This window comes from Rhinichthys klamathensis, unplaced genomic scaffold (genome assembly GCF_029890125.1).
Source record: "Rhinichthys klamathensis goyatoka isolate OS25496 unplaced genomic scaffold, OSU_Roscu_1.1 h1tg000368l_1, whole genome shotgun sequence".
In the NCBI taxonomy this organism is placed as follows: Eukaryota; Metazoa; Chordata; class Actinopteri; order Cypriniformes; family Leuciscidae; genus Rhinichthys; species Rhinichthys klamathensis.
The window spans coordinates 657,677-729,765 of record NW_026606876.1 but is presented as its reverse complement, the minus strand read 5'-3'; the positions used below and the strand labels follow the sequence as shown (position 1 = coordinate 729,765).

The window sequence follows — 72,089 nt, the reverse complement described above, 5'->3', positions numbered from 1 at the left end:
ATACGTTGTGCAACAGACCTATCGCTCCGGGTCACTAAGGAGACGGCCAAGTCAGTGGGCCGTTCTATGGCAGGCCTTGTGGTCACGGAGCGCCACCTATGGTTAAATCTTTCAGATATTAAAGATAAGGATAGGTCTGTTCTGTTGGACGCTCCGCTTTCACCTTCAAGTTTATTCGGCGATGCTATCAACTGTGTCGTCGATAGGTTTCAAGATGTAAAGAAGCAGTCGGCTGCGTTCCAAAGGTTTCTTCCTCGACGTTTTGAAAATGTTTCTGAGACTGCCGGACGTAGAACGTTTATTAAGTCCGAGCAGCCTCAGCCGAGTACCAGCTCCTAACAGCGCAGAGTGCGCCAAAAACAGAGCGTCGCCGCCCGGGCTCCTCCACAATCTGGGGAACCTGGGTGGCGGTCGCAGTCCAGGCCAGCTAGGGGTAGGCAAGATCTGAGGACTGTCATCTCTAAGAAAGTCTGGACTAAGAAGAAGTCCTGACTCGCAACGGGTCAGGCTTCTGAGGGTGGTCCCCTCCGGGGAGGGACGGTTTCGAGAAATCGTTCCTCCTCGGCGCCCTCTGGGGGGCGATACTCTGAGGGGTATCGCAGCGCTGCCACATCGGTTGTTCCCTGCCGGTTCGCCGTTTCAGGACAACGAGGTGTCAGCGTCCCCGTACGGTCCTCCGAGGAGGGTTGTAGAACGGTCAGTTCGGTTGTTCCCTGCCGGTTAGCCGTTTCAGGGCGCCGGAGTGTCCGTTCAACCAAATCCCGAGGCCAGTCTCGAGAGACTGGTTCCATTAGTGGAATTCATGGCAGCGTGGAAACTACTACCAGATATTTCTCAGTGGGTCCTGCAGGTGATAGAAAAGGGTTACAGAATTCAGTTCGGTTCTCGTCCGCCCAGATTTCTAGGGGTCCTCCCCACGGTGGTGGTCCCCGAGCAGGCTCGAGTTATGGAGCAGGAAGTGCTGCCGCTTCTGCAAAAAGGGGCTATAGAGAGGGTTCCTCCTACCGGCAGAGAGTCAGGGTTTTACAGCCGATACTTCATCGTTCCCAAGAAGGATGGGGGGTTACGTCCTATTCTAGATCTGCGTCAGCTAAACGGCAGAGTCCAGGAACTCAAGTTCAAGATGCTTACACTCAAACAGATCGTATCACAGATTCAGTCCGAAGAACTGGTTTGTCACAATAGACTTGAAGGACGCTTATTTTCATATATCCATCCATCCTCATCACAGGAGGTTCCTGAGGTTCGCTTTCGGGGGCGAAGCGTACCAATATCGGCTTCTTCCGTTTGGCCTAGGTCTATCACCCCGCACTTTTACGAAATGCGTGGATGCAGCAAAGGGCATCCGCGTATTAAATTATATCGACGATTGGTTGATTCTAGCTCAGTCCGAGCAGTTGGCGGTTCGGCATCGAGATGTCGTTCTGTCACACATAAAGAAGTTGGGGTTACGGCTAAACACCAAGAAGAGTGTGCTCCTCCCAGCACAGAGGACCACTTTTCTAGGGCTAGTGTGGGATTCGACAACGATGCAAGCACGATTGTCTCCAGCACGTATTTCTGCAATTCTCACAGCCGTAAAGAATGTGAAACTAGGCCAGTCACTCACTGTGAAACAGTTTCAGAGACTGTTGGGGCTCATGGCAGCTGCGTCCAACGTTATCACTCTTGGCCTTCTGTACATGAGACCCCTGCAGTGTTGGCTCAGAACCAAGGGGTTTTCTCCGAGGGGAAATCCGTTTCGCACGATCAAGGTCACGCGGCAATGCCTACGTGCCTTGGTCATGTGGAAGAAACCTTGGTTCTTCGCCCAGGGCCCAGTTTTGGGAGTTCCTTGTCGACGCGTCACGCTATCGACGGATGCTTCCCTTACAGGCTGGGGGGCGGTCATGAGTGGCCACTCGGCGACAGGTCTATGGCAGGACCATCAGCAGTCTTGGCATACAAACCGACTAGAGATGATGGCAGTATTTCAGGCTCTCAAGTACTTCCTGCCAGACCTGAGTGACCGTCATGTGCTTGTCCGCACGGACAACACATCGGTGGTCTTTTACATCAACCATTAGGGGGGTCTGAGGTCCCGATTGTTGTGCAAGCTGGCTCAGCAGATCCTCCTATGGGCCCTCGCCCAGAGTTGTGGAAACTGTGGGCTTGGCCTCTGAGGGTGCCCAGCTCATAAGTTCCAGTCTCTCGACTGAGGTCGTGGAGACCATCCTTCAATCCAGAGCTCCCTCCACGAGAAAACTATACTCTTTGAAATGGAAACTGTTTTCTACATGGTGTGTAGAACGTTCGTTGAATCCCGTTGACTGCCCGGTTGGTTCAGTTCTCGATTTCTTACAAGACCGTTTCTCTGCTGGATTATCTCCTTCCACCTTAAAGGTGTATGTAGCGGCCATATCTGCCTATCGGTCCCCTGTGGGGGCTTCTTCTCTCGGGAGAGATCCTCTTATTACTCGTTTTCTCCATGGAACATGGAGGCTGAGGCCTGCTTTGCACTCCAGAGCACCGGCTTGGGACCTGGCCATTGTACTCGAGGGTCTGGCCTTTGCTCCATTCGAGCCTATGGAAGAGGTTTCAGAAAAGTTCCTCTTCAAAGACTTTGTTTCTTCTCGCTATTTCTTCCATCAAGAGAATTGGAGATTTACAAGCTCTGTCGGTTGCTCCTTCATGTCTGGAATTTGCACCTGGTATGGTCAAAGCATTTCTTCACCCTAGGCCGGGTTACATTCCTAAGGTCCCTACTAATGTGATGGGTCCTATTGTGCTGCAGGCCTTCTGTCCTCCACCTTTTTGTACCCCAGATCAGGAAAGTCTTAATCTGCTATGTCCAGTTCGGGCATTGGATGCTTACGTGCACAGAGCTGCCCTGTGGCGTAGATCAGAGCAGTTGTTTGTCTGCTTTGGTTCAACCAAGAAAGGTTGCCCTGCATCGAGACAAGTGATGATCAAATGGATAGTTGAGACTATTTCCATTGCCTACAAGACGGTCGGACGGTCCTCACCTATGGATGTCCGCGCCCATTCTACTAGGAGTATGGCTACCTCTAAGGCTTTAATTTCGGCTGTTTCCCTTCAGGATGTTTGTAATGCGGCAGGTTGGTCCTCACCGCATACATTTGTCAGATTCATTGACCTAGACCTCTCCACTCCTAGGGCTAGGTTGCTTGTTTCTTAGTGTGCGCTTTGTCTTCACACAGAACGGGCATTTCTCAGTATGGCGTAGTGGGTATGGGGTTCCCACCGCGTCTCAAACGCAGCTCGAGTTCCCTTGAAAGGGAACGTCTCAGGTTACGTATGTAACCCTGGTTCCCTGAGAGGGAACGAGACGCTGCGTTCGCCTGCCATACCTCCTGCATGCCCTGATCGACTTGCTTCAGGACTTTTCAGAAGCTGTCGCGGTCTGTTTTCAGGGGTGCTTTATAGTTTCCTGGTCTATGACGTCACATAATGTCCTGCTCTCTCATTGGACTGATTGTACAGAGGCTTCACGACGCAATCACGCAGAGCGTTCCCACCGCGTCTCAAACGCAGCGTCTCGTTCCCTCTCAGGGAACCAGGGTTACATACGTAACCTGAGACGTTTTCTATAGGGACTTAGCTATTAGTTTTGTCCTGTATTTGGTGGAAGAGAAGGGGGGTTGGATAATTGGAAAAGAAGGTAATTGGAAGCACTAAAAGTGTGATAGACACATCAAGTCCTGCAAAATCTATGATTTTCAGGATTACATATTGTAAATATTATTGGTTTCACTTTATTTTGATGGTCCCTTTAACATTTTCTGTTGACTATAAGTATTGTTGCACCTACATGTCTACTAACTCTCTTTAGAGTGTCAGTAGACTATTAATAGACTGGGTTAGGGTTAGAATAAGTTGACATGTAGTTGCAAAGTTACTTATAGTCAGTATAATGTCTGTTGGAGGAGCATCACACTAAAGAGTTGGGTAGAGGTGGGTAGAGTATCCAAAAATTGTACTCAAGTAAAAGTACAAGTACTTATAGAAATATTTACTCAATGTAAAAGTAAAAGTAATAATCTTAAAAGTTACTTGAGTACGAGTAAAAAAGTATCCAATAAAAAACTACGCAAGTAGTTAGTTACTAGTTACTTTGGATCATATAGGCCTATATATATATATATATATATATATATATATTAGGGCTGTCAAATGATTAATCGCGATTAATCGCATCCAAAATAAAAGTTTGTGTTTACATAATATATGTGTGTGTAGTGTGTATAATTATTTTGTATATATAAATACACACACATGCATGTATATATTTAAGAAATATTTGCATGTATATATTTTATATATATTTATACATAATTAATATTATAATAAATATAAATATTCTATATATTAATAACACATTTTTCTTAAATATATACATGCATGTGTGTGTATTTATATATACAAAATAATTATACACACTACACACACATATATTATGTAAACACAAACTTTTATTTTGGATGCGATTAATCGCGATTAATCGTTTGACAGCCCTAATATATATATATATATATTAGGGCTGTCAAATGATTAATCACGATTAATCACATCCAAAATAAAAGTTTTTTTTTACATAATATATGTGGGTGCACTGTGTATAATTATTTTGTATATATATAAATACACACACATGCATGTATATTTAAGAAAAAAATATTTTATCATATAAATTATATATAAATCTATATACAGTATATACATGAAAATATTTCTTAAATATATACAAGCATGTGTGTGTATTTATATATATAAAATAATTATACACAGTGCACCCACATATATTATGTAAAAAAAACTTTTATTTTGGATGTGATTAATCACGATTAATCATTTGACAGCCCTAATATATATATAACATGATATTATTTAGATATTTTTTCATTTAAATGACTAAAATTATCATAATTAGATAAGCTATCTTTGCAAAAACAGAAGAGACAAACATTATTTCTGTATATCTGTATATTATATCTATAGCCCGAAAACCATTGCCTGTCCTTTGGTTTGTATAATAGTATAATTTAACGTATACAACTACATTTGGATTATTAGACAATGTCGGAATAAAGTGACTCTATGGAGTTTTCCATTCAAATGTAAAGGGATGGCAGTCATGTCATGCCCAACACAAACAACGATCAAATGCAAGGATCTTCTTCTGTCTGTTCTTCAAAATGTATTTAAATGTTGGCTATATTTATGAAAGCATCTTTAAACTGATTAACTGTGTCTAATAAGGCAGGCAAAGCGGCATTCGTTTTCAAGTCGAGTTCGCACGCCACTGCGCAATACACACATTGTGTGTGTACACACATTCATAAACTGGACGATGGTAGATTATTTAATGTATAACTATAAAGTAATGTATATGTCCAAAAAAAGGGTAATGTCATACTTTGTAGTAGTGCTATATGGCGTAGGCCTAATAATCTGTTTGGTTGTAAAATGTATTACCTGAATGAAATCGAATGTATCGTCGTGTGGAATAATTCATTCACAGACAGCTTACGAAGTAACATACGAAGATGTTCAACTAATAAAGATCTTCATCGCTGACAAAAAATATGATGCATTTGCAGATTTACTTTCTAGACTGTACTGTAGACTGTGGACCGCCACTTTACAACGCTCTTGATGTTCTTAAATCTTCCTGTTACGACTCCGAGACGATTCAGTGCGTGAGGAAACTGAAAAGATCATTCAAACTGATTCGCGAACCGATTTAGACAGATCTGCCCAACTTGTTTGATAAAGTCTTTGAACAGAATCGACTCAAAAGAGTGATTCATTTGTGAATTGAGCATCGCTCATGCCCAGAAAAAAGAGAGAGCGCGCGCTTAGAATAAACTACGCTTTTAACAACATATTGCATTAAAATAAAGTAACGAAAGGAACGTCACCCAACGTAACGAAGTAAAAGTACAGTTTTTTCATTAGAAATGTACTCGAGTTAAAGTAAAAGTACCCACAATTAAATCTACTCTTAAAAGTAAAAAAATTCCAAAAAAATACTCAAGTAAATGTAACGAAGTAAATATAATTCGTTACTACCCACCTCTGAGAGTTAGCAGATATGAAGCAGACAGTCTATTAATACTGTAATGAGAGTTAGTTGGCATGTAGTTGTAAAGTTACTATAGTCAACAGAATCCAGAACCATCAAAATAAGATGATACCATATTATCCAGCATTAACTAATTCAATTAACTCAACTAATAGAGTGCTGATATTATCATTACTGTAAAACCTAACAGTAATATTTAGTTCACTGCACTCAAATAAAACTGAAACTTGAAGTGGCTTGAATGACTGAAACAGAACTCAAACTGAGTGAGTTATAGAACATTTCTAGATCCCAGAATGACAATTGAATAATAATTATATAGTTAAGTTAATTAATCATCAATTAAGTGATGATTGATCATTAGTGATGAACACATGCTGTTAACAAGCAGAATCACTGAAGGAAAGAGAAACACAAGAAATACAAGGTTTAAGGTCACCATGATGGAGATCAGTGTTTGCTTTAGTTGGGCTCTTGACCCTTGACGTTTGAGCACAAGTTTTTCTTTGGCTGCTGTAATTGAGTGTTTATGAAACATTTGTTATGGCACAAAATTCAAGGAACAGTATGATCGGGTGATGATGGTCTGGTTTGATGATGACAATCATCACTTAATGACTTGATTCACTGATCTCATTCAGAGTCTAATCTCTGATAATATTATTAGTAAAGCTAACAGGACTAGATGTTTCAATCCCTTTAGTAGAAAACTCTTGACAGTAGCAGTCGGTGTGGAGTGGTGAAAAGGAGGATAAGGTATGTCATTGGAGTCATCAGGTGGGCACCCTGCTTCATCGACGTTTCGTTGATTGAAGCCCACAACGTCTCCAAAATGCTCAACAGTGTACCCAGCGTCCCAGGTACACCCCCCTCCATGCCATACCCTTCATATCCCTGATGGGCTCTGCATGGCAGGGGCGTCCTTCTCCCGGAGTCGGGCCTAAGCCTGACCGCATACCATCTGTCTCTACCTTGCTGTTGGAGTCCTTGCGCTTGATCCAGAGCCAGTTACTGCTTTTCTCTGCAGCACTTGATAGGACTTGATGGCCTGTTGGAGACAGCGACCCTTCACCCCTATCTTTCTCAGCAAACTGGTGATAGATGTAGCAACAAATCCCCTGCATCCTACCTCTACTGGGAAGATACTGGTCTTCCAGCCATTCTGGGATGCTTCAGCTGCTAGGTCGGAATATTTATTCTTTTTCCTCTCATAAGCCTCTTTCACTCCATCTTCCCATGGTACTGTTAATTCCACAACATATACTAGTTCGTTGTTGGAGACCACAGGACCATGTCTGGTCGGAGTGTTGTAGCCACTATTTCTGGGGGAAATACAAGCTTCTTATCAAGGTCCACTTCCAACTTCCAATCCCGAGGTGACTGCAGGATGCTTGTATCCTTAGGTTCTGTACTCTGTTTCTGATTTTGGCCAGCTGGTACGAAATTTGTGAAGTTGACCTGTACTGCCGATGTCTGTGGGAGATTGTTTGTGGTGGTTCGCTTCTGTTCCATAATTGATGCCAGTTCTCTGAGTACTTGGTTATGCCGCCAAGTATAGCACCCTTGGGTGAGACTTGTAGTACACCCTGATAGAATGTGCCTTAGGGATGCAGGTACTTGACAAAGGGAACAGGCAGGATCTTCTTCATACCACACTTTCAGATTTTGGGGGAGGGTAGCAGGTCGTATGTGGCCCTGATGACAAAACTCAGCCGAGTTCCCTCCATCTGCCAAATGTCATGCCAGCTGAGCTTTTTTTTTCTCCAGGCCCTCCCAATTGGTCCATCTCCCTTGCTTGGCCATTGATACGGCTTTGGCATTAGGGCTGCAACAAACGATTATTTTGATAATCGATTAATCTAACGATTTTTAGAACGATTAATCGACTAATCGTCGATTATTTCGCAGACTAATCAGTAAGTTTGGAACGATTATTCAGCTTTTCCAATTAGTTAAAACATTGAGTTATACATATTCTAACTATAATATAAAAAAAGAAAACCACTTCAGCTTTTGAAATAGTTGTTTTAATGAACTTTGAGCCAACTAAACAGGTCATTCTCTTTAAGTTTTCAGATTTCGGTCCAACTCAAATCACACACAAATGCTCTCGAAGCATTGTTTAATAGGCCCACTGCTTTTCTTAGAACTGAAACAGAAAAAGGGACATTTACTTCAGGACAAAAAAAATTGTAAAATATTAATCTGCAAACAATTATTATAAGTATAAAATTACAATCTTTTTTACATGATAATTGAGCTGACAGAGACGTTCTCATTCACCTTTTAATTTATAGTATGATAAAGTAACTGTCATGATATTCTTCCTATATCATAGGAAGGATATAACATCTCGTTTTGTAAGTCTTCATGATTATTGAACAAAATACAGACAAGTGATAAGACTATAATAATACCTAATATACTAATAGTGTTACAATAATAAAAACAGCCCTGACTCCTAAGCTCGATCAAGCTTTATTCTATGCAAAATAAGTCATCACATTACTGTAATTATATTACTATTGATAATATTATTACTATTATTAGTAGTATTGCATTCTCTAATAAAGAGAGATTTACCGCTGGTTAGTAAGCTCCAGCTGGAGAACACTCACTTCTCACCGGCTCCTCTTTTGCCGGGATGTTTCCTCTTGCACTCCAACATGCATGTTGTGCTTTTTCACGGGAGAAAAGCAAGTTCCGCCTTGCATGTATTGCACACGACAGCATTCTTGATTTGAAGTTTTGTGAAACTTTCCCAAACCTAAACCTTGCTAGTTCGGATTCGTTTGCACTGTCATAATTCGCGCTGTGTTTTCTCCTACCGCAATAGCATTTGTAAGGGCTGCACTACACTCTAGCGCTACAGCGCCGTAGCGGTCAAATCGCGATATTGCAGGTCCTTACATTAGGTCACGTGAGATCAAACGACTACTCGACAACAAAGATATTTGTCGACAAATTTTTATTGTCGACGTTGTCGACAACGTCGACTAATCGTTGCAGCCCTATTTGGCATGTCGCTCTCCATCCTCCTGTCTCCTAACCTCCTCTACCACTAGCTGTCTCTTCTGCACTGATGTTGCTTTATGCCACAGAGGAGTTTTGGGGATGAGTCCGAACCCTGTCCTTCAATGCTGTACTTGTCCAACCACATCTCTGAAATGAAGTTGTATTCGAAACTAGATTCTACAACATAAGAACTAACAATATTATGACAATCAGATAGTATGAAGGATTTTGCAGAAAATGTAATTCATTACCAAAACTAACTCTGATATCAGCATATAAATCTTAACAATGGTGACCATTAAAAAATTATTCATACTGCAATGCATACAGGGTACTACCATAATACAAACAATATCCATGGCTCCCAGCATGCATTGCAGCATGAATCTTTTTTTAATGGTCACCATTGTTGAGATGTATATACTGATTCTTGTTGTCTGTGTAAGTCAGCATGATACCATAGAGATTTTTAAAATCTGATTGTAACAACACTGGGCCTTACAGCAGAATCACAGTTCTTTTATAATGTATAATACAAGTTATATATTACCTGTTTAATCAGAGATTATTCTCTAGAAAAGATCAGAGAATCAAGACACCAAATGATGATTCATCATTCCATAAATCATCATCAAAACACAACCACATGCTCATTATCTTTTGGCTTTTGTGACATAACAAATGTGTTATATAAACACTCAGTTACAGCAGCCAGAGGAAATACTGGTGTTAGAAAGTCAAGGGTCAAGAGCCCAACTAAAGCAAACACTGACCACTATCATGGTGTCTTTAAATGAAACTCAATAAATAATCTTCATCGAAACCTCTGTTCATTCACAATAACACCTTCTGTAGACGCATGATACAAGTCAAACTGGTTAGTAATAAGTGAAGCTGGTAATGCTGTTTGTGGAGTTGTTCAATCCTCCCCGCTGAGATCTTGAGAGATTTAAACATTTTATCTTCAGTTGATTTCATCTAATGTTGTGGTTGGAAGTCAGTTGTAGTTCTTGTGTTTCTCTGTCCTTCAGTGATGTTAACAGCAGGTGTTCATCACTAATGCTCAACAATCACTTAATTACTCACTTAATTAACCCTTTAGAACCTGAAGCTAAAATAGGCGTTTTTCACATATTTTGATTTTTTGACTGTAAAATTCTAAAACAATGTGCCATCTTCATGTGCAAGGTGTCATCTTTTTCAGAAAAAGATTAGCTTTCAACAAATTACAGTTATTGACCATTTTTGTGTGTGGTGAGTTTGTAAATAGAATTTAAATAGACAAAAATAAAAAAAACGAGAATACATTTTTTGATTTTTATTTATTTTTTATATGCCTCCGCTGAGATCTTGAGAGACTTAAACATATTTTATCTTCAGTTGATTTCATCTAATGTTGTGGTTGGAAGTCAGTTGTAGTTCTTGTGTTTCAGTGATGTTAACAGCAGGTGTTCATCATCACTAATGCTCAACAATCACTTAATTAATCACTTAATTTCTTGACTGCAATATCTACTTTTAGTCAACTCAACTGAAATAATTTCAGAGAACTCATAACTATTGTTATTTTATAAACTTAAATGAATTGAGGCAATCGGTTTCCTCAAATGAAATGAGTTACCTTAACTAATTGGATTTGACTTTGTGTGCTAGCAGTAACTGCAAATGCTCTGAGTTCATTTAAAGTTTGTCATTTCACTGTTTTTACTCATTAAAGTGAAGTTTCAGCTATATACAGTATTAAATGCAGTGTAAAGTTTAATTGTGTTTTAAGAAATAGTATTGTTTTAGTGAACTCGATTAAAATAAGTTCATACTACTCATAACTATTGTTTTTATAAACTTAAATGAATTGAGGCAATTGGTTTCCTCAAATGAAATGAGTTAGCTTAACTTGTTGGGTTTTACAGTGGGCATGTTTGCTCCTTTAAACATTGTTGTCATGCTGTTTTGTAGGTCACATGGACTTTGTCATACACACCAATCCACTTGTACTGACAAAATACCAAAGTGGCAAAGACATTAGCTGACAGCTGGGAGTGACATCACATGTGTGTTTGTGTGTCATCAGTCAACCACACACACACACACACACACACACACACACACACACACACACACACACACACACACACACACACACACACACACACACACACACACACAACTTGTGGATTACAGATGATCTAAGCAACATATTAACATCTAAATGCATCCATGTGGTTATTCAAATTCCTGCTCACACAAATAGCCCTAAAATTCTGAGCTGTCTGGAATTAATCACTGTCTATATCCAAAGATATAAATACCTCAGAGCTCACGTGTGTGTGTGTGTGTGTGTGTGTGTGTGTGTGTGTGTGTGTGTGTGTGTGTGTGTGTGTGTGTGTGGATGTGTGTGTGTGGCTTGAACAAAATGGTTCAGGGGCCACAGTGTACAGGATAGTGGGCATTCTGTGCCACACTTGATCCTTTCTCAGTATCTCAAACTTACTGTAGCATTAAATCCAGAAAGAAAAACAGAGGGAGAAGAGAAGCAGAGAAACAGATCTAGTTAGCATGAAAGAGAGAGTTTGGAAACGACTTGTTCTTGCTGTATCAAACTGACATCAAAGCAAAGTGACAGGTACGGTTGTGCAAAGCAGCGAACGCCCTGGGTAAAATCTGACACACAAATCTCATTTTGCGCCCTGCTCTGTCCATCTCTCTCATATTCCTCCGTACGTCAGCAAGAGGCACACATTCACACACCATGCTGAATATTACATTCCTTTTCCTTGTTAATGCTAACCCCAAACCATCAGCCATTCAGCATCTCCAGAGGCCGTTACTCATGCAACTTTATCTTTGATTGATCAAGGCTCACACATGATGAGTGATGTGGTCTGCGTTCAGAATAGAATACTAGCTTACTACATTGTGGTACAAAGTGCAATTTTTTTTACATTGTAAAAAGTGGTAAAACAATCTATTGTTACCTTAAAGAGCTACTTTGTTGGCATAAGGTTTAGTAGTGTAGAAATGTAAGTGAGTCATTTATGCAGCAATCAATGTCATTTTATGTTCTACATTTGTTGTGACACATGACCTCATTACATTTCATTGGCAGTTGCGTCCAGTAGTTATCTTAGAAATACACAATTATTATGGCATGGATTATGATAACTTTTTTTATTTGGAAATTTGACTGTTAAAAATAACAATAGATGATAAATAAACAGTTTGTTTGTCACACAGAAAATGGACTGGATAGGTTATCTAGGTGTATACTTTGCATTTATTAGTGCACAATAGAAATAATATATGCTGCAAAATGAGCAATAGTAGTATTCTGGTCCCTAGCTCAAGTATATACTTTAAATGCAAGTCTATGTTTTTTAAATGAAAATTGTAAATATGCTTGCTTAGAAAAAAATAAAGAACACCTCTCCTAGACAAACCTCATGATTTGAGCTATTGTTCTCGCTTGTAACACAAACAGTGTTGGTTATAGGATTGTACAAATTGCAATAACAATTGTGATGCTAACACACTGCAACACATTATTTTACAATGCCCTTGTTACACGTTAAATGTACTTCCCACAGTAATACTTATGCACAATTACAACTAACCTGAAACCAAACCCTAACCCTAGAGTCAGTACATGTTAATTAATCTTAAAGCCCGTTCACACCAAGAACCATAACTATAAAGAGATCCATAATGATTACTATATCAGCGTCCACTCCAGCAGACAAAATCGTTCAAGCGCGCTGCAAGTTTGCCGTCTGTCACTTTCAATGTTGGAGCTCTTTAAAGCAGAATTGATTCTGGTTGGCTGTCAATGTTTTTATAGTTCATCAAAAAAAGTCAATTATATCGTTTCTCTGTGCCGTTATCATTATCGTTTGCTCAGTACTTATTTGTGTAATTACACGGTAACAAAGAAAACCTAAAATATAGTATAACCATGCAACACCACTAATGATTTGTCTAATCTAAAAGTAAACACAGGAAGTAAGCAAAATGATGACAGTCTTTCTGTGGATAGCCACACTGCACAGTCAAAAGGGAATCAATAAGGTGAAGTTTGACACGATTCAAGGACTTTCTGTAATGGCTTGAAGAGAGCTCTGCATGGAGACAGAGAACTGGCTTTTGCACACGGCAATTTAACATAAATCAATCCTTTCTCTTCTGACTGGATAAACGACAACATTCAAAAAGTGAACAACATGCATCATACTGTTATCATGGTGCTCACGTAGGAAATGCACCTTTGAGTCGGCCTTGTTCCAGCTTTTGTGAGTCGTTCCCTGTGCAGTTCCCCTCCAGTTCACATCAGTTTCTGCCCTTACTCAACTATAAATAAATGTCCAAACTGTTCCTACTGTTCTTTAGCAAGAGAGTGGAAGGTGATTTATGCTTTCAAGCGCTTCACTGAACAACAACAACAAATAGTGATAATAAATATACTGTATTTATATTGTACAGCTTTTGTACAATAGCTCTGTACAAAGAACAAATTCATGGTTGCATATATATAAAATTCTTGGTTTTCCTGTTTTCAAATATCTACAGTAGTTTTGTGAGATTTGACATCAGTGATATTCTATGATGGAGGGAATCATTGAAACATCACTGATGTCAAATCTCACAAAACCAGATATTTGTATACAGGAAAACCAGGATATTTAAATATATGCAACCATGAATGAGATTTAAGAGCTACGGCAAAGGGCATGAATTATGCCTTTTTATTTGCGTGACTTGAGAAGACATGAGCTGTATGGATTGATTTATCCACTGTAAATGTGTTTACAGTTGTTATGTGTTGCATGAAGGAAGTCAACCAAGTTTGGAACAACATTTTAGGGGGTAAAGAACGAGATAATATTTTGCACTAAATGGCTAAACTAATTCAATACCAATTTAAATGTTATAAGCCATTTAAAACCGAGTTTCATGATGGTAACAAATATTGAAGCCTTAGACAGACCACATATTGTCATGTAATGGTTTATGATGGTAATGCCTCGAAATTTAATAAAGTGTATGACATGAATCTGAGATCAATGTAATTAAGAGCAAAAGGGTTACTTGTGTCTTTATGAATGTGTGTCCCCTTTCAGCTTAGGTTCAATATTTTGTTGCAGTCCTTAACTTGACTTTTTATTTCACAAATGTATCCAAGCCACTTGTCTTAAAATGGACTATTTACCACTAGCAGGACATGTAAAGGCTCTGCATGCGCACACAGGACATGTAAAGGGGCCCGTTAGTGTATTTATAGCCAGACTTTACATACTCTCGTCACTAGAATGGGTGGACCATCAAAACATGTCACAGCACACAGTGTAACTCATGGTTTCCCAACCCTGTTTAAACTATACCTAATCAAACACATCTCATCTGCTCATTAGTAGAGACTCCGAGACCTGGAATGGATGGGTCAGATAAGGAAGACATCCAACTGTTGATGTGCCTCCAGGAACAGGGTTGGGAAACACAGCCACATGTTTGTTACATAAATCAGCTGATCTGTTTCTTAACATATGAAATAAATGAAGTAACACATAACACATTCCATGATAATAGTGCTCTCCAAAAATATCTACTAAAATATTACAAATAATGGTTTATGGGATCAGGAAAAAAAAAACATGCGAGTCTGTCATATTGATAAAAGCCTTAAAAGGGTTTTAAAGCCCCCTTTTTTACTCCTTTTTTGTTTTAATAATAATTCAACCATTCTATGAAAAAAGAAAAACACTCAAATAAATTATATATCATATAAAGCAAAAATAAAAATACACAAAACCCCGCATTTAACAGTGCTGATACCTCAGCACGTGGAACAGTTATAAAAATGTAAAATGCTATTCCTACCTTACAGAGAGACTTCAGTGGTGGTCCTTATGTCCGATGCAAGTTTATGGAAAAATCTGACGCCTGTGAGCCATCAGCCTTGAATGAACAATTTTGTTTTGAATGGAAGGAAAATAGGAGAGAATGTGGTGACAGGAGGAGGTTGAGAAGTCATTGTGCGCGAGCTAACACTTACACTGCAGCAGTGGGAAACATACTGAGAGACACAGATCACAGCGGTGGCGATCTGAGACGCCTACTATGAAAGATTCAGTCTCTCCGTTTTACTGTCTCCCTCACTCTCCTCAGCTCACCCCCACCCTCTTACTGTTTCTATCAATTCCTTTCTCCTCTCTTCTCCTCCTCCTCTTCTTGTAACTAATCCTGCTCTTTGTGTGTGACTGTCTGTGATTGTCACATGTGAACCCGTCTAAGGCCTCTCATTCGCATTCTCTCTGTGTGTCAATAAGGCTTGCATGGCTAATCATTTTTAATACTTGACTAGTCGCACAGAAAAGTAGTTGACTTGTTGGTTGGTCAGTGTTTACTCATTTTTAAATGAATCACAATATACCATGCAGCTTCAGTGGGCTTTGCCATTTCTGTCTGAGTGGAGAGAACATCCACACAGCTGAGATGATGTAGCTGAGAAAATGAAAGTGTGCATCATCTAAGCCCTCGCTTAGTTTACATCAGCCTCTAGGCTGCACTTGATTATTTTCTGGCTGGTTTGTAATAATTGTGGTTCCAAACTCCAAATGAACTCACATCCTTTCAGAATTCTTTACAGTGTTTTTTCTGTTTTCATACATTTACGTTTATAAATTTAATGTAGAAAGAGTGAAATTGCAAACAAATTTCACAATTGAATACAAAGAAACCGCAAGTAATGCATTAAATGTAGAAAGTAGAAAGACAGAATGATATAACCCTAACCCTAAATATTTTTTTTACAGGGTATACTTATTTTCACATTGTTTAATTAAAAAAATATACATTATGTCCCTTATGTCAACTAAATTCACTGGGAAACGTTTTTTATTTATTTTTTTATTACATTTACATTTAGATTTATTCATTTAGCTGACGCTTTTATCCAAAGCGACTTACAATTGCTATATATGTCAGAGGTCGCACGCCTCTGGAGCAACTAGGGGTTAAGTGTCTTGCTCAGGGACACATTGGTGTCTCACAGTGGATTCGAACCCGGGTCTCTCACACCAAAGGCTTGTGTCTTTTATTACGTTTTTATTTAGATTGTAGAGAGTGGAAGCAAAACTGAGAGAGAGAAGTGGACTGAATCAGAAAGAACCACCAACTCTTCAAGGCTACTGGCCACTGGGAAGCAGCTTGAGGATAGATGAATGTTCCTCCAGCTGTTACCATGTATAGATCTAGTGCAACTATGGCCACGTTCACATTGTCAGTCCAAATCCGGTCATTTGTGTATCATATTGCAATCTGATCTCATTTTTTTAATGTCCACACTGTGTATCACAACTCAATTTTGTTGTCGTTTTTTCTGAATATTTGCATTGATTTCTATAGCAATGACATTGCTTTGATAGGCATATGCTAGGGGTTCCAGAGGATGATGTGGAGGCAGAGAGAGATGTGATTGAGGAAGGTCTGACCAAAGGGAACCCCTAGGTGGAGATGATGAAGGGAGGAGCCAGAGCTCAGATGACGCCGAGTCAAGCCAGAATGAAGGCCTGTGGTGGAACTCAGGCTCAGCAGGCATGACGTGAAGAAGCTCAGGCTCGGCAGGCATGACGTGAAGAAGCTCAGGCTCAGCAGGCATGACGTGAAGAAGCTCAGGCTCGGCAGGCATGACGTGAAGAAGCTCAGGCTCGGCAGCCATGACGTGAAGAAGCACAGGCTCAGCAGGCATGACGTGAAGAAGCTCAGGCTCGGCAGGCATGACGTGAAGAAGCTCAGGCTCGGCAGCCATGACGTGAAGAAGCACAGGCTCAGCAGGCATGACGTGAAGAAGCTCAGGCTCGGCAGGCATGACGTGAAGAAGCTCAGGCTCGGCAGGCATGACGTGAAGAAGCTCAGGCTCAGCAGGCATGACGTGAAGAAGCTCAGGCTCGGCAGGCATGACGTGAAGAAGCTCAGGCTCGGCAGGCATGACGTGAAGAAGCTCAGGCTCAGCAGGCATGACGTGAAGAAGCTCAGGCTCGGCAGGCATGACGTGAAGAAGCTCAGGCTCAGCAGGCATGACGTGAAGAAGCTCAGGCTCGGCAGGCATGACGTGAAGAAGCTCAGGCTCGGCAGGCATGACGTGAAGAAGCTCAGGCTCGGCAGCCATGACGTGAAGAAGCACAGGCTCAGCAGGCATGACGTGAAGAATCTCAGGCTCAGCAGGCATGACGTGAAGAAGCTCAGGCTCAGCAGGCATGACGTGAAGAAGCTCAGGCTCAGCAGGCATGACGTGAAGAAGCTCAGGCTCGGCAGACCTGGGCATGCTGTTGACTGTGGTCAACAGCAAGTTTAGAGGAAGAGTCCTCCTCAACCTCCCCAACAGTCAAGGAGGAACCAGTCAAATGAAGGGCATAATCTAGAAACTGAATGAGTGACCATCGAGGACCATCACGGATTAGTGTGGATTGTAAAGTGTTGTTGAGGGAATGACAATAGTCTGATGTGGAGTGCCCTCTGGTGGCTCTCAAGGGCACTCCAGCTGGTGACCGTTACAATAATAAAGACACAGACCATTTTACTCATTGAGAGATTTATTTGTAAGGGAATCATTATCTTATGATCTTATTGGAGTCTTATAGACATGATATATTGCAGCAATTATGCGACTGGCTTGATGCAGCGAAGGAGAAGCAGATAACTTTGGAAAAAAAAGTGCTGTCTGCTTTGCCATTAGAACGGTTTTATCCAGAAACGGCTATATATATATATAAATTAACTCAATTACTTTTTTACTATATATATATAAATTAACTCAATTACTTTTTTTAAACAAAAATGAACCATCACTGAATTTACTTATGCTGGACTATGACGCGATTTTCTTCTAGAAACAAACTTTGTTGCATTATTTTCCTGTTATCTCTGTAAAGCTGCTTTGAAACAATCTGTATTGTAAAAAGCAATCTATAAATAAAGGTGACTTGACTTGACTAGAAAAATGTTCTTGTCTCTTAAGAAAATAAATAATGCTGTCATGTAAAAAATCTGATTCACAGGTAAAATTAAATGCTAATTACAAATTTGAAATAAAAATGTAAAGCCTGTACAAATACTATAAATCGTGACATAATGGGATTCAACAAACAATGAATTTCATTTAACTATTATAATGAAATATATACGTTTTGTGTCAGGTTTGTGACATTCTTTTTTAATATGATGTCAGTACTTCAGCAAATCGCTGCATTGCTGAACATGTTTTCGAGTATCAATATACAGTATCTGCCCTTTCCAATGAACACATGAAAGTACAGTAATCTCAGACAATTTAATACAGATATTTTATTCAAATCCGCAAATTTATTTAAAGAACCAAATTAGCCAGAGATCAGTTATCAGTTATTAGAAGAGCTGGCATCTGTCAAGTCATCTTAGATGTATTAAGCGAGGTACGAAGAACGAACCCTGAGGATGAGGCAAGACTGAGTGTGACATTCAGAAATGTCATATGTTTTTGTTTACACTGTTGAAACAAAGCAGTCATGACCCTGCCCAACACTCTTAACTGATAACACAGTAATCTGTTGTCACGTGTCACACACAAGCTGGCACCCTGCATCATAAGATGATTTTCACTGTAATAAGAGGTTAGAATAAAAGCTAGAGTGTTGAAGTGAGACAAACTGGATAGCAGGACTCAAGAAAAAAACAACACTGATTACATAAATGTTGCCTTTCTGAGCCGATAAGAAAACTATGTATGTCCCGATTCCCCACAACAATTAATGGTTACATCAAGCAGAGTTGATCTACAGAGACCATGAATGGAGAGAAACAGAGAGTGACAGAGTGCAATTACTGAAAAAGTATGCCACTCCATGCATACAGTATATAACTGCTGATTTCTGCCACCCCCATTCACATCTACAGCACACATTCACATTTTGCACATGAGCACATGATTAATGAATGTGAAATGTTCAAAAAGACACCGGCAACAACAGAATCAAAGTATTGCCAGTAGACTATATCTCCACGAGGAAGTATGCAGTTGATGTCTTATGTCATAGAGCTCTAGGCTCCCAGTAGACTATATCATCCACGAGGAGCCGGGTTTCGTGACATCATCGCGTACAATAGAAGTCCCATTTCATTGGCTAGGCGGCAACCAATAAAACGGCTTCTTTGAACACCCCCGCTCCCGCCCCCTTTTCTCTCTCGCCACTACTGAGTTGCAAGTGCACAAATCAGTTTTGCACCTCATATATCGCGAAAAGAGTAGCAAAAGTCAAGGCGTGAAATTTGAACTTGCAGTGACAGATTTGAGAAGTTGCAAGTGCCAATTTGAGGTTGTACTGCGAATTTGAATGTTAGAAGAAGTGCAAATTTGTATTACAAGTTTGTGTCTGTTGTTGTATTTCTGTGAATGGCATTTTACACATTTGTGACTACTTGTCTGCAGCTTCAAATTCAGAATACAGGTTTGTGACTATTGTCTGCGAGTGCAAATCTCAGCGTTCAAGTTCAGATTTTTATATTACAGGTTTTCACATTGGAGCTGTGAGGGTAAATGTTCACATACACGTACGAATATTTATTGTACAAGTTTTCAAATTCACATCTACGTGCTCTCGAGTTTTGCTACTAATTTAGCTTCATACATCAATGCCACGTAGAATTAAGTATAAGTATAAACACAGTATTAGTATGGTGTTCCTAATAATCCTTTAGGTGAGTGTATATATGTATATGTTAGTGCTGTCAAACGATTAAAATATTTAATCGCGATTAATCGCAATAATGTCATAGTTAACTCGCGATTAATCGCAATTAATCGCACATTTTTATCTATTCTAAATGTCTCTTGATTTCTTTTTGTCCCATTCTTTTTTCTAATTTTAATGCTCTTATCAACATGAAAAAGTGGATCGGCTTGCTTTGTGCAAATGTTTTTGATTGAAAACAACATTGACAATACTGTGTTCAATTTCACACTAAAACATTTTCACTTGGAGCAAATAATCTCTCACACAATGTAACACTGTCCATCAATAAAAGGGTGAAAGAAATACTGACGAGGTCCTGATATTGACGAGGGGGCGGAGAATTCGCATCAGCTGTGTGTGTGCTTGGCCATCAAGTGGTATTTCAGACTGGACGTGCTGCGGTGCTCAGTTCACAACGACAAAACACACAGATCACTTTGGTCTTGTCAATGGAACCATTTGGCAACTTTTTAAAAGTAAACTTTCCATTCAGAATCTTATTGGCAGAATTTCGGCGTCTCGCGCTCGTCATCCACTCAAAACGTAACGTTAACCTACTATTTGGCCGGCTCGCAACAAGTGTGTTACCGGTCTAGCTAGATCCGGTGCTTTCAGAAAGGACGCGGAATGCGCGGCGCTACGCCAGTTTTCAAAACTTTATGGATGCCAAAACGTTTCTATTGGCCGCCCTGGTAATCGTCACAATGGCAAAAGTTGAACTATTTTGAATTTTGACCGCGGTGTGCAAGCTGCTGCTCTTGCGCTTTGGTCAACAAAACGACCTCACGCGGCGCAAGCCATTGAAATGAATGTGTTTCATAGCGCCGCGCATGCCGCGTCCGGTTGCAAAAGCATGTGAAAAAAAAACTAAGTTTGCAAGGCCAAAAAGACCGTTAATCGCGCGATAAAAAAATGTATCGCGTTAAAATTGGTTTGCGTTAACGCCGTTAATAACGCGTTTAACTGACAGCCCTAGTATATGTATATATAATCTCTTTTTTTTCATATTAATTTTTGTTGTTTTTCAGGTCAGCTGCTATAGAAGAAAAACTGAAATCTGAGAGCAGAGAGGACCAAAGAAGAGAGTAAGTATGGTTTAATCTCATATCACCTCTGTTATAGAGATTTTTGAATCAGGCCTATTGAAAAGGTGATTGACAGTTAGGAAAATGTTAGCAACGTGTCCATTTCAGGTGTCTAATTTGTGCTGCCTTTAAGACATTCATGTAAAAATCTGTTTATTTAATTATTTGATTTTTTTAGTAAAGCTGCAAGTCACTTGTCCTAGTTGTCCTGGCATTCAATATTTAGGACTTCTAATTTCCTTAAATCTTTGCAACAGAGGTGAAGAGAGTGCATGTTAGCATGACCACAATAGACACGTTCATGGGAAATACTAGCCTGGATGCCAGCCGAACTTAACCCCGCCCACAACATCTGAGCTCGGGAAGTTCGGTCTGGACTTGATCCGTTGAGAAGCAAGTATGCTCGAACCAAAGCTGTTCGGACCAATCAAAGTGTCAGGGCGGGCTTTATACGATGATGGACAGATGATCAACCGTAACGTAATCATCCACGTCACCAAAGAGCGCTTGGGTTCAATTAGTTTACAACAAAGATGGCCGCCGCTGGAGAACCGAGATGTGTAGATTCAGCCATCGCGTCTGTTATAGAAGATGTAGACAGCACATTCATTTAGAAGAGGAACAGAGAACCACGATCAAGGCATTTGTCGATCCAATTGAGTGCAGAGGCATTTTCTTTCCTGGTTGGGTTGAAACGCCCCATAATCACAGCCCAATGGAGCAGTATCAGACTCACATTCTGACTAGAGTCTGAGTATGACGACGTCAGGCTAGGGAAATACCCTAGGTTTAAATAAACCACAATTATCAATTTACAACATACCCTCTAATACTCACAGGTTGCTTTATTACTGATAATAACTCTATCAGTTACTTTGACTGAACTCTGCTCACTGTAAGTGGTGTTGGGCTTCCTCTAATCTCATGTTCAGTGTAACTCATTGAGCGCTGTTTAGTGAAAACAGACAAGACGATAAAAATGGACACTCGTGTCCAGCTTGATGAGGACATAGCCAAAGCTTTTAAAGATAAACTAAAACGTCAATGGAATTCTAATACATTTCTATGCAAATTATTATACATTTATTCAAACATGGATACAAAAAGGTTAATCATTGGTTAATTTTATATAAATTCTTCTTCCCTTTCACAGATCCTGTGATAAAGCAGTCTTTAAACACTACCGTGTCTGAACCACAAGCCCTCAGTTGCAGAAAATGAGTCGAACTCAAAGAAGTGATCGTCCACTTCAAGATGAAGATGTGACATTCAAACTCTTCTGTTTCTTTGGTTCAGCCGTTTCTAGGCCTGAGTTTGTAAATAAATGCATTATTCACTTCTGCACATTGGTTCTCTTACGAGAGGTTTTCTCGTATTGCGTAAGTTTAGCTTACGCTACGGGTAAAGTTCATCTTTGCTCGAGATACTGAAGCCAAAATTATCCTTAATTTTGTATATATTGTCAACGCAGTGCAGCAGCTGCAGACCTAGAGCAGGCTGCCTAGCGTGCTCATTGGCTGCCTTGCGGCAACTGCAGCAACCTACCAGTGAGCCTGGCGTGACGTCACGCCAAATGGTGGCGCTTCGTGCCCACTACGCGTCACAGCCCGCGCAAAAGGGTGTGGCTTAGGGTATAAAAGCGGGGCTTAGAGGCTGCTTCCCTGATTTTTCATCTCTTCAGCGAAGCTCTTCATTTCCGCTGGATCCGAGAGAAGCCGCCGCCGTTAAAACCAGCGATTGCCAGCAGAGGAAAGCGCTTGAGGAAGCCGGTCAACTTCTCGCCGCCTTCAGCCTTCCGTGCCAGCAACGCTATCCGGCGACAATATCCTTTTTACTGCTCTTGTCTGTTTCTGTGTACTGTGTGTGCTCGCCGCTGCGACACACACAGTTCTACTAAAAGAGCGCAAGCGTTCTTTTAAGACGTTTCTTTTTATGTCCTGTGGCTCGTGCCGAGCCCCGCTCAGCGCCGGAGACCGCCACGTGATTTGCGCTCTCTGCCTGGGCCAGGACCACGCAGCCCTCACACTTTCGGCGGGAGGCTGCATCCACTGCGAAGAGCTGTCCATGGCGACCCTGCGGGCTCGTCTGGAGCTCTTCAACGCTGAAGCTGTCACTCCGCCCTCCATTTCACCGCGCAAGAAGAAGCGCCGTGCTCAGAGGATGCCGGAGCCCGACGCGTAAGACAAACACTCGCCGGACAGGCTCCCTCGAGTGTCTCTCTCGCCTTTCCCTCCCCCCCTCACCGACGCGCAGATGCCGGCTTCCGCCCGCACTTCCGTTGCTTTAGAGGACGAGGCGGACAGGGGCGCCGCGGGCGACAGCTGTTCCATCCTGGCCTCGGACAGCGAGGAATGGCCTGGATCTCTCCACTCCTCCTCTGCTTCCATCCAGGAGTCCAGACGGACACGTTCGGGTGTGGATGCCGAGCTGATGCGTCTCCTGGTGAAGGCCATCGACCGCCTCGGCCTCGAGTGGTCACCACCCAAGGAGCCCGCGCTTAACGGCCTGGACGGCTGTTTTCTTCAGCGCTGCCATCAGCCACCGGCTTCAAGGCCTGCTCCTTTTCTGCCGGAGCTCCACGCCGAACTCTCTAAATCGTGGAATGCACCTTTCTCCGCGAGGCTCCACTGCAGTTTCTCCGCGACGCTCTCCCACGTGGACGGCGCCGCCGAGAAGGGGTATGTTTCCATCCCCCAAGTGGAAGAAGCGGTAGCAGCGCACCTTTGCCCGCCCTCCTCTGGATGGCGCTCAAAGTCTGCGCTCCCCTCAAAAGCCTGCAGGACCACGTCAGCTCTCATCGGCCGCGCCTTCTCCGCCGCCGGACAAGCTGCTTCCGCCCTGCACTCTATGGCCGTTCTGCAGATCCTGCAAGCCGACCTCCTCCGCGAATGGGACGTGAAGGGCTCGGATCTAGCTGCGATCGCCGATCTAAGGAGCGCGACGGACCTTTCCCTTCGCGCCACCAAGACCGCAGCCCAGGCCATCGGGAGATCCATGGCTGCGCTAACCGTCACAGAGAGGCACCTCTGGTTGACGCTTGCAGACATGAGGGAGTCTGAGCGCGCCACTTTCCTCAACGCGCCGCTCTCCCCCACCGGTCTCTTCGGCCCAGTGGTCAACGGCATCGTGGATCGCTTCTCCGAAGTACAGAAGACCTCGCAGGCCATGAATTTGTTTCTGCCACGACGCTCTAGCTCAGCTACAGGCCGCTCACGTGACAAGCCGCCTGCTAGAAGCTCCACTCAGCGTCCAGCCAAGCCTGGGCACGTGCCCACCCCAGCACGCTCACGCTTGCTAATAATTGCCTCGCCTCCGGCGCCACTCACTCACTACAAAGCTCTCAGAGAACGTTCCCCGCTCAAAGTAACTGGGACGTCACATATGAAACAGCGTGCCATCGCTGCCAGCGAGCCGCCGTGTCTAAGCACTCATACCGGTCAGACTGTGAATGTATGCTACGAGCCCACTCACGAGAGCTCGCATGTACTATCAGTCGCTCCGCCTCAAGCGCCGCTCCCGCTTCAGAAAGCCATTGTAAAACGCTCCCCATTCAATGTAATTGGGTCGTTATGTGCGAACCAGCCCAAAGCGGCTGTCAGCGAGCCGCTTCGTCCAAGCACCGAGGGCGCGTGCCACGAGGTTCTCCCCCTGGCCACACATGCACAAGCATGGGAAGCCATTCCAGGGGTTTCAGAGTGGGTGCTGAGCACAATAAGACAGGGCTATGCACTACAGTTCGCTCGCCGTCCCCCGCGTTTTCACGCTCGGACCGAGTCGACAGTGAGCGCGAAAGCAGCACATCTACTCCGCGCAGAAATTGCCAAACTGCTGTGCAAAGGAGCTATAGAACCGGTGCCGCCTTCTCTGAGCGAGTCAGGCTTTTACAGACGTTATTTTCTCGTACCGAAGAAGGACGGAGGCTTGAGGCCTATATTAGATCTCAGAACAAAGCTCTCATGAGGAGACCGTTCAAAATTATTACAACCAGGCAGATCCTCGCGCAAATTCGCCCGAGGGACTGGTTTATATCTCTCGATCTGAAAGACGCATATTTTCAGCTGTCGACAGAGCGCGCGCGCCGTGTTCGATACCTGGCCGCATCTTTCCAGAAGGGCAGAACCGCCTCCCTGAAGAAATTTCAGAGGATGCTGGGCTGTATGGCCTCAGCTGCAGCAGTGCTTCAGCTGGGCTTACTGCGCATCGCCCGCTACAACGCTGGTTGAACGCCCGCGTACCCCGTCAGGGGTGGACGCGCGGCTACAAGCGGATCAGGATATCTCAGAGCTGCATTTCAGCTCTGCAGCCCTGGTTAGCGGCCAGTTGGTACCAGCAGGGGGCGAGGATTGGAGCGATTTCCCACCGAAAAATCATCTCGACAGACGCCTCCAACTCAGGTTGGGGCGGCCTTTTCGAGGGCAGACCGGTCTTTGGCCTGTGGTCAGACCGAGAGAAATGCCTTCACATAAACTGTCTTGAGATGTTGGAGGTCGAGAACGCGCTGAAGCGCTTCCTCCCGTTCATACAGGACCAACACGTTCTAGTCCGCTTGGACAACATGCCGGTTGTGTCCTACGTGAACCGCCAGGGCGGTGTCAGGTCCAGGAGCCTCTGCGACCTGGCAGAACGCCTCCTCGATTGGGCCCCGTGCTTCCTGCGCTCGCTGAGAGCGACGCATGTGCCAGGGATCCTGAACGAAGGACCGGACAGATTGTCCAGGGACAATATCCCCCCCGGGGAGTGGTTGTTACACCCCCAAACAGTCCAGCTATTGTGGCGCCTCTTTGGCAGAGCGGAAGTCGACCTATTCGCGTCAAAGGACAACGCTCATTGCCCAGTGTTCTTTTCAAAGAACGAGGATGCGCTTGCCCAACTCTGGCCCAGCCGCCCGCTGTATGCCTTCCCTCCGATCTCGATGTTACCACAGGTAATCAAGAGAATCAGGGAATCACACAGCCCGGTGCTCCTCATAGTCCCGCGATGGGATAACCAAACCTGGTTCCCGGAACTAACACGGCTGTCACACACAGCCCCGTGGCCGATTCCGGTGAGGAGGGACCTCCTCTCTCAAGCCTGCGGCTCGATCTGGCATCCCCACCCAGAGCGCTGGTCTCTGCATGTGTGGTTGATCAACGGATACCCGTTATTCTGCCAGAAGGAGTTATGAACACGATCACGCAATCTAGAGCCCCCTCTACGAGACGGCTATATGCGTCTAAATGGTCTGTGTTCTCCAAATGGTGCACCGACAAAAATCTGGACGCAGGTGCTCAGTTTCCTTCAAGAGCTGCTGGATAAGGGCAGGTCCCAATCCACGCTCAAAGTTTACGTGGCGGCCGTCGCAGCCTTCGCTGAGTCGAAGCAAGGCTGGTCGCTAGGAAGGAATGAGCTGGTCATCCGCTTCTTGAGAGGAGCCAGAAGGATGAACCCTCCGCGCCCACCTTCGGTTCCTATTTGGGATCTCTCCGTGGTCCTAGAGGCCCTAAAGATGCATCCCTTCGAACCATTAGATTCAACGAATCTAAAATACCTCTCGCTCAAAACCGTTTTTCTTTTGGCTCTGTCATCAGTTAAACGTGTGGGGGACTTACACGCGCTATCAGTTAGCGCAGCGTGCCTTGAGTTTGGCCCGAATGACACTAAAGTCATCCTCAAACCGAGACATGGTTTTGTCCCGAAGGTGATTAGCCCTCCCTTCAGAGCGCAGGTCATTTCTCTGTCAGCTCTGCCAGCATCCGACAGCGTGGGCAGCGACAGCCTCCTATGCCCTGTCAGGGCACTCAGAGCTTACGTTACGCGCTCAGCCCCTTTCAGACGCTCCGAGCAGCTTTCGTTTCGTTTGGCGGGCGCACCAAAGGTCTCGCCGCCTCGAAACAGTCCCTATCCAGATGGATAGTGGACGCGATTTCTGCTGCCTATGCGTCAAAAGGTCTGCAATGCCCTCTGGGCATCAGGGCTCATTCCACAAGAGGCATGGCCTCGTCGAGGGCATGGATCAGTGGAATTTCCATTCACGACATCTGTATGGCGGCGGGCTGGGCCTCCCCGTCTACATTTGTGAGATTCTATAATCGGGAAGTTCCCGCCTTGCAGGCCAGACTTCTATCAGTCTAATGTGTGTATAATCTGCCCACGTCACTGGTGCGCAGGCTACCTCAACGTTAGCTCTCCTGGTTGAGCTGCACTAATATGGGGTGATTTACATGTACATGCAGCCCGGCGCCGCCGCTCTGCATTCCCCATGGGTGCTTATGCTTATACATGTGTCGGCCCGCTTGCTGGCCGCCTGAATTTTCCATTTTCACTGTTCCCCGGGTTGGGACTCATAGAGTGGATGCTGGGCGCGCACGGCATTGACAAAGTGTTCCCGTAGCGTAAGCTAAACTTACGCAATACGAGGAACGTACTCGGTTACCTAACGTAACCTCGGTTCTCTCTAGAGAAGGAACGAGTATTGCGTAACCGGCCGTGCTAAGCGCCACGAGTGATTTTCGCTTCAGATCATGAAAACCAGGGAAGCAGCCTCTAAGCCCCGCTCTTATACGCTAAGCCACACCCTTTTGCGCGGGCTGTGACGCGTAGTGTGCGCGAAGCGCCACCATTGGGCGTGACGTCACGCCAGGCTCACTGATAGGCTGCTGCAGTTGCCGCAAGGCAGCCAATGAGCACGCTAGGCAGCCTGCTCTAGGTCTGCTGCTGCTGCACTGCGTTGACAATATATACAAAATTAAGGATAATTTTGGCTTCAGTATCTCGAGCAAGGATGAACTTTACCCATAGCGTAAGCTAAACTTACGCAATACTCGTTCCCTCTCTAGAGAGAACCGAGGTTACGTTAGGTAACCGAGAACGTTTTCTGTAACGTTTATTTATTTATTTTTTTCAGAAAATTTCATTGTGATGATTTATTTAGTGATGTAATATTCACAGTGTACTTTTCAGTAATACAGGTATAACTGAAGTGTTCTACAATTTTTTTTATAAATATAGCTCTGTCATTGCATTTCACTGATCTTTATGTATTTTGTTCAAGAGATTATACATGCTGCTGTACTTTTTTAATGTACTCGTATGTATTTATTTTGTAATTAACACAAAAGATACAATATTAAAGTTTTCTTTATTTGAAAGTCTGTATGTCTTATATTTAATTATTTTTGCACTTTTAATATACCATTTTAAATACTGAATAAAACAGCTTTATAATAAACTATTAGTGAAATGCTAATACATTTTTAATGCTATTTAAATGTTCTTGAAGTACATTAAAATTAAGCTTCAAATATATTATATGTACTTTAAGACCTACAAAAGTATATTTATAATGAACTGTAAAGAAATACACTTAAATGTACTTGAAGTGGTTCCATTTTAGCACAATTTAATATATTAAAATATAGTGCAAATAGCTTAAAATTTATCTTAAAGGAGAACACCGGCGCAAAATGAACCTTTGGTCTAATAAAACATTGGTACCTAGTCAACCGTTCTCTGAGATTTGTTTTCATGATAATCGAATGTAAAGAGTTTTATCTCTAAAAACTGTTTAGCGTATAACGCTAGTAATGGGGGCATTTAATAAGTAAAAAGAAATCGCTAGTTAATACCACTAACAAGGCTCAAAATAGCCCCACAGTCTGTACACTTACAAAGTTCTCAATGCTTCGTTTTGCATGTAGGGACCCTCATTATGTTACTGTGTTAGTGTGGGGCTATTTTAAGCCTTGTTAGTGGTATTAACTAGCGATTTCTTTTTACTTATTAAATGCCCCCATTACTAGCGTTATAAGCTAAACAGTGTTTAGAGATAAAACTCTTTACATTTGATTATCATGAAAACAAATCTCAGAGAACGGTTGACTAGGAACCAATGTATTATTAGACCAAAGGTTCATTTTGCGCTGGAGTAAATTATATATAAAGTATATAAAGTATAAAAGTATAAAGTAATAAAGTAATTATATATTTGGAAGTAACCCAGCGCCGCCAATTAAGCAAAACAAAACAAAACGAATGGGCCACCGATGTACGAGTTTTATGGGCCGTTAAGACAAAAACAGAAAAATAAAAGTATGAGATGTATCGGCCCAAAAAGCACGTCGGGCCCGCGGGAATCTCCCGGTTGTCCCGATGGCCAGAACATTTGACACATTAATGGATGAGATAAGAAGACTTACCTCTATACTGGGCTTTCTTTTTATCTTGTTGCTTTCTCCGTTTTCGCTATCGTCGCTGTCCGATGAAAACCACGTATGTCCGTTTTGCCGATTTTGAGATTTTTCGACGGATAGAATGTCCAGGTTCATTTCCGTATACAGCATGCTTCACATTATCTAAATGACCAATGAAAAGTTGTGAAATCATGTCATCTGATTTTCACGTATATCCATTTGGTGTCAAAGCTGTCAATCACGCCGCGTATCTCCCACCCTGTGGATGCATCTCGCCGGTCTCGTGAAGATTCGAAGCACTGCTATCTGGGCGCAGAGATATCACGCAACACCTGAAATAAAGCTTGCCACAAATAACCGGAGAAAGTAATGATTATGCATGAAACATTTGAATTGTTGATAAAGTTGACGATGCAGACTCGCCATCTTCCCAGTAGGCTAGTGAACGCGCCTATATAAATATTCAAATATCCTCTGTCATAATGATTCAGCGATTCACAAGTCTCACTCTTTGCGCTCGTTCTCCATGGTTTGCTGAGAAATGCACACTTCATATGAAGTGTTTCTTTTTTATTAATCCAGGCAAATTTGTTCATGAAACATTGATTAAAATGAAGATACAATTTATACAAAACGAAATAAAATGTAAAGAAAGGCTTTCTACAAAACAAAACTTAGTAGATCAAAATCTGACCCATTCCAAATGTTTTCCGATATAGGCCTATTGGTCTTCTTATGATCCTATCTTACTCATCTCATGCGGTTCCGTTTTCATATAATCAACATAGATGAAAAAAAAAAAAATAACATTATATTATTTAAACATATGAAACGTATGTTTAAGTTTTTTAACTTATAAGCGTCACACCGCTCCACTTTGCTCACATGCTAATAATCAAATAATACCCAGCGATCTTCGAATATTATTTTTGCTTGAAAATTTCGTTTTGTATAAATTGTATCTTCATTTTAATCAATGTTTTCATCAACAAATTTGCAAGCTTTATTTTCAGGTGTTGCTTGATAGCCCATCTCTGCGCCCAAGTAGCAGTGCTTCGCCTGTGCTTCCCCCTATCAGTCTAGCATTGCCATGTCAGTGTATTGATTCATTGTCCCTTCATAGTTTGCAAGAGACATATAATAAACTGAGCGTATTAATAATCTGAGACGTAGGCTATTTAATAAACTGAGCGTAGCCTATTCATCTGTCAATTTGAAACGCGACTGGGTCATTCTAATTAATGATCGGAAAAACGCGTATCGACCACCGTTACTGTAAAATATGCACGTATGTCCATTTAAACTCGATTTTGGTCAAATGTGGATTATATCATTACACTGGCAAGAATATGGTTACATTTAAAGCTCTCGTACCAAGTATGACAACGCTGCGTTCAACTGCTTTTGAAATTACGTGTTTTTTTCACTTCCTGAAAAGTAACCGTTTTGGACATACGTGAGTTTCATCGGGCAGCGACGCTATGTTTTTGAGAGCAGTAGCAGAGGAGGAGGAGCTTGAAGAGCAATACATCCCTGGCCATCCAGACAAGAGCGAGCTAAATCTCACTCACTTGACGGAGAAACAGAAACAGCAGCTGATGGGATGCTTACCTGACTGTCTTTTCATGAATTCACCTGTTAGGACAGACCTGATCAGTCACTCCATCTTTCTGAACGACCCCAAACTCATTCGACAGCCTGTCTATCGTGTACCTGAAAGACTGCTACCAGTGATGAAAGAGGATCTAAAGACCATGCAGAGTCTGGGGGTAATAGAACTATCCACCAGTGAGTGGAGTAGCCCTATTGTGCTGGTACCAAAGAAGGATGGCACTCTCCGGTTCTGCCTGGACTTCCGTAAACTGAATAATGTCAGTAAGTTTGACCCTTACCCCATGCCGAGAGTGGATGAACTGGTTGAAAGACTTGGAAGAGCAAAATACCGCAGTACACTAGATCTCTGCAAGGGGTACTGGCAAGTTCCATTGAAGCCAGAATGCAAGGAGCTAACAGCATTTAAGACCCCATTTGGACACTTTCAGTTCCAGGTTCTTCCATTTGGGCTTCATGGTGCTCCAGCAACATTTCAGCCAATGATGGACCAGATTATCCAAGGGACAGAAATGTTTGCTGCAGCCTACTTGGACGATATTATCATTTTTAACCAGAACTGGGAGGAACATCTTGGGCATCTCCAAGAGGTGTCAAAGAGGATAAAGACTGCTGGATTGACCATCCGCCCAGACAAGTGTGGCCTGGCCAAGGCTGAGACCCAATACCTGGGGTATGTATTGGGACATGGGGTGGTCCGACCACAAGTTGGTAAAATTGAAGCCATTAAGAATGCTGAGAGGCCTATGACCAAAAAGCAGGTACGGTCCTTTTTGGGACTGGTTGGCTGGTACCGAAAGGTTTGTACCAAACTTCTCAGCCCGGGAAGTTGCCCTGACTAACCTCACCAAAAAGTGTCACCCAAACAAGGTGAATTGGACTATGGACTGTGAAAAGGCCTTCCAGGATTTGAAGGACTCATTATGTAAAGAACCACTGCTTCAGAGTCCTGACTTTGAGCAACTGTTTACTGTGCAGACTGATGCTTCAGAGCATGGCCTAGGAGCTGTGCTGTTGCAGTGTAAACAAGGACATCTAAAACCCATTGCCTATATCAGCAGGAAGCTCCTTCCCAGGGAGACAAGGTACTTGACAGTGGAGAAGGAATGCCTTGCAATTAAATGGGCATTAGACTCTCTGCGATACTATTTGCTGGGACGCAAGTTTCGGCTAGAGACTGACCATCGGGCACTGGCCTGGTTGGGCAAAATGAGGGACACTAATGCCCGAATAACTAGGTAGTTTCTAGCCATTCAGCCCTTTGATTTTGAGGTGCTGTACAGGATAGGAGCACAGAACTGTACTGCTGATTTTCTCTCAAGGACACCTCAAGAGGTGTCAGGAGAGGGAGGGGGAAATGTCACAGATAGCCTGTGACCTATGACTTTTATTTTGAAAGGACTGCTGAAGTGCATGTACACCAATGAACAGTTTACATCAATATACACACACACACACAATCTAGATGTCAGCAAAATAACATCATATATATATATATATATATATATATATATATATATATATATATATATACTAGATGTGTGGTTATTTTTCTGTTTAGGTGGTGTAATAGGCCCTCTGCTTAGTCCTACGGTTTTGTTTATATAATTTTCTTTTCTTTTGATGGTTGTTTGTTTTGTCGCAATGCTTAATGTTTTCTTTTGTTTTGTTGTATGATTTAACATTCAAAGAAACCACACCAAACTTTTACAAATGTTACCAGTTTATACTGTTGTACTCACATTGTGGTACTGTTGTACTCACACTTCTCAACTGGCAAACCCATGTGCAGCGATGGCTGCCATTTTAAAGCTTTCATTTGCCCAGTAGGAAGGGCACATTCATTGTCAGTGACATCACAGGGGGAATTCTGGGAAACTATCATTTCTCAGGCATTTTTATTTGCAATGTTTAGACAACACTTTGTAATTACTAGTGTGATGCATAGGTTGTATATTAATACCATTTGTTTAAAGTATTTGTATAGTTTTATCTTGCTTTAAAATGATCATTTACTTCTACATGGTATGTTCCAGAAGTGGGAGGAGCCTAACTATATAAAAGGGCTTCTGGTAGCCATTTGATCAGTCTGTTTTGGAGTCTGGGATTACTCCTTGTATTTTGGGCCTTGATATTGGCATAGCGGGACAGTCTGATAGATTTGTATAATTTTTAAATATATATTTCTTTTGCCTTAGTTTTTTTTTGTCATTGTATATATTTTGGCTTGGGAATCACGACTTTTGCACCAAAATAAACACCCTGGACTGTGAATTATTCTACATCGTCATTGATTTTACACCTTCACCGCTGCTACACCATAACACTGACCATTCAGAATAATATTAGTACGTTTCTCAACATAGCCTGAGTGCTTACATTATTTCCTTTCAGATAACACGACAGACCACTGATAAGATCTTGAGGTCGTTTTGCTAGTTTGCTAGCACATTGAGGTAAGAGTTGCATAGTTTATGCAACTAGTTAGTTAGCAATTTTAATCTTAAGTTTTCTTATATTTTAGAATCTGGGATAGATAACAGGGTAATGTCTGTGATTTGTTTAACTTAACTGTTTAATGCGTTAAATTAACGCAAATTACGCAGCATCCATATTCCCCTTCTTGGGGCTCACGTTATTTGTACTGCCAAATAATAGCATTGTAATGGATTTTTATCTCATATATTTTAGTATAACTGTGCATTGTTCCACAAATAATCTCTGACTGTTTAAGTGAGCAGCAGTAACGCGCAAATCTTTATTTATTTTTTACGTGGACCTTGAACACGCAGCTTTGGGTTGGTCAGGAATTTTAAGTTTATAGCGATTACTCTTGTCTGCAAGGTAAAAGTCAGTGGAGTTAAAGGTCCCCTGACATGGGGTTATTTTATTATTTTATAATGTTTCCTGGGTTGCCCTTATAATGTTAGTATGTTTTTTAGATCAAAAATAGTCATAATTTAAAAATAAAAGGCATTTTAATAGCCTGATTTTAGCCTCTGATTTGAACGCTCTGTTTGAAGGGGCGTGTCTACTGTGGGATTCAGTGTAACCGCCCACTGCTGTGATTGGCTGACATGCTTGCATATGAAATAGCTACGCATTACATGTGAAACTCTCTCGAATACTTTTACTACAGCTATTATACGTTTTTTAACGAATCGTGAGAAGTTTTTAAAGTTTGTAGATATATTCCCATCAGATAAAATGTTGCTGTGATGAGCATTGAGCAAGCAGATGACAGTCTGTTGATCGCGAGAATGAAGATCTTATCATTGCAACGCAGTTTCTGCACTCTCTCTAATGCTTTCACCAATGCAAACACGATGATACAGTAAGAGCTTCGTTGTGCAGTGTAACGTGCGTCATTGATTTCATTATGAGTTGTCAGATAAACTCGCGCTTAGTGGAAAGATTGCTCTTTTGACCGCTTTCTGTATAATTTGTTCACAGATTAAATAAGGTTATTTTCATCCTACTAAAAGAAACGATGTGAAGTTGATATTTTAGTCACTGGCTTGACTTATGCATAAACCGTATTGAACGATTTTGAGAGAAAGATTACCTGTCTGAACTTGAACAGTTAGGCTACACATCAGAAATTGTTGCTTGGTAGCTCGATCGATTTATTTTCAGACGTTCATGGAGGCCAGCTCTGTATTGGCCTAAGTTGAGGAAACAGTCGTCGGTGAAATGTTTGGACCATACAAAACTTTGGGAAGTTGATTCGGCGCATTTCCAGAGAAAATAAAATTAACCCATTGTTTCTTCAGAGGCTCGGATGAAGGAACTAAAAAATACCTTTGTGTTCATTTGTACATCTGAACACTGATCAACTGCCATGCTTCGCTCGTTTGCAACCCATGATATGTCTCGAGGAAAAACTAAAATCGTGCTTCCTAGCTCATTTTATCATGGGCGAGCCAAATTCTCTGGGCGGCAAAGCAGAGAAAGGGGAGGTTACCTTTCCTCCTTATGACGTCATAAGGAGGAGATTCAAGAACAGCGCGTCTGAGCTGCAGAGAAGAGAAAAATAGCCAAAGCTCGGTTTACACCGATTTAAATTTCTAGCCACTGGTGGACCATATACAGGCTAGGGGAACTCATACTAATGTTAAAAAACCTCAGAAAATGAAAATTTCATGTCAGGGGACCTTTAAATTATCAGATAATCAAGCAGGAAACATTTTGCTGAACATTCTGCCAACGTATGTGTCACGGTGTGGGTTTGGATTTTGTTCCTTGTTGTTGTCTGTCATGTGTTTCCCTGTCTTTTCATGTTCAGCTGTTCCCCGTTAGGTTTATTAGTCTCCCCCGGTGTCTCTTATTAACCACGCCCTCTTGTTATCTTGTTTAGCTTGTTTCTAGTTCTGAGTTTACCCTGGATTACCTGTTTGTTGGATTATTAAAGTGCTTGAATTTGGATCCACTCTCTGCTTCATTCCTGCCTACATCGTAACAGAACTTTAATAATCCGAACTTTAATAATCCAACAAACAGGTAATCCAGGGTAAACTCAGAACTAGGAACAAGGTACTCAGAACTCGGACTACAAGCAACATTAAACAACAACCGACAGCAAACAACTGAAACACAGGGGTTTAAATACACACAGACAAACAAGCTAAACAAGATAACAAGGGGGCGTGGTTAATAAGAGACACCTGGGGAGACTAATAAACCTAACGAGGAACAGCTGAACATGAAAAGACAGGGAAACACATGACAGACAACAACAAGGAACAAAATCCAAACCCACACCGTGACAGTATGACTGAAACATAAATGGTCAATCGGAAAATCATCCAGTTAAGAATGTTTTAAGGGATTGTTGGGAATATAACTATAAAAATCTAACAAGTTTTGGATGGTTCATTAATGAGGAAGCAAGAGGAATAGTTAAAGATGTTAATATTGCCAACTGTGTGGTTTTGCCAGCAATTCCTCCTTGTTTTTTTCCAATGCCTTCTATAGATAATACAGTTACACAAAGACAAACATAATGAGGAGATTATCCTGGATAGCGTAAAGGTACAAGATTACATCGATCATATATATTATAGTGCCATCCAGATATATACTGATGGCTCAAAAGATACACATTCTGGTATAACATCTGCAGCAGTATTTATACCACAATTTAAAGTCAACATTTTGAAAAGAACAGCAGATTACATTTCAGTATTTACATCAGAATTAATAGCAATTATATTAGCATTACAGTGGGTTGAAGAAGTTCAGCCAAGCAGATCAGTTATATGCACAGACTCTTTATCTGCAATTGAAAGTATAGCAAGTTGTATTTCTACAGCTAGACAGGACTTAATTTATGAAATATTACAAAGTCTTTTTAGAATCAAACAATTGAGAATCGTTATTAATTTTCTTTGGATACCAGCTCATATGGGGGTTGCAGGAAATGAAGAGGTGGATAGTTTAGCCAAACAGGCCATACAATTCCAAGAAGTTGATATTAAAATTGCATTAAGTAAGACTGAGATAAAAAGTATAATAGCAAAAGAAATTAGGAAGAAATGGCTGAAGGAGTGGGATAGTGGAAATATGGGTCGGCATTTATACAAAAATTCAAGGAACAGTTGGTTTAGAAAGGAGAAATTTTGGTAAGAGGAGGAGGGATGTTATAATTTCAAGAATGCATATTGGCCATTGTTTACTAAATCAAAGTATGGCCAGGATTGGGAAACACCAGACTGGATATTGTGACAAATGTAGTTCCGGAAAAATGGAAACAGTGGAACGTATTATTGAAATGTGAGGCTTATGCGAGAGAAAGATTTAAATTATTTCAAGTACTAAAAGAAATGGAAATTGAAGTTTTTTCTATCAAAGCATTATTAGGGAATGGTCCAAAGCAATTTAAAATATATGAATTACTATTTCATTTTTTAAAAGATACTCATTTAATTAACAGGATTTAGGTCATTACTACCATAACGTTATCCACACTCCAATCCAGTAGGTGGCGGGAATGCACCATTAAAGTTTGGTTTGCCAACTGCCATTAAACTTGAAAGAAGAAGAAGAAGAAGAAGATGAAGACAGTATGGCCGTTTCTCAATATGCGTTCTTGTCTGTAGGCTACTTGTGTTCTTATGGACTTGTGAAACGTCATCAGTCACTGCCCAAGTACTGTTCCAATTCAAAGTTCACATCTAGCCAAGTCCAGTTCAAATCCCCGGATGTGTTCTTGATCCGCCCCGTTTACGGAGGATGCATCGAGAGGTGACTTGTGCGGACTTGAGACAGCCAGGTATCCCAGAATGCATCTCGCACCAACCAGCAAGTGTCAATAGCAGAGGAGAAAACCCGCGTAATATCAAAATACTACTGTTATTGTGTCATGAAATGTAATTTTAAGAGTGTTTCAGGCGAGAATGTGGTTGTTTAAAGCTCAAATCTGTGCTTTATTTATAAAGATAGCGCCTATTTGAAAAATGTATCTGACGTTTTCGGAGTTGTGACATCCAGGCGTTCACCGCGGGTGTTCAACGCTCATCAACCCCGACTGGAACAGCTTTTCCTCGGCTAGTGCTTACGTTTGCCGCTGGCTCTGATGTCTCTAGTCTAGTGGATAAACTTGACGTATAATTCGTCTTGTGTATAAGTCGATCTTTGGTCTCATTAAACTATTGTTTGTTCCATGGCAAAAAATCGTTTTGGCTGAGGGCAAAGTGAAGTTTCATAACTTTATATATTTAGGCTATTTAACTTTAACTTTGTAGTCTATTAGAGAGCTTACTTATGTTTGAATTGTTTGCCTTATTTATCATTGTAGATATTATTGATAATTAAAACTGACATTTAACAAAAAGAGATAGGGTTGTGTAATTTTATTTTATATACTTTAATATATATATATATATATATATATATATATTTTAACATTCTCTTCTGTTAAATGAAAATGAAAATGAAAACAAAAAGATCCTGTTCATGTTGTTATAAATATATGCAGTGAAGATAATGTACGCGTTGCCTGAACCACATGGCCATTAGGCTACTATGTTTAAGATTTTTAAATGAAAAGAGGCAGGGTGGTGTTTTATAACATATTTCGTTTTATTGTTGACGAAAAGAGGCAGAGTTGTAGCATATTTCGTTTTATTGTTGCCTAAAATATACATAAAGATAACCGGAGTAGCCAGAGCGTGCTGAGTGACGCGATCAAGAACGCACTGTTCCATTTGTAGAATAACTGGACTTGCGTCCTCTCGTCCTCGGGAGTTCGTTCTCCTGAGTCGAACTTGGCAATTCCGAACTACCAAGGACGCAAGTCCGAAGTTTGCGTACTTGGTATTGAGAAACGGCCTATGACTGAACTAATGTTTGCTCACCATATTTGACGCGTGTTTGACGTGCACGCTTCATATGCAATGTATACAATTAGTAGATACAAATTAAATTGATGCAATTTCACTTTAATGTAACATTTGTGGGGTGACAAATGGAGCTTCTTACAACAGGAACTTGAAACTTCTTTAATATTAACACTTAACAGCGTCATAATCTGGATTTTTCTTGACCAACAGCTTTCATCATGCTGGTTATAGTTCAGTATCAAGGTGTAAAGAAATTTGTGAAATTGCTCAGCGATTGTATGTTTCAAGATTTTCTCAATGAAGGTAAGTTAAGAAGCTTGTGCTGTTACTTAGAAATGTACTTAGTCAGTAATATGCTTGAGGTAGGCTATAAGCCCACTCAAATCCACAGGGCGTGTGTATGTTAACACTTAACAATAAGGTCTCATTTGTTAACATTAATGTGATAACTAACATTAAATAACTTTAGTATTAGTTAAAAGTAGAACTGTTTATTTGTTCATTTTAGTTCATAGTGCATTCATGTTAACAGATACAACTTTTGATTTTTATAATGGATTATATGTTGAGATTAACATTAACAAATGCTGCAAATGCTGTAGAAGTATTACTCATTCTTGGTCCATGTTAACAAATTAAACTTTATTTATATTTTTTTCATGCTATTGCTAAAATTACTTTTCAGTTAAGAGCAAATTTTGGGTTAACAAGAACTGCAGCTCTTCAAGTCTTTGATGACACCGACACCAATGTGGAAGAGGACATCTTCCATGAATTGATCGAAGGCAGTCCACACTTATGCCTAACTGTAAGATGTCCGGAAGAAAATATTTCTGCTGGTTTGTCTGAGGGTAAGTCTATAATAACACTTTAATTATCCTGGGGACAAAATTCGTTTGGGGCAGATAAACACATTTACCTTTAGCAGACACTAATACAACAAGGGATTCATCATGAGGCGGCAATAACATGAGAAGTGCTAATAATGCAAACATTGTCTAAAATAGTCCAGGCTACAACTGTTACATGTGTGTCCTGTGTTTCTCCCATTCTTTGTCAAGTCAAGTCAAGTCACATTTATTTATATAGCGCTTTTCACAATACAGATTGCATCAAAGCAGCTTCACAGTGATAACATGAAAGTAGTACAACACAGTTCAATAATATTGTTGAATATTAAATATCCCCAACTAAGCAAGCCAAAAGCAAGGCGACAGTGGCAAGGAACCAAAACTCCATCAGATTGGATGGAGAAAAAAACCTTGGGAGAACCCAGGCTAGTCAGGGGCCAGTTCTCCTCTGGCTAACAATCATAGGGTTTTAAAGAAGCTTTACAGTAAGTGCATATCAGAGAGTACCTGGAAAAAATACATTTAGTTAATCATGTAATATTTAGGGGATAACATATCGCCGGCGTTGAGTCGTCTCTTCGCAGGCGTTGAGTCGTCTCTTCACAGGCGTTGGTCTTCTCATCACAGGCGTTGAGGCATCCGAAATCCCCGTGAGAGGGATACACAAACATCTTTGTGTATGTGGTTCAGTCATGTTTCTATTTTCCCGCTCCTCGTTACTGTTTAGTTAATTCACCTGTTTACCTGTCATTATCAGTTCATTTGCCCCAGCTGTGCCTTGTTTCCCCATTCTGTTCTATGTGTATTTAAACCCTGTGTTCTCCCTCACTCCTGGTCGGTCATCGTTTATATTAGGTGTGTTTGTATCCTCTACCCGTCTGCCTGCACCTGTTTGTTGTTTTGTTTTATTAAGTAAAGTATATTGTTTTTGGAAATCCTGATCTCCTCTTCTTCTCCTGCATACACCCACCGTAACAGAATAACCGACCTAAAAAGTAATGGAGGACGACGCGATGGATGCTTTTCTGTTTGATCAGAATGGGAGTTCTCTGGAGGAATTTGTTGAAGTTTACCTGCATCTGCATCAGGACGTTTACTGGGAGGAAGAGTTCTTAAAGCAGCGGTTCTGGAGAGGACTGGATGATCCACTAGCCCAGATACTGCTGCTCGAAGACTTAAATCGACCTTTTGCTGAGTTTATGGACAGAGCTCTTTGGGTTTGTGGTTCTTCCCTCACAGTTACACCAGCGGATCCAAAAATAGCTGAGCTAGTTCCTGTCATCTGCCCTGCCGAACCAGCTCTTCATGTCAGCTCAGCCAGATACACCAAACAGGAGCCCCGTATCCGCCCCGGACTGGTCGCAGGAATCTCCTGGTCAAGAGCACGTAAGCTGGTTCCGAATAGCGCTGTTCTGACGTCCAAGTTGTTCGATCCTCCTCTTACAGCCGTCAGGGGGGCTCTAAGATATGCTGTTCCTCTACAGGGCTCCAGACTAACTTTTTGCCTTGGTTGCACTGGTGCGCCTAACTTTTTTTATTTAGGTGCACCAGCACAAAATTTAGGTGCACTCAAATTTTTCCTCCTCTCGCGTCGCCTTTAACGCCACAATTTCAAGGTCACCTTTTTATCACGCTCCATATATTCATATATATTATGTAAATGCTTTTAGACAAGAATAAGGTGTAGTTTTTTTTTAATTTGTAGCACAATTATACTGTATATAAAAATATAAATCTTAAAAAAAAAAAAATGAAAGTGCTGTTTTTACATTGTTCAAGTTAGGGCAGGGTAGTGACACAAATTTCACAATTCGATTCAATATTGATTATTTTGGATATCAGGTACAATACATGGCAAATTTTCTCAAGGAAAACAAATCTCAACTAATGCTGTAAACTGGGAATCAGTTGTTGCCCACTATGCTTCATTAGCCTTCTATAATATTGAAGGTAAATGATTTGTACACAAACACCTAACTTACACTTTCTTTTTTTTTTTTTATAATAATAAAGTTATATGAAATATAAACATTTAAATGGTGGCTGCATAAAAACTTGCCAGATTTTTTTCAAACAACATGCAATACATAAAAAATTATAATGAATATGTAATATGGTGCATATATTAGGCACAATGCTCCTCTAGAGTTAATTTTTCTAGCTAGCTAACGAGTTTATGGGCACTGGATATGTTTTTTCTGAGGTAAATGTGACGTTACATTACATTGTTTACAAGCGTTTTACTGACGTCTTTCCACGGTTGAAACACTGATTGAGCGATTCCATGTGAAAGATACGAATTTCGAGAAGTTGTACTCTATCTTTAAACACACTTTCAGATGCTCGTTCATGTTTATTTTGCGCTGTAACTGGTATTATTAAGGCGGAAGAGAAGATCATGTGCACTCCGCGCTGCTGCTTCTCTTGAGCAGAGCGATCTCACGCCACAGCGTCAATACACTATTAATGTTTTTGAATTTCGTAAGAAAATGAACCTAATTTGAAATCTGAGACTTTGTTTCATATCAATAGTAACAAAGCACAAAGATTATTGCGATTTATTGGATGGGATGCTCGCTACAATGTTCCATTCATTCATCAACTGAAAACAGCATAGCCCAACGGTTCGTAAAAATCAATGAGAATCGATTAAAATCGAGAAATCAATATTTTTTACCTAGTTCAAGTAGCCTACATTTTTAAAAGTTTCTTCGTCGTCTGTTTTCTTGCGTTTATTTAGCTGATGCTGCTGATTGCCGTAACTGATTCTCTGGTGCTCACGTCGCAATTTATTTCAATCACACAGCACGGAGCATTTTAGTCCTACAGGAATATCTGAACCACAACCAATCAGAGGCAAAGACCAACCCAATCTCTATCTCTGATTGGTTTAGACCACGATATGATCCAACCATGCGTGCAAGGAGAACAAAAGACTCGTTTGTGGAGAGGCAGCGGATGCGATCATGCGAGAACGTTAGGTGCACTGGTGCGACCTAGGAAAAATTCTTGTCGCACCCTTAATTGGTCGCACTCTAGAGCCCTGCGCTATATGCCCATTCTACAGAAGCATATCCACGTAAGTCCTACCGAGCCCGCGCTTTACGTTGCGCCCGCCGAAATCGAAAACTGTGGGCGTGGTGACCGCCGAACCAGAGACTGTTCAGGCAGCACTTGAGTCTAGTCTGGAAGACACTGTGCTCGTCGTGATGTCCATGGCTGTTTTGTGTGTGTGGGCAGCACTCACATCTGTTACAGCCTCTGAACCCAGCCCAGCCGAGCCTTCACCGCTGGTTCCGTCCAGCCCAGTCCAGCCAGAGCTTCACATCAGCCACGTCCAGCCAGAGCTTCTCGTCAGCCACGCCGAACCTGCGCTTCACGAAAGCCACGCCACGCACCACCTGGATGATGCGACGGCAGCCATAGTGCGCCAGAACGCCCACCACACACCAGCTTACTGATGGAGAGGAGACAGGGTAATGAAGCTGGGGATGATTAGGAGGCCATGATAGACAGAGGCCAAGGGGCAAATTTGGCCAGGATGCTGGGGTTACACCCCTACTCTTTCTGGGATTTTTTGTGACCACAGAGAGTCAGGACCTCGGTTTAACGTCTCATCTGAACGACGGTGCTCTTTTGACAGTATAGTGTCCCCATCACTTTACTGGGGCGTTAGGACCCACACAGACCACAGGGTGAGCGCCCCCTGCTGGCCTCACGAACACCTCTTCCAGCAGCAACCGGGTTTTCCCAGAAGGTCTCCCATCCAGGTACTAACCAGGCTCAGCCCTGCTTAGCTTCAGTGGGCAACCAGTCTTGGGCTACAGGGTGATATGGCTGCTGGCAGTTCCATGTCATTCTACTGTGCTATCCACGTAGTAAAGGGCAGCGCAGCACTAGGCCTTGAAAGTTGCAATGATGTTGCTGCCTATGGATGGTTCAGAAAGCTCTGATTTCGTCAAATATCTTAATCTGTCTTTCCAAAGATGAACGTAGGTCTTACGGGTTTGGAAGTAATGAGGGTGAGTAATTAATAATTTAATTACATAGTTTCTATCCTTCGTTAAAGTTTAAGTTCTTGTGTGCGCAGAGTGTAGTCGGCAGTTTTGCTCATATTCTGGGTTTCGAAAGCATTTGAACCATTTTCATGCTGTTGATGGCTGTCCCGCTTTTGATTTGTCATCTGGGGAACTGTCAAAGATGGGGACTCGAGTTTGAGATTCGAGTGCGACTTAAGTCGCACACACAGTGACTTCAGACTCGACTTGAGACTCGTCTTCGAAAGACTTCAGACTCGACTCGGACTCGAGCTGCGAGTCTCGTGAACAATGTTTATTTTTAGGAAACGTCTGATGAGCTCGCTGTCATCCCCCTCCCTCCGTTACCTATAACCTGCCTACGTAACCACTTACTACGCGGCCTATTGCTGGCAGCGCGCGCGACCACACATGAGAGGATTACAAACAAAAATGTTGACTGCACCGGCCGCTGCTGTGCCATTCATCGTTAGCTTTGGGTTCAAAAACTTCAAACAAGACGCGCTCAAAAGAAGCGCTCAATGCAAAATATGCAGTATCACGATAAAAGATTCTGGCTCAACCACATCTAATTTTATCAGGCGTCTGAAAACGCACCCTGATAGGTGAGTAAACATGTTTAGCTCAGCATTGACCATCTACCGTTAGCTTGCTTATTGCTTTAGCTACCTAACGTTACGGGAGGTTAACTCCGACTGTCTTCCTTATGAAATATAAATGAGCGTTTGTTTAATTGCCAAACTTGTGGTGGTCGATTAACGTAACGTTAATCATTTACGTGCCGCTGGCTGCCCGTTGTCTACAAACAGGTTACAGGATTATTGTTGATCATGTAACGTTACAGTTTCATTTAGTTATAAAGTTACACTGGTTTGAGAGTCTGGGATGTGTTGACTTACAGTAGTTTATAAGCTATGATTAGTTGCATAGGCAGTGCACATTACATGCAAGTGATGGCGGCGGGGAAATCACGAGCCGCACGCGGCTGAGAGAGATTGCGCACATTTTTTTGCTTGAGTATAGGGGTGTGCCGGTTTCAGATTTGGTGATGACGGATATGACGTGAGTCAAATGTGACGGGGGGACAACTTATTGAATAAACGAGCAGACACTGATTAGCTTGCTCTACGTTTATTTAAAATGAACACTTATAACCACAAGAGACTTGAGACTTGACTTGGACTCTAGCTCAAAGACTTGAGACGTGACTTGGACTCTAGCTCAGAGACTTGAGACGTGACTTGGACTCTAGCTCAGAGACTTGAGACTTGACTTGGACTCCAGCTCAGAGACTTGAGACGTGACTTGGACTCTAGCTCAGAGACTTGAGACGTGACTTGGACTCTAGCTCAGAGACTTGAGACTTGACTTGGACTCCAGCTCAGAGACTTGAGACTTGACTTGGACTCTAGCTCAGAGACTTGAGATGTGACTTGGACTCTAGCTCAGAGACTTGAGACGTGACTTGGACTCTAGCTCAGAGACTTGAGACTTGACTTGGACTCTAGCTCAGAGACTTGTGAGCATCTATGGGAACTCTCACCTCAAAATGTTTGTAATAATCAGCCAGCTTCTTTGTTTGTTGTAGAAAGTGATCCCCAAGTTGCTTTTATTGAAAATGTTACCTTTTCCAGGAGAGAGACGGCAGATATACTGTATGTGCCTCAATTGTTGCCAAATTACAGTGCAGTGGAGTAGCCAATACTGTAGCTTGATATCATCAGTTGTTTCAGACCTTGAGGATCTCACAATGGAACTGCATAACCAAACTCAACAAGATGTGATTTCTGTCATTCCTCTTAATAACCCTGTCAGATCAGCTGTCGAAGATAGTTTAGGGCATTTTGAGAGTCCCTTTTCCATGTTTAACACCGAAACTAAAAGAACTAATTATTACGTTGACAAATGGGGTGTTGTGGAGCCTGTTGAAATTGTCCTTGGCATGAGATACGACATGAGGAGAAACAAAAAGACTGGATGTTATGATCAGGTCCCAGTAAAAGATACATATTTGTATGTTCCAATTTTGGAAACATTAAAATGTATGTGTCGAAATGTAGATGTATGTACTCTGCTGACAGAATTTACAGGAAGGCAGAAATCACATTTTGAGGACTTTTGTGATGGAAGTTAGTTCCAGAGTCATCCATTATTCTCAAATCATCCCAGTGCTTTACAAATTCAGGTGTACTACGATGAATTTGAAACCGCAAACCCTCTTGGCTCTAAACGTGGGGTACACAGGTTGGTGCTCTTTATTTTGTGCTTCGAAATCTACCTCCCAAATTTAATTCAAGACTGAAGATGAATATCCATTTGATTGCTCTATTTCATGCACAAGATGTGAAAAAGTATGGATTTGACCCCATCTTGGAACCATTGATTCGTGACATAAAGATTCTAGAAACAGATGGTATTGAACTACCCATATCAATGTGTAGAGTTTATGGCACAATATGTCAAGTAATTGGAGACAACTTGGGGATGCACTCAATATTTGGGTTCACAGAATCATTTAGTGGACATTACTCCTTTCATCTATGTTTAACTGAAAAAGCTGATGTCCAGTTAGTTTACAATGAGGATGATTTTAGGGTTAATTTTGCGTGATCGTTCAATTTATGAACAGCACTGCAGTAAGTTAGAATCTGACCCTCAACTCAAGTCAACACATGGCCTCAAAAGAAACTCAACACTCAATAGACTGCAGTATTTTCGTGTGTGCCACAACTACTCTCTAGATGTGATGCATGACCTCCTGGAAGGAGTTGTGCAACTTGAAATAAAAACTACTGTTTGAGTATCTTTCAGAAAAAATTTGTTGCACGGAGTGATTTGCTCTCCAGAATATATTCATATGATTATGGCTATTTCGAGAGAAAAAATCATCCTACAAAGGTTAATCTAGAGCACAGTGGAAATAGCATAGGGCTCAATTCTATCCAGGCACTCTGTCATGTCAAAAAAATTCCATTGCTGTTTGGTGATATTGTACCCTTAGGTGATAAAAAATGGCATTTGCTCCTGCTCTTACTTCAGATTCTAAACCTGGTGTTTTCCCCTTGTATTTCTAAAGGCATGACTGTCCTCCTGAAGTATTTGACAATTGAGCACCATGAATTATTTAAAGAGTTGTATCCACAAAAAAACTTGCTGCCCAAACACCATTTTATGGTGCATTATCCAGCCTTCACAAAATTGGACCGTTAGTGCACATGTGGAGCATGAGGTTTGAGACTAAGCATAAAGTGTTTAAGAATACACAAAAGAATTTCAAAAACATCACCAAATCTCTCACAAAAAGTCATCAGATGTAAATCTTTGGGAAAATACACCATTGAGTCAAGTTAAGTGTGGACCAATGAAAACATTTTGTTGGAATGTTGACAATGGTGAAAAGTTGTCAGGAATGCTACATAATCCCATTCAGACAAGCATACATTCCATGAACTGGGTCAAAATAGATGGGGCAGAATATAGACAAGACCTCATTGTATGCAATGAAATTGAGGATGAATTTCCTGTTTTCAGTAAGATTCGGAAAATACTTTTCATTGACGGCACTGTGTATTTTCTTGTCGACAAACTTTTCACAGAACATTTTTCAGAATATCATGCATTTAAAGTACAGAGATACTGTGAGTTGGGTGAGCTTTTAAAGCCAACAGCTTGAAGTTCTACAGGCATTTTGATCTGCAGTGTTTATATGGGTCAGATGATGGTGAATATATTGTTCCTTCTTTTGTGTTGGTGTAATTGTTACATATATGTTGAAAATAAAACAATATGTGTTGGGCACTAATGGTGTTAACAGTGAACACTTACAGTGTTGTTTTTTACACTAAGCAAGTGTAAAAAAGTAACACTATTTAAAGTGTAAGTTTAACTCTATTTAGCGTGGACCTATATAAACCCCGAAAAAGTGTTCATGTTCACACTGTGAGTGTTAATTTAACACTTTCAAATTTGCTGTGTAATATCAAGCGTAGCGTCAGTTCTGGCAGGTCACATTACTCAAGCTCGCATCAGCTGACTCTCAGCTGATCCACGTCTACCTATAGGAACACGACGCCTATCACTGTATACATATATAAGCCAGGGCTCTCAAGTGTCACGCATTGAGAATGACAGTCACTCATTTCGGTCTTTTGTCACGCACTCCCGCCACACATTGTATCTCTCACGCGGAAAAACTATTTATAATATATTTAATATGTCGCAGTGCCCAAAATTTCTCTGGCCGCGCCGCTCTCACTGTGGAACCGGCAGGAATCAAGCGCGTCTCCCCTGGAGTCGAGCCAGCCACTTATCAGCCAATTAAAAAAAGAAAAGGGCTACACAATAGCCAATCAGAAAATAGCACTATTGTATCGGAGTAAGATTTAACGCAACAACCAATGAAAAAAAGCATTTCCTGGAATTGTTCACGTGATTCTGCTACAACATCTTCCGAAAGTCTCGTTCACCCACAGAGGAAACCACTGGAGCTCCGAGCATCACTTTGAGCACAGAGTAAGTCATGATCTCCTGTTTTAATGTTACAATAAATTCACAACTTTTTTGACACAAACAATGGCAACTCTTGACTGCTGTTAGAGAATGTTTCCCAGATAATTAGCATCCGTGTTTTTCATGAGTGTCTGTAACTTAGCCAACGGTTTTACAGCCTGTTCACGGACAACACCTGCTCAGAACACACACACACACACACACACACACAGAGAAATTCCATAAATACTGTAACCTGTTCAAAATGCTGTTCTGTCACAAGTAAGGATGCATTAATGTTATTGTACTTTATGTATTTTATGTGATTCGATGTTCAAGTTCAACATGGAATAAGGCTGGGGGGAGAAGAGCACCTCGCTGGTTCAAGTGCGGTTCTCTTATAAGTCGGGTGTGTACGGCGTGGGTTGTGGCCGAAAACAGCCTATAATAAACACCTTTTGTTATTTGAAAACGTCTCGTCTTTGCCTGAGAACGCTACAATACTTTATACTTGGTTGAATTGTCAGTGCCATGTGTCAAATCTTGTCTTCTGCAAGTCTGAGCAAGTATTAATAACAACAACAAAAACACTAATTATAATATTATCAATGAAACACCCCTAATCCCGCGACACGTTTGTTTAGGCTTAGGCCTATCTGGTTGCATTGGAAAAATGCTCGCTCTTTATTCTATCTGATTATTGCAACATGCTGTGTTAAAGTTAGCACATGCTTGTGGCTAAAGCTATCTAGATTATCGGTAACATACTTATGCAAAATACATAGTAGGTACATTCACCGCAGAAGTCTGTTATTCAACACTAACAACATCGTAGCTTGATGGTTCTTGAAGGAGTGTGGAATCATGGGAGTCATCATCTTCTCCTCCACAGCCGATGGAATCAGTACGAAGGGAGCAAAAATCATGTTCATGAATGAGGAAGCACACTGTATTCATAGATTAGCTGTGCACTGCATCTGACTCAGAGCTACAGGGTGTATGCTTCCCCTGCCAAACTACACTAGTTATGATAGTGGTTATACAACATGCTGGTATCAGATTTTGTTGCCGCTAGTCTGAGCTACTGCATCGTGTATGCTTCTCCTACCAACCTACACTAGTTTGAGCAATAGTTATTTCATTATACAACATGCTTGTGTTTGCTGTCACAAAGCTTTGGGTGTCTACAATGTTTATTTCCACTAGATGGCGCTTGTGTACTTCAACACTCATTTATTTCAGTAACTTTTAATCAGTTTAATCTGTACATTTTTATATTTCAACTATTGTATAATGCTTGTTGTGATGTATATACTCAACTGTTGTATATTTGAGCAATAATTATTCATTCTAAGAGTTTTTTGGGTATATTTTATTTTGTTCCCATCGTGTCTTTGTATGTCACTTCCTGTTTTTGCCACGGAACAATGAGTCAGAACTGCGGTCTGAGTTTTACAATTCTGCTGATCACATAAAACGATAGCCTGGCTAACGCCAGACCCAATTCTCGTTGAGACTTGGGTCTGGGAACCACATCTTAATTTTCTCGTATTTGAGGCGTGGTTTACGAATGCCCAGAGCCGTTTATTGGGTGCTACCAATGTCTATCAATTGCGCCTGTACGTAGCTCATAGCCAATCGTTTCAATTATACCAGATGACGTATGTAGAGTGACAGAAATTAGACGATGGAGACGACGATGGCCGATGGGTCAGAGATGTATGTGTAGCCTACACGATGGCGTGGCGGCCGTTTCACGCCGGTTTCACACTGCACGCGTTGGCAGAGCGTAAGCAGCGCAGGAGCAGTGCGTACGGTGAGCGGAAGCAGGACACGCGCGTTTTGCTTTCATACTGGCAGCTTTTGACGCGCGCGGCGTGTTTACAGACAAAGTACTCTATAATGGCTAAGTTGGCATTGCTTTATTTCGTTTTCAAATACATTTAAGAGAAAAGACTTGTCAAGAAGCTTATTTCATTAATTAATAGGCTATATTATATAACTTTTGGTTAATATTTGTTTTTGTTGACTTTGTTTTCTGTTTAAATTGATGAAGGTCATTTGATTGACTGTTTAAAACACAATAGATATCACCAATGCGCTTTTGGGTCAAACTGCTGTGTATTTTGGCCATGATCAACATTGTCACTTTAATTCAGCGTAAGCCGCGCGGCAAAAATAGACAGGACGCCGAAACGATCGCGGCACTGCTGCTCCTGCTCTGCTCCTGCTACGCGCTGCCGCGCCGCCTCTGCGTGCAGTGTGAATGCTCTAATCTGTTAACATGGGCGCCGAAAAAAATACGCGCTGCTTACGCTCTGCTAACGCGTGCAGTGTGAAACCGGCGTCACACCGCATGCGTGAGCGGCGCGTATTTTTTCGGTGTGCATGTTAATCAATGAGTGCATTCACACCGGGAGCAGCACGTGAGCGTCGAGCGAGCAGCAGTGAGGCGGGGGTTTCGACGTCGAGTCTGTTTTTGCTGCATTGCTCACGCTAAATTAAAGTGAAAGCACACTTTTGATGGACAAAAATAAATATGATTTCACACAAAAAGTGCCCAAAATGCACAGATTTAGCATGTCTAGTGAGTTTTAACAAGAACTTGAGTAGGCAAATAAAAGAAAATAAAGACTATAAAATATTTATAGAAGATTTAGGCTACCCGGTAAAAACTTGTTTTTAATTATTCAGTTTGGGTGAAAGTTGTGTATTATATATATATAAAAAACTAAAGTAAACTAGCCAGAAAATATTATATATAAACGTTCTTTTAGTTAATGTAACGTTAACACACAGACAGCTACAGGCTAGCACAACCCAAATCAAACCCGAGTGTGTGGGTGATTTGTGTTTTGTTTTTTATCCGCGGAGTTGCAGTCTTGTAAACATCTAAAGTATGACTGAAACTAATAGATTGGAGCCATTTTCTGGGTTGTTTTGTTGTATAACATTTAACTTATATGCGAATGTTGTACACCTCCCCATTACAAACTTTCAAGACTATCAATGTTATAAAATGACCAACTTCTAAAAACAAATGTATAGTAAAGAATTGCTCGCTTATATATAATGCCGAAGTCATATTTCAATGTCTTTGGAAAACAAGAAAAAACACAAAATGACTTAGGCAATTATGCTATGAGGCTAACGATATGTAGCTTTGGAGCCGCTGCTGTGACACTGTACAAACGCTTCCAGTGTGAATACTCTTGCGCGTCTGCAGCTGCAGTGACGATGTAGTTACGCTGACGCGCTGCTCAAATGCCGCTCACACTTGCGGTGTGAAACCTATGTGTGAAACGGCCGTAAGGCTGCATCGAAAGGTAACTTCGCGTCTGCTGCCATGTTTGATCCATAGGTATAAACAAACTGCAATCGGTGTGTCGCATAGACGCGTCATCGTCTGGCTGCTCCCTCCCCGTTCTGTGATTGGTTCCCTAAATGAGGCGAAAATTTGGTCCATGGTATCCATACTGCCTTTCTGCGTGAATAAAATCGCGCTGCGGGAAGGCAGCATGGGGAAACCCAGACTAATAAAACGATGTAATCATCGCAAAGTTTAAAGTATTTATTTTTATGATTATAAGTCATGCAATCAAGAAGCTTCAAGATGTAACCCCCTCTCTTAGCTCACAAGCAGGCAAAAGTGGTATGTATTTTCTGTTTATGTATGAGTTTAAAGTCATGTGTGTTCCCTTTCGTTGTCACTCCGAGTTCCGTCGGATGACGACGAATGGGGTTTCGCTTAGAAAGCCTATCGACTTCGAGTATACAAAACGAGCCAATGGCAAACAAATGCCATGGGTCTGCGGAATTTGCATGGCGCAACTCCGCCCCACCTCGTGGGGATAAAAGGAGAAAGCCGGCAATATGCAGATATGTTTTTGCTTCGGAGCCAAGATGTTCTCTTCACTCCTGCAGTCTATTATCTGACTATCTTCGAGAATCTTCGAGACGAGCAGCTTCCAGTCGGTGTTGGTGTGATGGCGTGTTCCAGCGAGTTTCACATTCCTGCCTGCTGATCTGAACAGCTGTGTGCTTCTCCCTGGGCGCTTCAGCACTGCTGCAAGCTTTTCTCACACAAAAAGAGCGTGCACGCGGCGCGTCTTTTTAAAGACGATCTGCCCGTGCATTTCTGAGTGCGGTAGTCTGATAGATTCAGCTGATGGGCACGAGCGCTGTTTTGACGTGTTTGGGCTTCAATCACGTTCGAACAGCGCTGGCGGATGCGTCACGTTCTCTAAAGGGAACATGACCATCGCAATGTAACGGTCAAGACTCAATGAGCTCAACTGAGTGAGAGTCCCCTCATCCACACCCCGATCTATTTTCTCCACGTGAGAGAATACTTTGGCTGGTGGCCAGGGTGACCTGAGATGGCCGGTGTGGAATTAAACCGCCGATTAATATCCGTGGTCCACACCCCTCTCTTTAACATTGCAACCCGCGCGGTTCTGAATGAGTTAGCTGGTCAGAGCCGCGTCCAGAGGACGCCGGCGGGCCGGCATCTCATTCAGTTCCCCAGGCTGATGAAATCATGTCTATCGCCGCGTCACAAGGTGAGCTGGAGTCCTTTGGAAGTGAGGGCTCGTCTATGTTGCCACTCTCGGGTGTGCAACATAGCGAGTCTGATCCAGAGTTGACAGCTATGCTTCCCGGGCCGCCGCGAGTATCGGGCATTTGTGGATTACTCTGCCATGTCTCGAGCACTCAAGGCTGATGATTGGTTTTGGGGAGGCGAACCCAAAATCCTTTCTACCCGGATGTGCATGAAGAGGTTATGAGATCGTGAGATTTTCCTTTGACTTTCGCGACTGCTCAGCAGCCTCTTCCACCTTCTCTGCCCTCGAGAGGCCGCGGCCATGGGTACACTGGGGTTCCCCCCGTGGAGTGTTCTGTGGCAGCACGTCTGTGCCCCCACAGCGCCTCCACCTGGCGTGGCGACCCTAAGCACCCCTCCAATGCCTGTAGGTTTTTTGTCTACTCCGGTGGCAAAGACCTATAGAGCAGCGGACAGGCTGCCGTCTCACTGCATGTTATTGCCATCCTTCGGGGTGCTCAATGACATGCACGAGGGTAGGGCTGATTCAGGGCTCATCTAAGAGACTGCCTGCCGCCACCGACCTCGCTCTACGAGTGACGAAGGTGACTGCACGCTCCCTGGGTCAGGTGATGTCCACTTGTGTGGTCAGACATTTCTGGGTTAACCTGGTTGATATGCGCGAGGCTGAGCGAACCCGCTTCCTCAACTCCCCCATATCCCAGGCTGGCCCTTCGGCGGCGCGGCCGAGGACTCTGCCTAACAGTTCTCGGCCGCCCAGAAGCAGACTGAGGCTACCAAACACGTTCTGACCCCGCGGCCAGCTGCTGCCGCCGGCTCAGACGCCTCAGTCAGCTTGCCGCCGAACGCGCCCTCCTGCGACTTTCGCCCCCTCCCGCCCGGCCCCAGCAGCTCCGGGCCGCGCCGTGGAGGTGGTCGCAGGAAAGCGCCCCAGCCCGTCCGATCAGACAATACCGCGACTGTAGCGTACATCAACCGTCAAGGTGGTCTGCGCTCTCGCCGTATGTCGCAACTCGCCCGCCACCTCCTATTTTGGAGTCAGAAGCATCTGAGGTCGCTTCGTGCCATCTATATTCCAGGAGCTCTGAACTGTGCAGCCGACGAGCTCTCACGGTTTCAGCCCCTCCCGGGAGATTGGCGACTCCATCCCCAGTCGGTTCAGCTGATTTGGGACCAGTTCGGGGACGCACAGATAGATTTGTTTGCCTCTCACGACTCGACCCATTGCGCGCTCGGCACGGATGCACTGGCGCACAGCTGGCCGCAGGGCCGCAAATATGCGTTTCCCCCAGTGAGCCTTCTTGCGCAATTCCTGCGCAAAGGTCAGGGAGGACGAGGAGCAGGTCACTCTGGTCGCGCCGTACTGGCCCACCCGGACCTGGTTCTCCGAACTCATACTCCTCGCGACAGCACCTCCTTGGCCGATTCCTCTGAGGAAGGACCTCCTTTCTCAGGGACGGGGCACCCTGTGGCACCCTCGTCCCGATCTTTGGAACCTCCACGTGTGGCTCCTGGACGGGACAAGGCAGGTTTGAGTACCCTACCACCAGCGGTGGTGGCTACCATCACTTCCGCTAGAGCGTCGTCCACGAGACACGTCTACGCGTTGAAGTGGAACCTCTTCGTCAACTGGTGCTCTTCTCACTGAGAAGACCCCCGGAGATGTTCGATCAACGTCGTGCTTTCCTTCCTTCAAGAAGGGTTGGAGCGAAGGCTGTCTCCCTCCACCCTCAAGGTCTATGTCGCCGCTATTGCCGCACAGCATGATCTTATAGAAGGTAAGTCGGTGGGGAAGCATGACCTGATCGTCAGGTTCCTGAGAGGAGCGAGGAGACTGAATCCTCCTCGCCCTCCTCTCGTACCCTCTTGGGACCTCGCAGTGGTCTTAACCGCCCTGCGTAGTGCTCCCTTTGAGCCTTTACAGTCAGTCGAGCTTAACTTCCTGTCAATGAAGACGGCGCTTCTGACTGCATTGGCCTCCATCAAGAGGGTAGGGGACCTGCACGCATTCTCCGTTGACGAAGCGTGCCTGGAATTCGGGCCGGCGTACTCTCACGTGATCCTGAGACCCCGGCCTGGATATGTGCCCAAGGTTCCTACCACTCCCTTCCGGGACCAGGTGGTGAACCTGCAAGCGCTGCCCCGGGAGGAGGCAGACCCAGCCTTGGCACTGCTCTGTCCAGTACGTGCGCTCCGCATCTACGTAGACAGGACGCAGTGTTTCAGGACCTCAGACCAGCTCTTTGTCTGTTATGGTGGGAAGCTGAAGGGAAAGGCTCTCTCCAAGCAAAGGTTGTCTCACTGGTTAGTGGACACCATTGCTTTGGCATACCAGCAGCAAGGTCGACCGTGCCCCCTTGGTGTGACTGCCCACTCCACCCGGAGTGTGGCGTCCTCTTGGGCTCTAGCGCATGGCGCCTCGCTAACAGACATCTGCAGAGCTGCAGGCTGGGCGACACCTAACACATTCGCCAGATTCTACAATCTCCGAGTGGAGCCAGTGTCCTCTCATGTACTCGCTTCAACCAGCTAGTACCGGACCCGCTCAGGTGTCTTCGCTTGCTCGCCATTCCACTCTACGGACTGGATACGTGCGATATTCTCCTCAGGTGAGCTTCTCCGAAAGCCCTGAGTTCCTCCAGCACTCCTGACGTCGGCGCCAGTGTCTCTTGCCTGCGCGTCGGCTAGGTGCCTCCCGTGTGCATGGTACCTCCCGGAGCTACCCCCACATGTGTATTCCCACTGTAAGCCTCTCTGAGCATGTGTCTTTCCCTTGGCAAGCCACCTTGCCACCCCTGGGGTTGAAATATTCCACCTGCGGCTGGATACCCCAGTGATTCCCCATATGCATCCCTCGGGTCATATGTGTATTTCTAAGTCCCCCCCCTCTGGGTTGGCAGTAATTGCATACTTCCCTGAGACTGGGATATGCTCCCCAGTGTACCTTGGTATTCCTGTGTTAAATAGGAGTCCTTCGTCCGTGCTAGTCTCACGACAGGGATCTCAGATTTACGCAGGGCACTGGAAGACAGCTGGGAAGGTGGCGTGATTAGACTGGTATCCCCATTCGTCGTCATCCGACGGAACTCGGAGTGACAACGAAAGGGAACGTCTCGGTTACGGATGTAACCCTCGTTCCCTGAGTAGGGAACGGAGACGTTCCGTCTGCCTGCCACTTCCGCTGTACCGCTGGAACAGCCGAGTTCAGTCTTGGCTCCTCAGCGAAGAAACATATCTGCATATTGCCGGCTTTCTCCTTTTATCCCCACGAGGTGGGGCGGAGTTGCGCCATGCAAATTCCGCAGACCCATGGCATTTGTTTGCCATTGGCTCGTTTTGTATACTCGAAGTCGATAGGCTTTCTAAGCGAAACCCCATTCGTCGTCATCCGACGGAACGTCTCCGTTCCCTACTCAGGGAACGAGGGTTACATCCGTAACCGAGACGTTTTCCATGTAACTGACTGTATACATGTTTTTGTTGTATATTCATCCTTTTAGTTCTACGGTGTTGATTTTGATGTCTGAGTCCAGAGAGCATTAAACATCAGTTAAAAGAACCTCAGCCTTCGTGTTGTGACTAAGAGCGGTACAATGCTTGTTGTATCGGTTTTGTTGCTGCTAGTCGGAGCTATTGCTGTAGGATGTATGCTTCCCCTACCAAACTACATTAGTTTTAGCAATAGTTCTGCGATTTATACAACATGCTTGTTGTATCATCTTTTGCTGTCGCTAGGGGTGTAAGCTTCCCCCAATATTTTCAGGTATTGGCAACATGCTTGTTGCCTTGGCTCACTCAGGTAACTGCAAAAGCATCCAGAATTGCACTGTCAGTTGGGTTTGGGGGATATTGGCATATGGTTTTGTTTTGGGGGGTCATTGCTGCTCTCCCTGCTCTTATCTATGCTAGGCTGCATGGATGCGCAGGGAGTTCTCGCCCAGAACGGAACCATACCGCCAACCCAAACTGTATGCTAATTGTCAATCGTATTTGACGATAGTGGTCCTGACAGAAATCAAGCGTAGCGTCAGTTCTGGCAGGTCACGTTAGTCAAGCTCGCATCAGCTGACTCTCAGCTGATCCACGCCTACCTATAGGAATACGACGCCTATCACTGTATACATTAGGGGTGTAACAGTTCACAAAATTCACGGTTCGGTTCGATACGATACACTTGTCACGGTTCGATATGTTTTCGATACAGCAAAAAGAAAGAAATGCCAGAGAAATTTCCTTGATTTTTTTATATATTTTTTTTTATTAAAACTAACATAAAGTATGAGAATTTTTTACTTTGAGCAATGATCGAGCTATACTTGACTCTTCTTAGGAGCATATAAAACAAAAACAGCATAAAACAAAAAAATTAAATGTAATATAGTAGTAGTTATAAACAAAGGTTTATTTTTATTTCAGATTAACATTTGAGGGCAGCAATTTTATTCATAATGTCAAAATAAAACCGATGTAACGTTACTTGAAAGCATTGTAGCCTACTATTCCTGCCAAACTTCCATGGTTACAGTTACATGGTGAATGTTGCTGATCTGTGGACACTGGATAGTTAATTCATGCCACAATGTTTCTTCCTGGTTTCCACGTCAGCACACTTTGATCCGTTAATAACGAAGAAATGTGAATGCTTCCCACTAGATCTTGCAGCAATGTATTACTTCAGTGGCGAATTCAAATGCTTTTTTTTACTGGATGTCTTAGCGCTGTGTATTAGTGTCGCTTGATCAAGATCGGCTCGCTCTGCATTGGTCCAAACTGATAAACGGTCCGTGAAACACAAAATAACGAGTAGCGCAGCTCCATTCCGCTTTCGTTACGTTTGCCATTTGATGTTGGGTAATGTTGTGGTCGTGCCAGTGCGCGCTTGCCACGTGCCTACATTTGAAATAACCAAATAACCTCATTAGAGTCACCGCAACAAAAGCGCTCGTTGTATGTGTACACAAATGAAGATCTGCTGTGAGGAGACCCGGTTCTGACGCCTGTACTGAACTGTGATGGGCAACATCACTACTATGATGAGAAAAAACATGTATGCTTGAGCATTTTGCCCTTTTAGGGTCGTATCTTGTGACACCATGTCCTGTTTTTGGTTTGTTTTAATGTCTTTGGTCCGTGTTGTGTTCATATATCATTCGAACCGCACCAGAGTTCAATTGGAAGCGAACAGAGATCCATATTTTCAGCGTCTCGGTCCTCTTGTTTGGTGGCACCAGGGTTCAGACGGCAGCGTTCACACTAATTCAAATGAACCGCACTAACAGAGCAATCGCACCAGGGTTCGTTTTAATCCAACCAAACATCCCAAGTGTGAAATGGAAGCTTTAGCGTTAAGTTCTGCCAGGAAGACTCAATTGCTACGTCACTTATTACCTTCTCATCTATCCAATCGTGTCTAATACTTGCGGTATAAAAGACCAGTACTTACACATGTTTGAGTTCGCAGATGCTGACGCTTTCATTCACCTCCATCCTCCCCACCACCACCAGGATGGTCCCTTCCCCTCCATCCTCCCCACCACCACCAGGATGGTCCCTTCCTATACCTCACAGGGGGTCGGCTGCGCCCCTGCCTTCGTCTTCAGGCAGGAAATGCAGAGTCCGGACCCTCGGATTGCGAGCTATGGACGGGGCCTACGCCAAAGAACTTTATTGCTTGCTGGGCTATCAATAAATGTATTTATTGTTACAGTATATATTCTCCCGAGTCTTTCTGGTAGAACTAAATAAACGTGTCATTAGAGTTATGCAGCTAAACATGGTAACCCTGTTGAAAGCGCCAATGCTTTTCACTTTAACCTCTCATATTCGTAACTTAGACGGCACACAGCAAAATCCCCAGTGTTAAATTAACAGTCCTCGGTGTACATATAGGTGAACACTGAAGCATTGTTGAAGTTACTGAGATAATTAAGTGATTAATTAAGTGATGATTGGCCATTAGTGGTGACACCCGATGTTAATAAGAAGAATCATTGAAGGAAAGAGAAACAACAAGAACAGAAAAAAGAGAAACACAAGAATTACTGACTTCGAGCCATTACACATTATTGCACTTATAGACGATAATATTTTATGGAATTTTTCATTTCAAGTCACCATTATGATGGTCAGCGTTTGCTTTTTAGAGTTGAGCTCTTGACCATTTTCTTTTTTTTATTGTTAGATTTTCTCTGTCTGTTCAAACATTGTGTTTATAATGCACATTTGTTACTGCAAGAGAAAACCTGCTCACAACATGTTTTGATGATGACATTATCATCATGTAGTGACCTGACTCACGTTCGGAGTCTAAATCTTTGACTATATGCTTGATGTCTAATTTTAGCATTGATGATTGCCCTGAGATTCTACAGTTTGAGATCCAACAGCAATATGAACAATTTTGAAAATACTTTGTGCACAGAAGCTATTGTGTTTGGACACACAGACATCAAGAATCAGGATATGAAGCTCAACAATGGTGACAATAAACAAACTAGTGACAATAAACAAACTAGTGACAAACAGATCAACTCTGAACATGACAAAACAAGCTACTAAAGTCATAACAAAACAATAGCAAAATAAAAGCAAACAGGAAAAACCAATGAAAATTACAGGACAATTCAGCTGCATAATTTATTCATGCCGCAATGCATGATGTGAGCCATAGATGCGTTTTGATTGGTGGCTCCCATCATGCATTGAAACATGAAGCATTTATGTGATTGTCACCATTGCTGAGATTCATATGTAGATTATTGATGTCTGTGTGTGATTTTAAAACCTTCAGATTTCTAAAGCACTGCTGAAATTAGCTACTGTAATGAATACGAATAAAACATTTGTATAATCAGTTTATAGTGCTGGTTCAATGTATCAGGCCACTACCGGATTGTAGGATTTGATTTGATTTAAACATTTCCATCGTTACCTGGGCTTCATTTCCTAAGCCTAACTTGATCGTAGAATAATTGCAACAAATGGTCTGTACAATCAAATTAGGCTTACGATGCTTTTGGGAAACTCAGCCCAGGTCATAGTTTATCTTGCCACAACAAATGTGCTTTATGAACACAGAGTTGGAGCGGCCAGATAAAAACTAACATTAAAAAGTAAAGGGTCAAGAGCCCAACTAAAGCAAACAATGAAACATTCCATAAAACATCACCATCTAAACTTCTGTAAATCTAAATAAGATTGTGTGTAAATGTATGACAGATAAAGTCAAACTGGTAATAATAAGTGCAATAATATGCAATGGCTCGAAGTCAGTAGTTCTTGTGTGTCTCTTTTTTTCTGTTCTTGTTGTTTCTCTTTCCTTCAATGATTCTTCTTATTAACATTAGGTGTCACCACTAATGGCCAATCATCACTTAATTAATCACTTAATTATTTCATTAACTTCAACACTGCTTCAGTGTTAATTTTAAACACCCTATAGTTGGACCTATATGTACACCAGGAGTGTTATTTTAACACAGCAATTACATACAATAGACCCCTTGCAGCTGCATAAACACCATTGCGTAAATGCTATATATTTCCAGTGGCAAAAGTCTCCCATTATGGACTGACTTATTCCCCTCTGTTTTACTTTGGCCGCTTGCTTGGTAGGTTTGGTTGCTTATTTCACAGATATTAGGGGAGTTTATTGCATCTTTATACAAAAATGTCAACCTAGGCTGTCACACAGTATTAGAAAACAGTTACTGTCATATCTTGTTGTGTGATGTGATGAATGAGAGAACCCAACATATCCTTGACATTCTTCACACTGAATTACATGTCCACGAACGCCACATGAACAGAAGCCTTAGCCTTGAGAGATGGGTACTGTTACTGATAAATCTCCCTTGTATTATACCATTTGGAATAATTTCCTGAAGCATACTTCCAAATGGAAGTAATGTTTAATTTGCTCAACAACAAGATAAATAATGATGTTAGGGGATTGTAGTAAACACCTCCGCATATGACTTTTGGTAAGTCTTTATTTATAATGCATTATAAGGGTATTCTTAATGCATTATAATACATGCATACTGCTTATAAACAAATTTATTATATGTTGCATCATCTGATAAATAATAATAACAACAGTTACAATACATTATAATACTTACCTATTTGTGGTTATAACTTTTAAGAGCACAATGCGTTATAACACCAGATGAAGCACTGCACACATAATGCCTTACAAACAACCATATAATGTGCTGTATCATCTCATGAATAATTGTAACAACAGTAATAATACTTACCTATTTGTGGTTATAACTATTAAGAGTATGGTGATGTATAACACATAATGAACATCATTTTATCCACTTAAGTTATAATGGATTATATATCCCATATTTTCATATCTTTTACTTTCCCAAGTCGGTTTCACTTTATTTGGATGGTCCCTTTAACACATTCAGTTGACTATAAGAAACATTGCACCTACATGTCTACTAACTCTCATTAGAGTGTTAGCAGACTGGTAGGGTTAGGGATATAATAAGTTGACATGAAGTTACTTATAACCAGTAGAATGTCTGTTGGAAGAGCATCACAATAAAGAGTTGGCAGATTTTAAGCAGACATCTACTAAAACTGTAATGAGAGGTAGTTGACATGTAGTTGCAAAGTTACTTATAGTCAACAGAATGTACAAAAGGGACCATCAAAATAAAGTGTTACCTCCCAAGTTTCATATCTTAACATTGTTTAAGATCTGCACAGTATCATACTACATTTACATTCATTCATTGTGCAGATGCTTTTATCCAAACCGACTTACAAATGAGGAATACAGCAAGTGATCCACCGTGAAGAGGCAAATAAGTGCTCAAAATACAAAGTTTCAGACATTGTGTAGAATAGAACAATAAACTAGAATAGGGAGGGATTAAAGGAAAGTGAAAGGTTAGATTTTTTTGATGATGATGAGGAGGAGGAGGATGAGGTTAAGAGTCGAGTCAAGTCAAGTCACCAGCAAGGAACATTCCAGCAGATCATTCCACCAGCAAGGAACAGTAAATGGAAATTTTCTGGAGAGTGATTTTGTGGCTCTCTGTGATGGTACCACGAGCCGTCGCTCATTATTATCATCGTAATTTGAGGTTTGGCCAATGGGCTGTGACTGTGGGTGTATAAGAGAGCAGGGTGCCAGTCATAGGTGTGCATCACTTTTGGGGGCCGTCAAGTCATTGATGCATTGTTGCCAGGGATGGAAATTAGCACCCGCCACCAGCCAAATGCGGGTGATTTTGTGTTGTGGCGGGTAAACTCGCTTCACCTACCGGCCACCGTGGCGGGTAAATAAAAATAGCATACTGTTTCACCCGGACGGCGGACACTTTTAGAGGAGGCACACCTTCAAACAAAAATGTGGCGTTACATCGCAGGCGTAGAGGTCTGCAGAGAAAACATCATGGTCCGTTCACACCAGACGAGAATAGAGCGTCTGGCGCGAGTGATTTCATTGTTAAGTCAATGCAAAGACGCGTTACACGCGTAAAAAATTCCTACGGCGCGAATGAGGTGTAGAGTGCGCCGTGGTAGATGCGAATACGCCTCATTCGCGCGGCAAGTTCGAGCGTCTGACGCGTTCCGCGCGCATGATTTTATTGAGTGCTTTTGTGCATTCACGCGTTTGACGCGAATTCGCGTCTGCCGCCCGAGTTGAAAAATCTGAACTTTGGCGTCAATTCGCGCCGCGTTAACCAATCAGGAGCCTAGCTGCTGTCACGTGGTGAAGCATCTGGATGCTTCAATAAATTATTTTTCTACTAAATGCCTGATGTGGTTCTAATGCACAACAAAGCAAATATTTTATCACATAAAACTTGATTTCAATATATGAGACATATTCATTTTGTATTGAATGCTATTTATTCCATTTCATATCTAGATTATATTAAATATTATTCTAATGTAAAGGCAACCAACATACTATAGCTCATAAATCCGTGTCTGGAGAGTGTTGTGTGAGAGAAAAAAAAAATCACAGGACAGGTTAATTACTTTTGGAGGCTGGCTCAAATTATCATCAAAACAAAAATAAATGACAGATTAGGTGGATGAGGCCGAGGGTGAGAGAAAGAGAAAATGTCAGTATTTCATTGAGACTTGAGATTAAATAAACTGCTTAAGTATTCTTGTAGTATTAATTTTCACATGCAGTTACACATTGTCGGTTAAAAACAAGAAAGTGGCTGGTAAAAACATTGAGTGGCTGGTAGATTTTGAAATCCACCAGCCACAGTGGCCGGTGGACAAAAAAGTTAATTTCCATCCCTGATTGTTGCTAGAATTTGGGATATTAGCCCCGTGCAGCATTTCCTATCTTGAGTACACTGTAAAAAATAAAATCTTACAAAAATAGTCAAATGACTGTCAGCAATAGCTGCCATTCAAAAACCATAACAAGAATGTAAATATCCTAATGTAAATAAAGTGCAAAATACTTATTTTTCCTGAATTTTTACTAACAAACACATTCACTGTAAAAAGTGAATCTCTTGCAGTTAACTACATGTATGATTTACTGTGACTATACATCAATGCATCAGCAACTACACAGTTACTGTCTGTTAAATAAAGCAACACACAGCATAACATCAGGGTTTCTCTGCTCATGCTGGACTGAAGCACAGTTACTGTCTGTTAAATAAAGCAACACACAGCATAACGTCAGTGTTTCTCTGCTCATGCTGGACTGAAGCACAGGCTCTTCTCTTCGGCACAATGGTGACCCACAAAACACCATACAGAAACACTTTACATCCCAACAGAACATTAAGCACTGTCACCTGTAACTTAACTTTTAAATTAGTTCTCAAAAACAACAATATGGTATTAATTATTCACTCCGTATTCACATTTTTATGACCGCATGTGCTCTGTCATTAGTTCACCAGTTGTACACGTGATACATACGCGGTCAACTTGAACCGAACTTTTAGACATACATATACACAACAAATACACTTCAAACAATGACACCTGCCATTTTTTCACAGCCTTGACTTATATAAAGTATATTTCCGCTACAATTTACAATATCATACCTGGTTAGGGGAGATATACAGTCAATAAAAGACACAGGACACGGAGCTGCTGCAATATCTTCTGAGTCTCTGTATTGTCTGAGCAGCGCGCGTGCCCCCTCCCCCCAGCATGTGAAAATCCCAAGGCAAAAATAATCAAATGATCGATCATCCATACAAGGCAAGGAATACCAATCGCCATCATCCAAAATCATACACTATGCATGAATGACATTCAGTTTTTTTCAATAACAACAACATATTCTGATGACACTAATTATTATTAGTTTTATTTACTCTTTTCCTTTATATTTGTAACCACCACACTCTCCCTGTCAAAAATAAATGTCGTCCCGACATTACTCTCCTTTTTCTTCAACCCAAAATAAGAAATTTTATTTCTGCTGATAATGTTGTTTTATCTCAATGTCCTATTGATTGTATGCAATGTCTAACTACCTATGTGTACTGCATGTTAACTGTGAATAAAGGCATGTGTTGGAAACGGCATAGTCTTCCTTCTTCAAACCCAATTCTTCTTCTCCATTTCCTCAGTCTCTTCAGTATGCATACAAGTATATTGGTTGATAATGCTGCGTTGGGTAAGTCCATGGTGGTAAGTTCTGCATCTCGTATGACATGGGTTGAAACGCTGTTGTGTTTGTAGGCTCTATATTATAACATGCGGGAGTGCCCAAGTGATCATAAGTAAATGTCTTAGGTGGTCTCCTTTCTCTCTTAGGCCATCTGTATTTCTGTCCTGTTTCCCTATCATTCTCACCCAGTCTTACAGGTACATCTTCCATTTCATCAGGTCTTTCTACATGTTGTTCCTCCTCCATCACATCAACTTCCTGTCGAGGTATCTCCTCACTTGCTCCCTCTTGACCAATTTCTTCCCTTTCCTTTCCAGGTTCACTCTGCAGGATAACTGGTAAGTTTCCACTTTGTAACTCTCCATTTCCTTCCTCAGGTTGCTGAAACTGGACTTCAGGTACGTATCCATCTCGCCAGTTTTCACGCCCAGATTGCTGATGATGGACCGCAGATAGGTAATTATAGTAAGAATAACCTTCATCCTCATCCTCTTCTTCTTCCCGGAACTGGTTCACATCTATTTACTAGTTTTGGTCTTTTCACTGGTCCCTTTGTCTTTTCTTCCTTTCCAAAATCAGTCTCCAATGGGAGATAATCACAAGGCATCAAGAGGTTTCTGTGGAGAACACGTGATCTTCCTTTACCATGTTTTGGTTTCACTTCAAAAACCGGGCCTTTTTCTCCTATTTGACGCACTACTGTGTATACAACATCTTCTCAATGGTTTCGAAGCTTCCCAGTTCCACCTCTAGGTGTCAAGTTCCTCACTAACACGCGATCTCCAGGACATAACATAGAACCCCTCATTTTTCCATCATAGTTCCTCTTGTTTCTTTCTGCCACCTTCTTTGCAGTCTGTCTGGTGATTTCCAATGCTTCCTGCATTTCTTGTCTCCATCTCTTAACATACTCTTTATAATCAGTAATTCCAGTTTCAGATGTCAAACTGAACAATAGATCAATGGGTAATATTGGGGACCTTCCGAACAGTAAGTAGAATGGTGAAAATCCTGTAACTTCACATTGTGTGCTGTTGTATGCAAAGATGAGTTTGTTTAGTGACTCTTTCCAATTGGTTTTCTGCTGTTCAGTCAACGTCTTCAACATCTGAAGTAACGTTCGGTTGAAACGTTCAACCTGCCCATTTCCCTGTGGGTGATACGGCGTGGTCCTTTATCCAGCAACTCCACAACTCTTCTTCAACTGAGCAACAAGCTGGTTTTCAAACTCCCCTCCTTGGTCATGATGAATTCTTTGCGGGAAACCAAACTTCAGAGCATAATCATTAAACAACTTGTCAACAACAGTTTTAGCCGATTTTGAGGTAGTTGCATAGGCTTGTGCAAATCGTGTGAAGTGGTCAACTACAATTAGGATATACTCATACCCTCCTTTACATTTATCCAGGTGTAAGAAGTCAATGGAAACAAGCTCGAACGGGTGAGTAGTGACAATATTCTGGAGCGGTGCTCTGGCCTCCCTACATGGTTTCTTCTGTTTCAGGCAAACACAACTCTTGGTGACATAGTGATCAACGTCATTGTGCATTTGCGGCCAATAGAACCTTTCTCTGATTAACGATATTGTTCGATCAAGACCTTGATGACCCATGTTATCATGTAATTCTCTCAAAACACGCTGCTTATACCTTGCAGGTAAAACTAGCTGTGTCTGGGTGTTCGTCTTTCTACGGAGGATACTATCGTCTCCCAGGAGAAGTTTGTCCCAACTGCGCAGTAAGCATTTACTTTGTGCACTCAAGGTCTTCAAAAGATGTCCTGTTGGCTTTTTATTGGACAGCTTAAATTGTAGAACAGGTCCAATGTAGTCATCATTACGCTGTGCTTGTCTGATCCCCTCCACAGATAATGGCTCGAAAACTAACGTGTCATCCAGATAAGGAACACAGATGTTGTCTCTTAGCTCACCCAGACACTCCTCCATGCAGCGTTGAAAAGCTGAAGGAGCATTCATCAGGCCGAAAGGTATCCTAATCCACTCATATAACCTCCACGGAGTCACAAAGGCTGTTAAAGGTCTGCTCTCCTTGGCCATGAAGCCCTGATGATATGCTTTCCCTTGATCAAGAAGCGAAAACCAAGAGTTCCCTCCCAAACTGTCCATTATGTCTTGAACACGGGGGATGGGCTGTCTATCAGGATGCGTTTTCCGGTTCAGTTCTCTGAAATCGATACACAGGCGTAAGCTGCCATCTTTTTTCTGGACGCATACGACAGGTGAGGCATATGGTGAGTTTGATTTCTGCACCCATCCTTGCGCAATGAGATCATGCAGGTAGTTTTTCATTTCTTGGTAGAGGGGTTTAGGCACTGACCGGTAAGTGCGTGCAACAGGATTAGTGTCTTTCAGTGAAATGGCAAGTTGTAGTTTCTCAATGCAACCTATGTCATTGTCAGATTCGGAAAATGAAGCTGCTTCCTCTTTTAACTCTCTGGGGTCGGCGGTCTCGCCGGCGATACCAGCTCACTTTTTTCCTTATCAGTGCAAAAGAGACTCAAATTACTCTGTTAATTTTGATCTTACATATAAGTGTTGTACATCATTCGATCCTGTTAAGTTTGTATTTTTTTTGTGGAACCTCATAATAAAAACAAAGTGTTGTGCTTTTCGCCTAATAAAGAAAAATAAACATGATGCGCGTTCTGCGTTCTCTCTTTCAGTGAAGTCCATTCTGAAACGCGTCCGAAAAATCATCTGTAACTCTGCAAATACTCAGTCAAACAGTTATACAGGCACACAGGCATGAAGCCTGAATTATCTTCTTTTAAATGAAGTAATTTATATAAAAAAAAAAAAATCTCATTTTATGTAATCTGTACGAAAAGAGAGAGATGATAGTCGTTCTCGTCTCAGCTCATTAAAGTTAATTTGACCACGCCCACGGAGCGCGCGCTCTATTCAAACACAAATGCTCTGAGGCGATCCACGCCCACATCAGCTGGATAACCCCCTGAAAGAGACTCATATTTACGACGCTGTGAGGAATAATAGTACTATCTTAATAATAATCCTGGAAAAAATTACCTCAGAAGTAGGCTACAGGTAGTTTCATTTGGAGGAGCAACGGATCCAGCCGAGGAAATAGGTACATTCTTTATTTTCAAGTGCTTTGTGCTAATCGCGATATGGAATAGTGTCTGTAAACAAAAAGACTGTTTGAATCGCGTTTTTGTGTGTGAATGAATGAACAGCTTTTACCTAACTATATTCCAATACTGAGATGAGTAAAAATCGACTGAAATATGTTGAAATAAAATATTTTTGTATAAGCAACGTATTAAACTGCAAATTAACATTTATATGTCCTAATCATAAAAACGATGTGTTACATATGAAAGACAAGATGTCGTTTTTACTGTAAAATACTGCCACATCAAATAAGCTTGCTAAGATGTTATTATAGTGTTTGTTCGATTGTAAGCTTTATTCAAACTAATTAATCCGCAACTGTGGAATATGTATGATAAAATGTATACTTTAGTATATAATACAAAGAAAGATTAGGCTACATTTGAAATATAGTTAAAATTTTAATTGTTGTTGTAATTGTAACCTTTTTATTAAAATAGCAAAAATATATGTAGGCTACATATAAATAAATCTTAGGTATATCTTAAAAGCTCAATATAAGCCTCCTCTTTAAATTATTTGTATTGTGTTTTATTAGTGACACATTTGGGATACATTCCCAAACTTTCTGTAAAAACAGTATGATAATTAACTGCACAATTACTAGAAATTTTTACATTTGATATTATACAATTTGCAAGCACAATTTGAAAAATAAATAAATAATTGGAACTGTGAACCAATTTTGTATTATATAGGCATATATATATATATATATATATATATATATATATATATATATATATATATATATATATATATATATATATATATATATATATATATATATATATATTGTCATTGCATTCTTGTGGCTCAGTGACACACCTGAATGAAAGGGTCATTAGTATGCAGCCCCATTATGCACTCATTATGCGGGCCCATTGTCTTCTCAGGTGTGAATCACAGCAGGTCACACCCCTGCGCATATTGCCTTTCCAAACAAAAAGTGTCATTTTTAAATTTAAACCAATCTATTGTTTTATGTGAATGATAAGGCAGAATGATTTTCAGATCATTTTGAAGAAAAAACTCTAGGCGACAACATCCATTAGTCAAAAGTCTTGTGGACACATATTTAGTATGTGTTTTGTGGCCTTATTTCAGAAACTTTAAGTTTTAGTTTTTTCAATAACCACGCATAAACAATATTCTCTCAAAAATACAAAAATGTACATACATGTTGATAACACATTATGGTAGCCCTGTGTGTGCTAAATAGAGTGTAATTACACCTTTGCCAGTAATATGTTTATAAGCAACTGAAAAAAGCACAAATGTCAGAGTATGTCAAAACATCTCAAGGACCCCAAAAACACCTTGGACCCCAGAGGGTTAACATTTGCTGAACTATTTGTTTTTCAGACTCACTGAGATGGCTCAAGTTGACTGGCGGGACCCCTGCAATGTCGGAGTTATGGCTGGTTTCATCTTTGATTTGATTGACCGTCACAGAAGTTAAACCAGGTTTCTCAAAAGCTGCAGTTGGATAAACGGCCTGCACAGGTTGCGCGGTGCCTATTACCATCTTGCCTGCTAACAGTAGGTCATGATTCGTAGGGTTCAGAACACTGACAACGATGTGTGGAGATGTATGTGGCCGCAAGGTTACAATCGTCTCACAGAACTCCAACCCCTCTGCCCACTGTGGGTTAACGTCAGGCTCAAAAATGAGCAAAGTCTCTTGTTTTGGTCTGTATGTCTGCACTCTACATTCCACTTGTACCGATGTATGTTTGGGCACATGAACATTTTCCTTGGTTGTTTTGACAGTATATTCACATGGTGTTTTAGCCTGGATTTGTTTGATGAAAGCTTGAACTGTTCCTGTGGCGGAACTAGGACAGGCTGTTCTCTGAAATTCACGTGTGATTGGCTGCATTATTTTCTTGGTGTTCACCATTTGTTCAATCACATTATATCCAATGATAGGATGGTGAAGCTGACTACCCCTCATAACCAACACAGGTATGACAAGTTCATCTGTTTCCCCTTCATTTGATGCCAAACCAAAACTTACTTCCATCCACCCAATATAAGGTATTTCCTGTCCGTTCGCCGCCCTTAACGGAGTCCTTCAGGTGCGTCAATTACCTCGGCCACATTTTTCAATCTGATGTTTGGTAAGTGCTAACTTTTCCACAGTTCATCCACTATACAAACTTGAGAGCCTGTATCCCACAAAGCATCAACAAGGAGCCCTTGAAGGTAACACGGCACTAGACACTGTTTTCCTACAAAGGAGGCACGTGTAAACTTGTCAGCTTCACATTTCTTTCTGTGCATTGCCGAATTTGTGTGTACTCTTGCTGTCTGGTTACATTGTTTCATATGAACTGTCCAGTGCTTAGCTTGACATGCTTTAGAACAATACAATGTTTGTTTACAGGCAGCCCATTGTTGCAGTCTAAAATCTGAACCTGTGATACCACACTGTACGCAGCTTGGTGGGGACATCATTGAATCTCTGGTCACTCCTCGTCCCGCAGTCGTGACCCAGTCCCGTTTAATGACTGCTCTCTGTACATCGTTGGGCCTCGTGCTCTACAACTAGCCACAAAATGATCGCTACTGCCACACCTATAGCAGTGAGTACAGTATACATCCAATCCGCTTTGCTGACATGCCAGACATTTTCTCACACGAGTTGAGGGAGGATGGAAACGTTGTGCAGGGAGCCACTGTGGCTGCTGGAATGCCCCCCTGTCCTCTCATATTGCTGCAAATAACTTTAAGGTGGGTACGGAGGCTGGGGTGGTGGCATGTTGGTTTGATCCCTCACATTGGTAGAAAACTGTGTGGACATGATCTGAGGTTGTCGAATGGATTCTTTAATTTGAGACACCTCCGCACTGAGATCCTTCAATAATGCCATGTCAGCTCGCATTTCCTTTAACTCACTCAAAATGTCAGGTTCAAGTTTCTCTGTGTTTTTGTGACACTGTGTCTTTCCTTTCAATAGCAACTTCATTAACCTGCACTGGATTCACTTTGGTGTGTTGGAATATCAGCTTTCTTCTTGTTTTGCCGCTCGGTTTCATTTGCACAAGCAACATTGACTTTATCAAAAAGAATTTCATCACTCACATCAATGGTTGTCAAGTAAGGTTGCAGGTCACTTCTGATACTGTCATTTTGCAGGCCAGTAAGAACAGTGTGAAGAAACATGCTCTGAACTAGATTCGGGTCATATTTCAAACTGGATTCCGCTTCCTGAGATGCAAACAGGATATTTTGCCTCAAATCAAGACACCGAACGAGGAAACTTTGTGGGGTCTCTATACTACTTTGCACCTCGGAGGTAAGCTGTTTGTACAATTCAGTCGCACCTCTTTCTTGATAATGCGCTCTCAGTATACGTCTCAGCACAGGCAGGGTTAAATTTGGTTTTCCCTCCAGGTAACTACGCAGCTGCATGCCTGGTGCGATTGCTCTTATTACTGCATCCACTATTTCAAGCTCTGAAACTCCCCTGCTTAATCCATGTTCGATTTGATGGGCCAAACTTGAAAAGGTGAGTTTATCTTTTTGACCAGGTTCACCTATCTGTCCTGATATCTTGAATTCTCTGTTCCAGGGGGGCATGACTGGTCTGTGTGTCATTGACTGCAGATCAGAGCTTGTGTCTGGCTGTACAATTGGACTCTCTCTCAATGTGTCTCACAATCACTGAAATAAAAAATGACCGGCTTTTGCTACTGCCATGTTCACACTCAATCCCTAGGAATTCACACAGTTCAATCAAATGTTCTTGTGAGAGAGCATATACTGCTCCTATCACCTCAAGCTTCAGATCCTCCTTGTGATCCATGAGTTACTCAGTCTAGATGTGTGCAAATGTGATAGAAGAAATGCCCTTAGCAGACTGGAATTCTGCAGCGCTCCTGGTATTAAAGATAAACCTCAGATTGCTTGCACTTTCCTTCCTGGCTCGACACGGACACCGAACGTCTTCACTCCACTGGTCACCTGGGCTGAGTAGAAGGCTGAATGGCACTGGAAGCGGGCTGTCGTCACTGGAAGCCAACTCGCACTGCATTCATCTCGCTGGGGCCTCCAAAATGTAGTACCCTAACCGCTGGTTAGGGGAGATATTCAGTCAATAAAAGACACAGGACACGGAGCTGCTGCAATATCTTCTGAGTCTCTGTATTGTCTGACATTAATGCAAATATTTCTGCATTCTCATTTGTCAATAAAACGTATAACAACATATCTCTTTAGAGAAAAACACAATATACAGAAACCCATATAGAATTACTCACACACAGCTTCTCAACAACAGGTACTGTTCCCACCAATTAAACAAATAATTTCAATAGAAACTTTTGCAGTGACACACCTGCAGGGTGCATTTAACAATGCACATTAATAATACTACGTACTGTATATTGCATAGAATATTCACATATGATACTCTACATTTTAAACATATGTGCCGTTTACCATATCTTTAACTCTTTTAAACTTCTTAAATTAGCTCAGGAAGGGTTAGTTAGTTTTAGTTTTTTAGTTTAGCTTCTTAAATTAGCTCAGGAAGGGTTAATTAGTTTTGCTAACCCATGTCAGCAAAACTAATTATCTCTTTATATTACACATACATATTACACTTTCTCTTATGAACCAACAGATTCCTTTTCTTTAAGCACTGTCACCTGTAACTTAACTTTTAAATTAGTTCTCAAAAACACCAATATGGTATTAATTATTCACTCCGTTTTCACATTTTTATGACCGCATGTTCTCTGCCATTAGTTCACCAGTTGTACACGTGATACATACGCGGTTAACTTGAACCGAACTTTTAGACATACATATCAGGGGTGTAATTTGTGGGTGGGACATGTCCCCACCACTTTTTGCTAGGGTCGATATTTTCCCCACCACTTTTTAAAACCTCTCGCTGCACGGATAGCTACCAGTAGAAATAAATAAAACATCTCCAACTGGCAGACCATTCATTTCGTTCGTTTGTTAAATAAAAGAAGCGATATAGCCCTGAATTATGTTGTTTTTTAAATCAAGTGATCAAAGTGCTCCTTGCCGCCTGCGATCGGTGTCGCGGTTACAGTGTATCTCGTGGCTCACGCACAGTCTTCACATGCACCCGCGCTTCAATCCGTTTCGGAGACTCTTTCAAAATCAAAGACAGCAATAAGAAAAAGTGGCAACAGCCCTGGTAAGATAATTTCGTTTCTTTACTTGAAGATGATTGTGTGTTAAGCGTCTGTGACTTACTTTCACTTTTATTTGCGATGTTTGCACGTTGGCTTGATGAACAGACGCTCATCTGCGGTAATGCGTG

General features: G+C 42.0%; 1 protein-coding gene, 1 long non-coding RNA gene and 1 pseudogene across 2 annotated transcripts in view; 1 reads left to right on the top strand and 2 right to left on the bottom strand.

Moving 5' to 3' along the window:
- Positions 1-15,247, bottom strand: part of opn7b (opsin 7, group member b) — a 140,813-nt gene extending 125,566 nt beyond the window's left edge. Inside the window, exon 1 of the mRNA XM_056233327.1 lies at positions 14,969-15,247. The gene's annotated coding sequence lies outside the window, so the exon portion shown is untranslated. The remainder of the gene's footprint in view (positions 1-14,968) is intronic.
- A 27,393-nt stretch (positions 15,248-42,640) lies between these two features.
- LOC130069464 (5S ribosomal RNA) lies at positions 42,641-42,757 on the bottom strand (annotated as a pseudogene).
- An 8,238-nt stretch (positions 42,758-50,995) lies between these two features.
- On the top strand, positions 50,996-55,557 carry LOC130069454 (uncharacterized). The gene is made up of 2 exons (XR_008803763.1): positions 50,996-51,126; positions 55,446-55,557. It is a non-coding gene; the product is annotated as an uncharacterized LOC130069454 (long non-coding RNA).
- Positions 55,558-72,089: the final 16,532 nt, after the last annotated feature.